This window comes from Callithrix jacchus, chromosome 1 (genome assembly GCF_049354715.1).
Source record: "Callithrix jacchus isolate 240 chromosome 1, calJac240_pri, whole genome shotgun sequence".
Classification (NCBI taxonomy): domain Eukaryota; kingdom Metazoa; phylum Chordata; class Mammalia; order Primates; family Cebidae; genus Callithrix; species Callithrix jacchus.
Window position 1 is genome coordinate 217,748,648 of NC_133502.1, and position 71,596 is coordinate 217,820,243.

A 71,596-nucleotide genomic window follows, 5' to 3' on the forward strand; every position below is an offset into this window, starting at 1 on the left:
TTGGATTTGAAGTTCCACAGGCAGGTGTCCTCCATGCTGCCTGAGCTGAGGCCCATGCTCGCCCACCCGAGTTATAACAGAGAAGGGTTGTGACCCCTGTTCCCATGTGAACCCTGCTCCAGAGCTGGAGGCGGGCACTGGCTGCATGGTCCCTGCCCCCTGGGAGGGCATTTTCTTGCCAGGGGAAGGTCTCAGTGCAACCACAGCCCGGCCAGGCCCCTGTGCCCTCCAGACACTTGCTGGCCTCTGTTCAAGTCCCCAGTTGTGCTGGAGGGACAAGAGCTGCCTTTCTGTGAAAATGACCCACGGCCATCTGTAGGGTCCCGGCTCTTTCTGCCATGGTTGGAAGGGACATGGTCCCAGCTCATCCTGCAGGAAGTCGGTCAGCACCAGCCCTGCAGTGGAGAAGCCAGGCCGGGCAGACGGGGTTCCAGGAGCCCGGCAGCCCAGGAGGCCACACTGGGTCAAGTGCAGCTTGCCCACTGGCAGCTTGTGGAGCCAGTCAGGCCCTTCCTGTCCACTTCTGTCATCGGCAAAGCAGACAGTGGCAGCACAGGGATGGTCCCTGTACATCGACCATGAGGGGACTGTGGGGGCAGCGTGAATGTCCTCAAACCCGAGAACCCTAGAAAGAGCAGATGGCGTGTGGGCATCTCTCATCCTTCTCTTAGGAGTCTCCCAGCAGAACCACAGGGGACCTCTGACCAGTGCAACCCCTCTGACTCCTGTCTCTCAGTAAAGAGGGCTGGAAGGGGAGCCAGCCGTCCCCCCAGGGGGAGAGAAGCCTTGCAGCCCTGAGGACAGCTGCTCCTTCCTCGGGGCCCCGTGGCCCGGCCAGCCTCAGCCTCAGGATGCAGCGTTCTCTCTGCTGCTCTTCGTCCCAGTAACTGTATTCAGGGTCTGCATTTCCGCAGAGCCCCTCATTCCTGGATGTGAGAGGTCGGCAGGCGTGCTAGGGAAGCCGGAGCCCAGGAAAGCCAGAGTGACACCATTTTAAAATTAGCTCCACCTTAAAATGAGCAAGACACGTTCCCTGCCGGTCACCACCCATGGTCCTCAGGTGTTTACAGCTAAGGAAGCAGCTTGCTGGTGCCCGTAAGGACAGACTCCTCCAACAACAGGAAGTCCAGATGTCCAATGCCCATAACGATACATGCGTTCAGGATAAATGGGGTTATGCTTTGATGTACTCACACACCAGGACAGTTTTCTTTAAATCAGTAGAATACAACATGGTGAAACCCCGTCTCTACTAAAAATACGAAAAAATTAGCTGGGCACGGTGGCGCGTGCCTGTAATCCCAGCTACTCAGGAGGCTGAGGCAGGAGAATTGCCTGAACCCAGGAGGTGGAGGTTGCGGTGAGCCGAGATCGCGCCATTGCACTCCAGCCTGGGTAACAAGAGCGAAACTCCGTCTCAAAAAAAAAATCAGTAGAAACATACCTTTTGTCACGCTGTCTGCCCACGTGCACATAGGCACAGCTTAGCTTAGTCTTTACATAGAAGGCATTCTTCCACAGGCCTTGTTAGCATGCCCGCCTCTGAAATGGAGCCTCTTTCCTCACTGCATCCTGCGATTTGCCTGGAATTCCTTCCTATGCTAGATCCAAGAACCCTCCCTGGGGGTCTGGATCAAGGTCCCTTTGACTTGTGTGTGGCATAGACCCCGCGAACGGAGGCTGGATGTTTAAATAGACGCCTCCTGCCGTCCGGACATAGCCTCCTCCTTCTGGGGCTGTGGTTGTCTCTGCTGCTTTTATGGCAGCGGCCCCCAACCCTTTCGGCATCAGGGATCAGTTTCCCGGAAGATAATTTTTCCATGGATGGTAGCGGGGGGATGACGGTTCGAGGATGGGGCTGTTCCACCTCAGACTCAGATCATCAGACATTACACTGTCGTAAGGAGCACACACAACTTACAGCTTTTTACATTTTATTTATTTATATATTTATTTATTTATTTTGGATACGGAGTTTTACTTTCGTTGCTCAGGCTGGAGTCCAATGGTGTGGTCTCGGCTCACTGCAACCTCTGCCTCCCGGGTTCAAGAGATTCTTCTGCCTCAGCCTCCCGAGTAACTGGGATTTCAGGGGCCTGCCACCATGCCCAGCTAAATTTTGTATTTTTAGTAGAGATGGGGTTTTGCCATGTTGGCCAGACTTGTCTTGAACTCCTGACCTCAGGTGATCCGCCCGCCTAGGCCTCCCAAAGTGCTGGGATGACAGGCGTGACCCACCGCGCCCAGCCAGATCCTCTGCGTGTGCAGTTCTCAGTAGGGTCCGTGCCCCTCTGAGAATCTAGCGCTGCTGCTGATCTGACAGTGGGTGGAGCTCAGGCAGCAATATTTGCCTACCACTCACCTCCCGCTGTGCGGCTGGTACTGTCTGCGGCCCGGGGGTTGGGATCTCCTAGTTTGTAGGATCCAGGAGAAGGAAGCTTCAGCCCTGGTCAGACAACCTGGGACCTGAGTCGGGGACAGGCTGCCAGGCCCCATGTCTGCAGGGGTCGGCCCCTTCTGGGCTGTAGGATGTGCCCGGCAGAGATGGAATGACCTTGGACCAGGTTACATTGTGCCCATGAGTTTCCTGGGGGTGCCACAACCAACTACAACAAACAGGGGTGGGCACGGGCAGGTGCAAAATTCACTCTCTGCCCATCCTGGGCCTGCAGCCTGAAACCATCGTGGGCTGCGCCCCCTGCAGGGCTCCAGGGAGGACGCTTCCTGCCTCCTCGCTCTTCTGACGGTGGCCGCCATCCTCGGCGCCAGCCTCTCTGCCTCCATCTTCACTGCCCCTCTCATGCCTTTCCCGTGTCCTCTCTGTGTCCACCCCTCTTCTGAAGACACCAGTCATTGGGGATTTAGGGCACAACTGAATAATCCAGGATGATCTCATCTCAGGATCTGTAACTTGATGACATCTGCAAAGACCCTGGTTCCACACAAGGCACAGTCCCAGGTTTGCAGTGAGCCTGTTTGGGGGGCCCCCTTCAGCCCATTACATAGCTTGTGGGGTGTGCCAGGAGCGAGTCGGGTCTGCCTTCCCAATCTCCCCTGCTTCGTTCTCTGGAAATGGGCATGAAGTGTGTGCCAGGCCAGCTTGCAGGCTTGCAGCGGGTGGGTGGGTTCGAGGGTCGGTTGCCAGCAGTCTCTGGCAAGGGACCGGTGAATTCTTGAACTGTGGGTCATCTCCAGATGGTTTTGTAACCCATCCTGCTTGTAATGTCTCTTGTTCCCAGCAAGATTTGGGGTTCAGCTAGGAGGGACGTGTGTATTAGGATTGGTGCTGGCTCCTTAGGATCTTGGGGAGAAGAGGGGCTTTCAGCAGGCATGTGTGCCCCGACACCTGGACCTCCCTCCCATTCGTGAAAGAACAGCCACCCTCGTGACCAGCATCCACTGCCCGACCACGCTACGGGTTAGACTGGAAAGAAGTAAGGAAGAAATTTCTCAGACTGAGTATGCAACGTTAGCATAAGACGCTTCGCATATTTCACAATCTTGTTTTCAAAGAATAATTTCAAGCACGTCTCTGATTTACCGCCTGGGAGCGTCCCCGGCGTGAGGCCCGCGGCTCTGTCTGCAGATGGTTTTATTGCTTCCTGCTCTCACCGATGTCCTGGGATTCCTACAATTGCATTATGTACCAAGAACGTGGTTTCTGAGCGGGGTGATCAGAAGTTTGAGAGCGCCCAGCCCAGGCTGAGGAGAGTCTAGTGGCTAAGGGTAGGGGGGGAACAGAGCTCCAGATCCCTGCCCAGCCTGAGCTTCCATACACTGCACACAGAGGCCTGCTTGTTGGAGTGTGGGCTTAGAAAGCCTCTCCCTCCCTGAACTCTGAGAGCAGTATGGCATAAACTGGGTTGGCATGGAGTCAGGGGTATGGGAGGCCATTTTCAGTCTCTCCTCAAAGACCCGAAGGAGACCATGCTCACCTGGGTGCACATCCTGGCATAACTGGCATGGCGCATCCACATCGGAGTCCAGAGTCCTGGCCTGCCCCCGGAGCAGGAGGCACTGGGAAAGGACCGGCTCAGGGATACTCACTCACCTGGGGAAGCCGGGGGCCCTGAGGCTGGGCTGCTTTTCCCAGACTTTGGGAGTAATTCATCCTTGTGGAAGGGCCTCCCGGATCTCGAGGCTTTGGTGAATGCCATCCTCCCGTGGCTGCATCCAAGAATGAGCTTAGGAATTGTTAGGGAGGCTTCTTAGACTCTCCCAGTGAATTCTGGGGGCTCTGAAGGGCGGTCTTTGGTACGAGGGCCTCTCCCGGCCGAGGGTGGGGTGCAGGCGGTACACAGGAGACAGCCGAGCCTTCCCAGAGGACAGCCTCAGTTGGTCAGGCTTGAGTTGTGCAGATGGGGAGAGGCCGGCGGGGCTGCTGCTGCCGTTTTCCAGCTTGCCCCGAGGGCAGTGAGCATTTTCTTCAGTGATGAGGATGCTCCACAGGAATGTGGCACCGGGGACTCCTATCCAGATCCTGGCTGATTGACAGCACCAGCTCAGCTGCGTCCTGCGGTGTCTCCGAGGCTCGCTCTTGTGTCTTTCTCTGAGCTCCACAAAGGATGGGGAAGCACATGGGGCTCACCGCTGGGGGCACTGACATTCCCAGGGCACCCTTCTGTCAACCCAAGGCACAGTGTGTCCCCTGGGGCCCGCCACACTGGAGCACAAACAGGTGCTCCGACTGCCTCTCACTGGACAGTCACAGTAAAGCCCTTTGCTATGGAACCACCAGCCTATTAGCTGTGCTCGCTGCAGGCCCAGAGCATGCAGGGTGTGTGTGCGTACACACGTGCACACGCAGTTACACACACATGTGAACAGGCACACTTAGACACATGTGTGCATGCATTTACATGCACCTACACACACATGCACACACAATTACACACATATGAACACGCAAACACATTGCACGCGCATTTACATGCACCTACACATGCGTGCACATACACATATGCACATGCAGTTACACATGTGCACGCACACTTACACGTGCACACACACAGTTACACATGTGTTGAGAGAACGGGACTGAAGTGGGTCACCCAGAGTGTGGGAGGATGTTCTCGGAAGAGCAAACACACAGCCCCACACATGCTGGGCCCTGACTGCCTAAGAGAGGGCGGGCGCCGGCCTTTGGAGTCTGCAGCTCAGCACAGCACAGAGGTGGGAGGAGGGGGCCTGGCCAGGACGCCCACCTCTGCTGGCTTCTCCTTGACCTCACCTGGGTTCACATGGACCTTAGGCCTAGGTGTGTCCCTCCCACATTTGACCCCAGAGTCCCCAGCAGCTTAGTGAGTGTCCTGGAACAAAGAAGCGAGACCCATCTTCCTGCTCCTCAAGCCGAGCACCGTCCTCCCCAGAGAAGCCCACCCGCTCCCTCCCAGGCAGACTCCTCTCCCGTCCCCGCCTCCCTCCCGCAGCCCAGGCATCTCCGGCCCTCAGTGAGTCCTCCGGCCTCTGCACTTGCTGCTCTTTCCCACGATCCTTCTCCTCTTGGCTCTAGGGCTCACTCCTTCTTCCCCAGGTTGTGTGGAATGCTGCCCTCCCCGGAGTCCCCTGGACTCCACTCTCACTTCCCACCCGCCTGGTCTTTGCCTGTCTCCTGGCCTTTGCCACTCAGAATCATGGGGATGCTCATTCCGAGGTGAACCTTGTTTACGTCCATCCTTCCTCTCACATGCAAGCCCCTGGGGGCAAGGCTCTCGTCTCTCTATGTCCCCTGCTGCATGCCCAGGAGGCCGCCACAGTCAGGATGGTCTGGTGTCTGCCCTGGAAGGAGGGAGGGAGCCAGGGAGCATGACATTCTTATGCTCAGACGAGGTGCCTCAGAGGCTGGCTGCCTGTTGACAACGTGGGTGCTTGGTACCAGTGCCTCAGGGTCTTGTGACCGCAGCCTCGGCCTTGGTGTGGACACATACAGAGACTAGAGCATCTCTCTCAGCCCAGCGCCTGGGAGCGGGAGGCACAGGGAGCGGTCCCTCAACACCCAGGGTAACTTGATGGAGCTGAATTGTATTAAAGAGCAGACAACATTGAAAACCAATTTGAAGTGGATGAATGTTCACTCCCTCCCCCGTCCCCGCCACACATTTCAGCAGCCACTGACACTGCACCTTCCAAATCCGTTTTATTCTGGTTTGAACAGCTCCACTCCACAGAAATGGCGTAATCGGATTCCTCCGTTCCTCCCAGGCAGGCAACCCAGGGTGGTGTGTTTATTTTCCAGACTTGCTAGACTGTATGAAAACAGCTTGTACCTGCGCCAATGTGGCGTCTGTATTTTGGGCAAGGATCGAACATAAATAGACTATTTTGAGGGTGCCTGGCCAGACTTTTCTTCCTTCCCCAAATCCCAAGTGCCAAATCTTTCTGCACGTGGCGAATTCTATAGTTAGCACTTCCCGCTCTCCTATGATGCTATTATTTAAAGTGCGATTTCTTTGGAGAAAAGGACGCTTAAGAATGCTGCCCAGCTGGGTTGGGAGCCTGCCCCCCACGCCTGGCATGATATGACTTCTTTTCTAAGGGGGATTCGTTGCTGGGAACTGTGGCCACATGAAGGAGAGCCATCATTTCAGGAGACCTGGGTGACTGTGTATACTCGTTGACTCACCAATGCTTGCCAGAACCTTGAGAAGTAACTTTTTAAAAACAAATGTAAACACTGTGATTTCAGAGAAGCAAATGGCCCGGGTGGAAACGGCTGTGGAAGAGGATTTCAGTCTGCCTCCGCCATTTCCCCAGGACCCAGGTCTTCCCACGGAAGCACCCTGCCTCTGAGAAGCTGGCACGGGCTCTGTAGTAAATGTTTGGTGCGCAACTCTGTTTAAGTGGTACCTTGCTTGCTTCTTATTTCTGAATAAGATGATAAATTATTAATCGATGTGCACAATGAGCCGTCAGGTCGTCAGCCATCCTGGTGAGGGTGTCCTTCTGCCACCACTGCTATGAGGAACCCTGGGTGGTTTGTAGGAGGGAACGGCTGCGTGCAGGTGACTGTTGGCTCCTGCTGTACAGGCTTCTCAGGGCTCTCGGAAGGAACAGACCCTCGGTGCTGGGAGCGGACGGTCCTGTGCTTAGGAGGCCAGAGCCAGGTCTGCTGCAGAGGAAGGTGGGTACCAACACGGACCCGGACGAGTTGTGCTGCCGTCCAGGGCCCCCAGCAGCCATCCTAAGGTGAAGTCTGGCTCCCTTCAGACATAGGAAACAGTTCTGTTGGAGCAGAGCCACGCCCACGTCTGTCATGCTTCTTTGGGGCTTTGTAGCCACCACAACAGCAGTTGAGGACTGACAGAGGCAGCGTGTCCCTAAATTATCTCCAATCTTTTCCTGTTTATAGAATGATCTGGCTTTCACAGAATACCCTCACTATCCCCTGCCATCCACCCACCTATAAAACACGTGCGCTGCCTCCTGGTTTCCCGGGAAACTCCAGGAATTCCATTTTGGCCTGACTCAGGTCCTCAGCAGCATAGATCACCCCGGCCAGCAGCCGTTGAGTGGAGTCGAGTTGAACACATGAGTTAGGAAACTAAAGAGGAGAATGGATATTTATGTGGGAAATGGCCTGTTTCCCTCGCACCTGAAGCAAGGACACACTTCCAGAAGGTTCTGTCAAGCCCCAGGCGATGCTGCTCACCACGGCAGGTGTGGGCCAGTGGCTCCTCTGCCTTGAGCTGGGACAATCACAGAGCCTGGCTTCTGAGCCTGCCAGGCAGGCCCATCTGGCCCCCTAGGAGGGTCGGCTGCCCTCTGGCCCCTCCAAACCCCACTGTGTTCCTCGCATAGAAGGTGCAGGGGCTGCCCACGGGGTGTATTCGGAAGACACCCAGCCAGGAAGCCAGAAGGAGGGAGCCTGGTCTGGCCCAGAACCTCCAGTGCCAACTCCAGTGCCTGGGCCAGTGCCAGGGTCACCATGTGAGGCCAGCCTGGCTGCCCTCTCCTCAAGGACTGCTGGGCCGGTTTCCACCATCCAGTGGCATCACAGGCCTCACTTCCCCACTCGTGAAGTGAAGAGCAGGCACTGAGTGCCCGTCCCAAGTCTGTGTGGTGAAGGATTGTACGGTGCCAGTGAACACAGCTCCACCTCCTGAGGGGCAGATGGTCACACACACCAGAGCCCAGGCTGGGCACAGTGGCTCATGTCTATAATCCTAGAACTTTGGGAGACCGAGGCAGGCAGGTCACCTGAGGTCAGGAGTTCGAGACCAGCCTGGCCAACATACAGTGAAACCCCTAAAAATGCAAAAATTAGCCGGTTATGGTGGTGCACACCTGCAGTCTCAGCTACTTGGGAAGTTTACCCAGGAGAATCGCTTGAACTCAGTAGGCAGAGGTTGCAATGAGCCAAGATCACGCCACTGCGCTGTAGCCTGGGCAACAGAGCAAGACTCCGTCTCTGTCTCTCTGTCTCTCTCTCTCTCTCTCTCTCTCACACACACACACACAAACACACACACACACACAAACACAGCAAATCAAAGCCTGGCAGGGAGCAGGAGACCACCTGGAAAGTGCCGGCCACATACTCGGCACCCGGTAACCACCCCCGCACAGGGCAGAGGCAAAACTTCACCAAAGAGGCCCCGAGGACCCTGGGTTCACCGCCGAGGTGCCAGCCCAACATAGCAACTACCTGTCTCCAGGCCTGGCCAGCCCTCACCATCACCCTGGCTTTGGTGCTGATAGGTGGGCCTGGGGCCATGCTCTGCCAGCTGGGACTCAGGCTCAAAGTCGAAAATGACCGGCACTCCCAGGTGGCCTTATAGGCCTCGTATGTACCCAGGGTCTCAGTAACACTGGGGCTCCAGACCCTCGCTCTCCAGGAGCCTGGAGCCGTGGTCTGGGGGCAGCGAATTCTGCCACAGCCTTATTTATCCATAACCCCCTCTTTGAACCGGATTTTCCGGAGCGTTCGGATTGGGACTTCGACATCTCTGTTTAGTTACTTGATTTTGTTTGATTTCGTTCACAAAATAATTAGCCTACGAAGGCTCTAATTGTCACTGAGGCATGCATTGCGGAGACCAGCCCCAGACAGCTCCGGAGATGAGCAAAGGCGTGTCCTCTGGACCCAGTCTCCAGCGGCAATAACGTTTGAAATCAGTTATTTTCTTTTAATAAAGCGCCAGCTTGGCCCAGGCCCACAGCGCAGGCATTGTTTGGCTTTGCTACATTTTCGCCTCTTTGGCTTTCTCTGAAAGACAACAATGTTTCCAATTGAAAGGGGACTCAGAAAACAATGACTCCCAACTCAAGGTCAAAGCTCTTCTCTAATCCAAAGTAAACAGAGTAATTCTTTTATCTCAGGCTCCGGGAGATTAAGGCGGCATCATTCCTTTCCCATTTATTAAAGGTGCCTGTCCTAGCAGATGCCAGGTTTCAGGGAAGTCTAATTAGAGAGATGAGCCGATAGACGGAATGGTTTATAATTTATCTAATCACGAAGGCAACTTTGCTCTGGGCGAGGCGTTCACAGGAAGATTTCTATCTGGAATGTGCTCTGAGGGGCCAGGAAGGAAGCAACCCTTGGCTCGCTTTTCTTGGCCGACTGCTTCTGGAAGTTTCTGTGGCCGAGAGGGCCGGGTGGGCCTCAGTGAGGCCTGGAGGGGCTCCCTCAGCAAATGACCTCCCTGGACTGTTTTCACACACGGGGGATGGATTCTCCCAAAGCACATGTGCCAGCCCTGCTTGCCCTCTTTCCAGACGCCCCCACTGTTGCCTGCTGGCCTCGGGGGACCCCAGGCTCAGGCCCACATCTCCAGGGCAGGGGGGGGCAAGGACAGGAGCCCATAGCCTGCAGACAAAGCCCCTGCTTAACGGAGTGATTCTGTGGGCTCTGGCCAAAGATTGGTCACCCCATCAAAACCCAGGAAGCTCCCTTGTCCCCTTCAAAGGGCATGAGATGGGGTATGGCTGCATTCTTCAGTGCCCCCTGCTCAGCCCTCTAGGGGAGCAGACAGACTGAGGGGCACCTGATTCCACATCTAGGGGTGCACATTTACAGCTCCTGAAGCTGCAGGGGGCCTGTGTGGGGATGCTCCTAGTTTTGCCATCCACAGGTGGCTTGTGTTAACCTGCTCAATTAGAGCCTCTGCCTCGTCACAAAGACAGGGCTTTCTCTACCCCGGGTTCTTGCCTGGGTGTATGGGAAGCACTGGATCACTCCTGGGCTTGGAGAATGAGTGCAAAGTTTTACTGAGTGGAGGTAGGAGAGAGAGAGAGAGAGAGAGAGAGAGAGAGAGAGAGAGAGAGAGAGAGAGAGAGAGAGAGAGAGAGAGAGAGAGACACACACACACACAGAGAGAGAGAGACAGACAGAGAGACAGACACACACAGAGAGAGAGAGAGAGAGAGAGACAGACAGAGAGAGACAGAGAGAGAGAGAGAGAGACAGTCAGAGAGAGAGAGAGAGACACAGAGAGAGAGAGAGAAACAGAGAGAGAGAGAGAGAGAGACACACACACACACACACAGAGAGAGAGAGAGGGAGAGAGAGACAGAGAGAGAGAGAGACACACACAGAGAGAGAGAGAGAGAGAGAGAGAGAGGCAGCAATATATATGTGTGCATGTGTATATAAATAGACAAATTGTAATTGTCTGCATTTATGGGTGATAAAATGATGTTATGATTCATGAATCCAATGTGGAATAATTAAATCAAGCTAATTAACAAAGCCATCACTTTAAATATTTACCATTGTTTCGTGCTAAGAACAATTGAAATTTACTTTTAGCGATTTGGAAATGTCCACCACGACTAAATATACTGACCACATTGCGCAGCAGACCTTGAAAAGGCAAAACCCTTATTTAGGGATATTCACGTGGCTCAATGTTTTCTTTCTTCCTTCCTCTTTCTACTTCGCCTTTAGAAGCACAATTTTCTCACCAACATCTTTGTGCATAAGAACTCCAGTGCTAGAGACTGTTTTTCTGCAAGACAGAGCATCCAGCACCGAGTGCTTGGTTTTAGTTTTAATAAAAACTTTAAGCTTTTTGTTCAAAAATATAAAAAACATAAAACATCCCTGCCCGAACACAGGGTTGCTTATTTCCCGGCAGCCCCGCCAGCACTGGGTCCCGCTTCTTTCATTAGGGTGATTTTCAGACACCTGCTAAGGGCATCTTGTGGTTTTGATCCTCCGACTTTCCTGGCCTTGGTCCCAGTGGACAGTCACAGACCCTCACAAGCCCGTTCCATCCTCACGCTGATGATGAGGCGATGCCGTTGTCACCCCATCTCCACATGAGGAGGGGCACCAGGGCTAGAGCCCAGCATGAGACCCAAGCCCCAGAGTGTCAGGGCCGGGTCGTGGATGAGGCAGTCTGGCCCTAGAGGCCCTTCCCCATGCCACTGTTCTAGGGTCACTCTGGATCAGCGGGGTCATGTGTTCATCCATAAACCTAATCGAGAGGAGGAGGGCCCCCTCCCCAGGTGTCTGAGCCGAGGAAGGAATTGCAGAGGCCAGGGGAGGAGGGAGGAAGTCAGACCAGAGACCCTTAGTCCAATGTCGAGTTGTGGCTGAATTGCATCTTCCAGAAAGATGTGTCCACGTCCCGTCACCCTGCTGCTTCTGCATCTGAGACCCCTGCCTCCCTCTCACAAGGACACTCATGCTGACCGTCCAGGACTGTCTCCCATCCCAGGACCCCTAATACCATCTACAGAGTCCCTTTGCTTAGAAGGCCACCTTCCCAAGTTCCAGTGATTCTGACGTGGATATCTTTGGGGCGGTTGTTCAGCCTGCCTCTCCCACACATGCCTGGCACCTGCAGCTCTGAGCACACCTGTGGGTGGCCCTGCCCTAGGAGTCCCAAGGAGTCCCTGCTTCCAGGGGCCTCATCTGCCCCTGCTCCATCTGTGCCGTGTGCCAACATCACCTCCTCGTCCACCCACCACACAGCTCTGTGCTGGGCTTCAGGATGAGGTTTGTGCAGAGCCCAGAGGGTACCAGGGAGGACGCAGGACAGGACACACACATGTGCTGATGGCTGTGAGGACACAGGGCATTCACACAGAGCAGGCATCATGGAGCATCCTGACTCAGGCAGCGGGTGAGGGCGGGCTGGCCTGCCGCAGCATCAAAGCTGTCCTGAGCCGCATGACTGATACAATAGAGCTGCCTGGTGACACAAATCAAGAACCCGGTGTTTTCCTCTGTCATCCAGGCTGGAGTGCAGTGGTGCGATCTCAGCTCACTGCAACCTCTGTCTCCCAGGTTCAAGCGATTCTCCTGCCTCTGCCTCTTGAGTAGCTGGGACTGCAGACACACCCAGCTAATTTTTGCATTTTTTAATAAAGACAGGGTTTCACCATGCTGTCCAGCCTGGTCTTGAACTCCTGACCTCAGGTGATCCCCCTGCCTCGGTCTCCCAAAATGCTGGAATTATAGGCATGAGCCACCACAGCCATCTGCAATCTTGCTTCTTAGATGATAGATAAACTCCTTTCCTCCTTGTTCCTGATCTGTAAGTGACTAGGAGACAGCAGAGAGCAGGCTGCCGCCTTCCAGTCCCGAATCCTTGCGAAGATTAACAGCCTCCTTTATCTTCCTGTACCCAGCTCAGGCCAGATGGCACCCGAGACCCCGTGACAGTTACCTCTTTAGTGTTGAAGGTGGCGTGTATCTCTCCCGACAAGAACACCGCCTTGACTAATCAGACCACTGTAACTATGCATTCAGCCTTCCCTGGAAAACGCTGAAATTCTCTTACACCTCCCTGAACTTTGTCCAGATAAGCCATCCTACACTCCCCAGCTGCAGAATGCTGACTTCCATTCTTTGGAATCTGTGCTTCCTGGGTGGACCCATCCTTGACTTGGAGCTTCAATAACTCTAAGATTCTGATTACTTTGGGCTGATCATCAGCCAAGGGCTGGGTCAAGAGTCGTCAGAACACCAAGTGAGAAAAAGGCATACAGAGCCCAAGTCCCACTGGCCCCAGGTCTGACCAGCCTCCCTGAATGGTGGCAGTTGGATTTAAACTCTCCCACCCCTTCTTCAGGACCCTGACAGGCGCCATAGAAAGTCCCCAGAGACCCCACACCTGCAGTGAGGTGGCGAGGCTCCAGCCAGAGCTGTGCACCCAGCACACAGAGCTTCCAGCTGCAGGCCAGGGCCTCCCTGTCGGATACGGACAGACGGCTGTGGTCCTCACACATGGGGAAAACTTCCAGTGTGAAAAAGCACAATCATTAAGTGGGTAAAAAGGAACTCAGAGGCCATGTGACAGCCTGGGGGACACAGAAATTTAAACAACAAACAAACAAGCAGAAAAAGCAGCACATCACTCCTTAGGGGCGTCACGCTCCAGAGATGATGAGAAGATATCCACGAAGGTAACTAGGTATGAAGAAAGTGAATCAGATAATAAGAATAAAACTTTGAAAAGTGAAAATAAGATAGCAGACATTTTTTAAAAACGTAAGGAGTTAAAGTTGAGGAATTCTCCAGACTAGAGCACACACACACACAAGAAACAGCAAGACAAAAATGGAGAAGGGAATGAAATTAGGAAACGCAGTCCAGGCATTCAACATGAGGAAGGCAGGTCTAGAAAACAGAGAAGCAAGATCTGAGGCCGGGCGCGGCGGATCACGGCAAAGTCCCGAGGTGGGCAGATCACCTGAGGTCAGGAGTTTGAGACCAGCCTGCCCAACACAGCACAACTTCATCTCTACTAAAAACACAAAGAGTAGCCGGGCTTGGTGGCGTGCGCCTCTGGTCCCAGCTAGTCGGGAGGCTGAGGTAGGGGAGTTGGTTGAATCCAGGAGGCGGGGGTTGCAGTGAGCCGAGATCACACCACTGCACTCCAGCCTGGGTGACACAGCAAGACTTCATCTCAAAAAATAAAAAAAATAAGAAGATCTGAGCAAAAAATGAAGATCTCCTGGAGCCGAAGGACCTACGTGGACTTAATGATGAGACCAGGGGTAGATACTCAGACAAAAGAAAGATTAACACGGCTGGCTTCAAAGCACATCACTGGGAAATGTCAGAGCACCAGTCATGAAAAAACGTACTAAACGTGGTCAGGAAATAAAGGAGAAGAAACACGGTGCGTACAAATACCCAGACCCGGGATCACATCAGAGTTCTCAACAGCCGCTCTGGAAGCCCACAGGGAGGGAGCAACGTCTGCCAAAGGCTGGGGGTGGAGATTTCCAGTCTAGATTCTGACAGCTCACGAGACTCCTGATCGGCTTTGAGGGCTGACAGGCAGGTTCCACATAGCTTCAATTTCTACTCTTTTTTCTTTTCTAGGAAACTTCTAGAATAAGTGCTACCCTGAGCTGAGGGAGTACAGCAAAAAGAGAATTCCATGGGGTCTAGAAAACACCAGATCCAAAATTGAGAGGGATGAAGAGCGGTGGGGGCAGGGGGATCCCAGGGTCCAGGGCTGGGGAGCAGCAGGACCCAGAGCCAGGGCCCCCTTGGGGACGGCTCCAGGAGGGAAGCTGGCACATCTGCTGAGCACTGTACTGAAAAGACGTTTCATTCGAACTCTCTGAGAAATGAGTGACAGCACAGGAAAGAAACATTAACATCAGGCAAAACAAAACGTTTTGTAAGAAATAATACGGCCGGGTGCAGTGGCTCATGCCTGTAATCCCAGCATTTTCTGGGGCCGAGGTGGGTGATTGTTTGAGCCTAGGAGTTAGAGACCAGCCTGGAACTGGACAGCTAGTGAAACTCTGTTACTACAAAAAAAAAAAAAAATGAGCCAGGCATGGTGGTGTGCCCCTGTGAGTTCTGAGGCTGAGGGCCTCTGGAGGCTGAGGTGGGAGGATCACCTGAGCCCAGGAGGTCGAAGCTGCAGTGAGCCATGACTGCACCCCTGCACTCCAGCTTGGGCGAGGCTGAGTGAGGGCAGCTCCATCCGTGGGACACTCATGCCAACTCTTCCCTCCGCTTCTTTTCAGCCCCCCGGTCCCACCGAGGGCTCCTCAGGATTGTGTCCCCAGGCATTACCACATTACAGCAAGCCCTGCACAGAGGCTCCCCATCCAAGGTGCCAGCAGCACCCCGTCTCTGTGAGCCACGTGCTCAGACTCTCACTCACAGAGGCCTTGACTCCATGCACTCAGCACGGCTTTGTTATTGCTGAAAAAGTGAAATGAACAGCCTCCATGTGAAACGGCTCTTCTGTGAATCACCCCACATGAGGGCTCAAACAACCTGCTACGTGGTCAGTGCCCTGAGAATGTTTGTTAAATGGACATCATTAACGAGAACTTTAGCAATGTCCTCCCCTGGCTCCTTCCTGAACACAGGAGGGACGAGGGTCTCTGGCCTCTGCTACAGGAACAAACAGCAGAGCACTGAGTCCTGGGGCCGCCCTCCACCACCACACAGACTGCAGACAGAACCACCGCAGAGAATCCTGCCAACCAAGGCCTTTCTCCCCCAGTTCCACTGCATCTGGCCACAGTGGAGGCATCTGCATACAACCTGCCTCTTGCCTGCACTTACCCAGCTTCCAGGCAGGACCTGGAGGTGCTTCAGGGCACTGGAGGGGCCCCAGGGATGAGCATTAGATCTCTAGTCACCAACCAGCAGGAGTGCACGTGTGAAGGCACCAGCGGCCCGCCCAGACACAGCAGCCCTGCCCGGCTCAGGGAAGCACCATCTCTGCCCAGTCACCCAGACACAGCAGCCCTGCCCGGCTCAGGGAAGCACCATCTCTGCCCAGTCACCCAGACACAGCAGCCCTGCCCAACTCAGGGAAGCACCATCTCTGCCCAGTCACCCAGACACAGCAGCCCTGCCCAGCTCAGGGAAGTGCCACCTCTGCCCAGTTGGCCAGACACACCCTGCCTGGCCTGGGGAAGGGTCTGGAAGAAGGTGTGACATTGTCCAATTTTGTGCTTACAGGGGACCCTCCCCTATAGTCCTCTAACAGTGGGTGTGGTTGGTGCCCCTTGCTGTGCCTGCTCACCCCCAGCAGAACCCTGGCCATGCCCCTGGAAGCTGCCTGGTGTTGACTGCACCAAAAGCCAGAGTTGTGTTTTCCAAGCAGGCAACGTGTAGGGAGGGGAGCCTGGTCTCCAAGGCTGTGGGACATGGGTCTGTGCCCCAGATCCCCCCCTTCAATGGGTGCACAAGTTACTCAGAACCCATGGGTATTAGTCTGTTCCCCTGCTGCTATAAGGACATACCCAAGACTGGGTGATTTATAGAGGAAAGAGGCTTAATGAACTCACAGTTCTGCAGGTCCAGGAAGGCCTCAGGAAACTTACATTCATGGCTGAAGGGGCCACAAACACGCGGCCCAGGAAGGACAAGAATGAGTGTCCAGGGAAGGGGAAGTCCCTTATAAAACCATCAGACCTTGTGAGAACAAACTCACTATCACAAGAACAGGACGGGTCCGCCGCCCCATGATTCAATCATCTCCCCCTGGTCCTTCCCATGACACGTGCGGATTATGGGGACTGCAATTCACGATGAGATGTGGGCGAGGACAGAGCCGAACCATCGCACCTGCGTCCTTATCTGTGCATCCCTGGTACTGACGAGCAGCAGCCACGGTCTGTGTGCTTCTCGTGTTACTGCACACAGTTTCCTGGGTTCCTGGGGGACTCAGACAGCGTGAGGCTCTCTCTACTCCAACCTCCCTGCCCTGCTTGGCCAAGGGCACAGAATGAGCACATGCCTTGTACACAGCAGCAGCCACAAGGAACCTTCTCCTTCCTGCTTCCCACTGCTGGCCTGGAGCACAGAGCCGCCCACAGCCCTCGGCTCTCTGCCCCTCTGCAGCATGGATGAGAGGTCTCTGTGAAGCTGGTCCCTGCATTGCAGGTCCCCAGCAGCCACACAATGAACACCGGCTGGAGCCTGGACGTCAGGATGATGGGGCCTCTCCTGCTAGAAGTGGAAACTCTGTCCCCACGGCTGCCAGGTGACTGTCTCCTGCTGTGAGGAACCTGTGGCCTCTGCTGTCTGCATGGTGTGGCCTGAGGAGCCCTCCACCCCAGGAGCTGCCACTGGCCCTTCAGGAGGTGAGACTGGGCACAACGCTGGGTGATGGGGCAGGTCATGCTGGTGAGAAAGGGGTTTTGCTCTGCAGGTCTGTGGCCTGCAGTCAGGCCACACATCCACACAGACAGGCTCATCTTCCTCATTCTCCAGAGAACTCCACCTTTCAGTCGCCTCCACCGGCAGTCCTGGGCTCACTCACGAATCCACTGGCTCTATTCTACCCAGGGAAGGGGAGTCCCTCTGCTCTGTGGACCCATTCCCAGGGGGACCAGGAGCATGACCTCCACAGCATGGGACAGTATGGCCAGGTATGCAGGCCTGACTGCCAGAGTGCTGGGGAGAAGATCTGGGGTATATGCAGCATCTTGGCCCTCCTGGGCCTGGCCACCTGGTGACAGCCCCCACCTGAGACTCGGTGTGACCTCCTGGAGGTGGGTGGGGTCTTGGATTCTTAGAGCATCACCAATCCCTTGTGGGAGGTGGGCTGGGCCCCGTCAGGGCAGCTGTGAGTGAGGAAGACTCAGAGGGCATCCTGCCTCCGAGTGCCATGAGGAGGAGCATTGATGGTGAATATTGTGGCACCAACCAAATATTTACCGCAGTCTGTGCTTGAAGAGACCTACACCAACGCACTCCGAGTGACTGACGCCTCTCTGGAGGCGAAACATTGAGACATCCTCTTCTTTCTGTGTGTGCAAACAGCAAGAAGGCCAGGCGGGCAGACGGCACGGGAGAACAGATGCCCTGCTTGGCACCTCGCTTGGCAGCCTGTGGTCTCCACAGGCTCTGAGCCTGTCCAGGCTGTGGGGAGCGCAGACTGTGGAGGCTGGGAGGGGCCTCCCAAAGACCTCACCCCAGGGATTCTGTCTCTGCCAGCCTCAGCCTGCACGAGGAAGAAACCCCTGCTCCCAACCCCACGGCACAGCTACAGAGGCCCTGCCCTACCCCGCACTCCTGCACAGCTGAGAAGCATTCAAACCGTGCTGATGGGACCCAGCCTGGAGTGGGGAGGCTACGCAGGTGCTCCTGGAATTCTTGCAGGGAGCCGGGCTCTGCTGCCCTCAGCCGGGCCCTGGCTGTGCCGCTCTCTGTTCCTGTGTTACGGATCTGGCAAACCTTCCCAAGCGTGGTCACGGGATGGTGCGAGCCATGGAGGGATACAGAGGGCAGAGCCTCAGCCCCGTTCCCCGCAGCCACAGCCCTGGTGTGGAGAAAGGACGGGGAGAAGAGGAGCCCCTGAGGGCCAGAGCCTGGGCCAGGCAGACCGGGCACCCTGGGCTCCGTCCTGCTGAGGGCTCCTCTGCAGGGCGGCCGGGGAAGAGCTGAGCTAGGTCCCAGGTGAGAGGGTCCTGAGGTGGCTGCGGTGGTGGCTGCCACGAGCCCTTGCTGGACTCTCCAGGAGGAAGGAAAGAGGACAGAATTGAACTCCTGGGTCATGCCCACCCACAGTTGCTTCTCTCACGGGTCACCCTGTAGGGCAGCCTCTCCTCATCAGCAGACAATGGGACCTGCTAATGTTGCTGATGAGCTGGGAGGCTGTCCCTGAAAACCACTGCTTTCCACAAGCTCACAGACCCCACTGCACCCCAAGCCCAGGCAGCCCTTGGCCCCGACCCTCCCGGGCCGTCAGTGTGGAGCGGCAGGTGAGGAGGGCTGACTGAGGTGGAAGCAGCCTCTGCGTCGCTGCAGAAGGCTCCAGGTGTGTGCAGTTCTCCCAGCTCAGGGGCAGGGGTTGCAGGGAAGCGTGAGGACCGAGTAGGCACAGGAGTGGAGAGGTTTGGAAGGAGAGCAGCTTGGCCGCCCGCCAGCTCTTCTGGTTAGTCTCTGCCATGTGAAGGTCCTGGATTTTACAGGCCCGGTTGTTACTGGCGCACCCTCTGCCATGGGCTGGGTTTGCCATGTGCGGGAAAGAGAGACAGCCGAGCTGAGCAGAGCCCTCTCGAGGGACAGGAAGCAGCACCCACAAGAGGACAGCAAGTGAGCAGCCTCCTGGAGCCCAGTCCTCCTGAAGATCCCACCAAAGCCTTTTGAGGACCCCAGGGGAAATAATGCTGTTGAGAAGGGCCGTGGCACTGGGAAGCACTGGTGGAAATGGAACCAGAACAGCTGAGGAGAGTCTGGGCACTATCTGGGCAACAGTCAGGGAGCGGAACCCTGGGTTCCAGGTGGGAGCCGGAAGCTGCTCCTCTGCCTGATTCCAAATGAGCTCGAAGCCAGAGCCGGCGCTGCAGCTGGCGTGCGGCAATCTCAGCCGTCATTACCCGCCGGGCCGGCCTTAACTGAGGAGCAGTGTCTGAGTGCGTTTCCGAGTGGCGGCCTAGGGGTCCTTTGATTGTCTCCTGAAGTCCTAGTTAAAGAATCCCACCGGGGCTGGTTAGAGCCAGCTTCCCAGACACATGGGTCACGGCGGGCAGCCTGTGGTGGGGCTCGGGCGGCCGTGGGGCTCGGGCGGCCGTGGGGCTCGGGCGGCCGTGGGGCTCGGGCAGCCTGTGGTGGGGCTCGGGCGGCCGTGGGGCTCAGGCAGCCTGTGGTGGGGTCCGTTCGTGCCTGTTAGTGATACTGGAGTTCAAATGACTTGAAATAGCACAATTGAAGCAGACTCCCGACGCGTCACTCTGGTGGGTCTCAGGAAGCAGAGAGCGCGGCTGCACGATGCCACCACGAATGTTGATTCTTTATGAACGTGAACCAGGTTTCCCATGTCCTGTGGGACCTGCGTTCCACCCATGCTCAGACCGTGGGTCAGAGGCTGCCCGCTGGGGCTTTTGCCGGAACGAGTGGAAGCTGCGTGCCCTGGCTGTGTCCACTGTGTGTGCAGCTGCTCTGTGGCCAGGGCAGAGGACTTCCCACTTCTCCTTCCCTGCAAGGCAAGAGCAAAGGGGAACCTGGGCAGAGTCAGTGCCCTGGGGTAGGCTCCATGCCAGCATCTCCTGGCCGGTCCCTTGCAGCCAGGTGAATCAGCCCTTGAGGTCCCACAGCTCTTGGCTCCAGTGCAGGCTCCTTCCACTGGTAGGGTGAGAGAAACCTGCTGTGATGGGCGGGGCCCCGGCTTGGGGCAGAGCAGGGATATGTGGAACCTACTCTGTGGCTGAGGCCCAGGCACCTCAGGGAACTTTCCAGGGCCCCAGAGTGCGAGCCCAGACGCCAATGGGATCCATGGCGGCAGAGGAGCCAAAGCTCCTGCGTCCTGGGCTCAGGTGACCACCACATCCAGGGGTACCTGGGGCCTTCCCCACATCCTGGGGACACTTCAGTCCTGGTGAGCTGGGTGGTGAGTCCCCCTCTGCAAGTTCAGGGAGGCCCCATTCCCCAAGAGGCCTCTCTCTCCCTGGCTGAGCCCCGGCTCTTCCGCAGGGAAAGGTGTTAGTTACACCTCCCTGGAATTCAGCCCTACTCAGCAGGAAGGAGGAGCACAGGGCTCCCCAGAGGTGGTGCAGGTGGGTGCCTTCCTTCTGCTGCCATGATGTGGGTGACAGGCAAGCTTGGAGCTCAGCAGCCCATGGCAGTTGGGGCACCTCTGGAGTGTGGGGGGCAGCAGGTGGGGGCAGTGGCGGAAGCAAGGCTGCTCTTTGGATCTTGGCTGGGCCAGTCTCCCCCAAACCCTGAGGCCAGCTGCTTTCACCTCGTCATGGGTCTCTCCTACCCCAAAGGGCCAGGCCCAGGCCAGGGCACCAGGAAACAGATGGGCAAACACATGGCTTTGGTCCCCTCGCTGTCAACTCCAGGAAGTTCCAGGGTGGAAAACACCCCACTTTGATGGAGACACACCAAGTGGCCCATGTTTGGCACAGGTGAGGGGTTGGGGCCATTAGGGAGAAGGGGGCTGCCTTTCTGAGGCCACAGACCTCCTGGCGAAGATAAGCCATGTCATCACAAAGACAGAGGCCAGCTCTTCTCCGATCGTGGGTGTGGGTGGGGAGCCTAGTGGGGCTGAAGCAGGAATGCCCCCTCCCATCCTCCTGGGTAAAAGCTCTCAGGTGCCCCCTCCACACTGGAGAACAGGGGAGCTCATCTGGGGCAGGGACCCCTGGGTTGAGGACATCTACCTGGGTGGGGCCACTGGGGGCAAGGCCATCGGAGGGGATACTTGGGTGGGGACACCTCTAGGGGATTCCTGGGGCAGGTGGGGACAACTGGGGGGGACACGTGCGGGGACACCTGAGTGGGTCCCCTGGGTGGGGTGTTACTAAGTGAGGATGGTGTTGCTCTGGCACATAAAGAAAGCAAAGGTTCCTTCTCTAACGTATTCAGAGAGCCCACGCCTGGTACACAAGCCTGTGGCTCCGCGTCATCTCCCTGGCTGTCTAGCATCGTACACGTGTGATATTGATTCTTTTCCCAGCAAGTGTAAGAAATGCACATTTTATTTACCTTGAAGATTCAAAGCACCTGGGGGCTGCTGATTTGCAGCCTGCAAAGTTCTCGGCAGTGGGGCAGAGGAGGAACGCCGGACAGTGAGAACACAGCCTCCCGCCACCCCGGCTGAGCTGCGAACGGACCGGGCAGCTGCCGCCCCTCCCACCTGACTGAGGAGCCAACTGCAGCTTGGTTGGGGGTTCTCTGAGGGCAGCAAGGATGGAGCAGCTCTAGCTCTTCTCCTGGGTGGCGATTGCTGGTGGTGGTTCTTGGGATGCACACTGGATGCCCCGTCTTCATTTTCACAGCTAAGAAGACTCTCATGCCTCCAAAGTTTCCTGGGCAGCCACTCCATGGGCACATCCTCCTGGCTCCAGGCTCACCTCTGGCACGAGTGGCTCAGCCTGTCCAAAGCGGGGACTCTGTGAGGTCCACAGGGCACCTGACGCTCCCTCCTCATCTCCAGGGCAAATGTCTGCTGAGCGCTCCAGCAGCAACGTGCTTCCACTCCCTAGAGGTTGGCCTGGCTTGCCAGCGGCTCTCGGGGCTGGAGACAAGGACCAATGGCTCCAGGTACCAGCCCAGAGGTCCCCTGCACAGACATGAGTTGCAGACATTTGGGTGTGAGCCCCCAGGCCCTATGGGCTCCACCTCTGAATGTCACTCAAATGTCCTGCCTCAAAGCCCTCCGCGTTTTGAGAGGCATCAAACAATGCAAAACGTAACACACAAACACGTCAAAACCAAATCAGAGTCAGACAGCACTGCTCTCGTTCCGTGCACCGCTCTTTAGACGACAGACACTCTGCCATCTGCCTCCCTCTCTCCTCCTCCCCTCCCCACGTCCCTAGTGCCATCCTGTGAAGTAGCCTTCTGCCCTCCTCTGCACCCCTCACAGCCTGCCTTTGCACCCACCTTCCCAGTAAAACTCTCCAGCCACTGGCCGTCCAGGTGACCGAGAGCCATGCTTTATGTTTTCAGACATGCTACTCGGTACACACGTGTCCATTAAGACAGAAGCTCGGCCAGCTGGCAGCTGTGGTGGAACCTGTTTTCTTTCTTTTCTTTTTCCTTCTCTTTCTTCTCCTGCTGTAGCATTAGCTGAGACCCAGGACATTGGCTTCACGACCGCTCAGGGCCGCACTCTCCGATGCGGTGGCCGTGCATGACATGTGGCTGTTTAATTGGAATGAAGTGAAATACCATTCTGCACTGGCCACGTGTCAGATGTTCACTAGCCACACGTGGCTCGTGGCTCCTGCACTGGACCAGGCAGAGACTATCCAGAGACGCTTGCAGACATCCTCACTGCCGGCTCTTGTGGAGGAAGGAGGAAATTTGAAGTGCAAGCCTCATGAGTAAAGTGTCTTTTAAATAGGAATTGCCAGACAACTTCCACAGAAAGCCCTTGCGATTCTAAACTCCACCAAGCCGGGAGCGCCTGTCGCCCTGCGGTTACCTTCTGACAATTCTTAGTGTTGCCAACCAAATAGATGAGAGATATCTGTAATATAATACTTAATAAAGCAAGCAGGAGTCTGAATACAGATTAACATTTCCTCTTCTTTAAATCGCCTCTTCAAACCCTTCATTCCTTTTAGATTTTGCTGTTAGGATGTTTTGTGTTCAATGGTAGAAATGTCCATTATGAAGACTAGTTATGGTTATATACAGATGTATGTCATGCTATAGAAGTTTTAGAATGTTTATAGAATTTTTGACATCTGTTTTTTAAAGCTACATTCTCAAATACCTTCTTGATTTTCTGTTATAAGAAAACTTGCTCAAAAGCTAGACAAATGTTATTCTAAGTGTTCTTTCTTTTCTTTTTTTTGAGACAGAGTCTCATGGTCTGTTACCCAGGCTGGAGAGCAGTGCTGCGATCACACTGGCTTTAGCCTGGAGCTCCTGGGTTCAAGGGATTCTCCTGCCTCAGCCTCTGTGTAGCTGGGAGCACAGCCGTGCACCGCTGTGCCCAGCTAATTTTTTATTTTGATTTTTGGAGACAGGATTTTGCCAGGTGGCCAAGGCTGATCTCCATCTACGTTTTCTTCTAAGACTTTTTAATGTTTTACTTTTATAGATAGTTGACCAGTGTTGAACTCATTATAATTAGATATGAGGTAGGAATGTTTTTAATTCCAAGTGGTCAGTTATGTCAATACCAATAAAATAAATTATCCTTTCTCCATAAGATTAAGAAACCATAATTAGCTGAGTCTCCATAACAAAGTGGACTGACATTTTCTTTTAGACAAGATCTCGTTTTGTCGCTCAGGCCGGAGCAGAGGGATGAGGTGATGGCTCACTGTCGCCTTGACCTCCCAGGCTCAAGAGAGCCTCTCACCTCAGCCTCCTGAGTAGCTGGGACTACAGGTACATGCCACCATGTCTGGATCACATCATCTCTTCGTGAGACGGGGTCTCTCCATGTTGCCCAGACTTCTCTGAAACTCCTGGGTTCAAGCGATCCTCTTGCCTTGGCCTCCCAAAGTGTGGCATTACAGGTGTCATGTTAGATATTTCTGTGGCTCGTTCCACTCAGCTAGTCACTGATCCCTCAGCTTTGCTATCTGAGAAGGGGGGTGCCCCTCACTGGTAGCTCTTTAAAAAAAATATTCCCAGATAAAGAGAGAGTTTGCTGTTCCTCCAGGTGAATTTCAATGTTATTCATACCCTGTCAGAGGAAACTCCATTCTGCTTCTCTTGGGGGTTGCTTTCCCTTCATGGTGAGGTGAGGCGTAGTGTCCAGTTTTCCAGTAAGCTCACATTTCTTTCTATTTATTCACGTCTTTCTCTTAGTCTATCAGCTCCATTTTATGCTTTTCTTCGCACGAGATCTGTGCCTTTTTCATCTACTTCTCTGCAGCGTGCATGGCTCACGCTGCCATTTCTGAGCAGGAGATTAGCGTCCAGTTCCATGTCTGTCTGCTGCTAGTGTAGAAAAAAATGGCATTTTTTTTTTGTTATTTTATATCTGGTCATCCTAAAAGCCACATTTTGCTGGTGTAATGTGCTTATTCTGCACAGTTACTGTTGGCATGAGAAGATGAAAATTCTGGAGCCCACTGAGAAGAGACTTCTCAAGTGTGTTTGTGACTGTGGTCTTCACGGACGCCAGCTCTCCCCGGAAATGCTGGCCCCCAGGCTGTCTGAAACCTGCATCATATACACCAAGGCCTTCAATGCCTTCTATCTGTGCACAGCCACCTCTGTGTGGGGGGGTGTATGACTGTCACACACACCCCAGGGAAAGCAGTCATCACCGGCAGGAGACAGGCGATCCAGGTCCAAACACCCCACAGCTTCACAGGTGTTGAAAGTGAGGCTGGTCTCGCTCTTGCTGAAGGAAGGGGCTGAGAGCAAGTTCAGAAACCCCAAAGTCAAATGTCCACCATGGGGCACCCCCAAAACAAACAGGACACGTTCTTATAGCAAAGTGCAGAATTAATGAAGGGCGTAAATAGGCAATTTAAAGAAGAGGAACCGTTGATGGGACTTCACGCTCATTTTTATTAACAATCACGTGTGTGATTGGCTAACTGTCTCTCACGTATCGCATTGGCAATGCTTCAGATAATTGTCAGGGGAAAGACCAGGCAGCAAGAGCCTCTGACGTTCACGGTGACTATTAGATTTGCAGTCTCTCTTTGGAAGTAAATGGTAAATGTCTATTAATATTAAACAGATGCATCCCCTCGGACTCAGAAGCTCCAGAAGGGCGGCCATCTGGGGGATGGTGGGGTCTGCATACCACCCTCACTAGAGGTTCAGGGGCCCCTCACCCAATTCTAAGGCACGTTTCTCCTTCTCGAGCCGCCAGCGTGGATGCCTAGGTGTTCCCACTGTCATGCCCCCCACTTCTCCTTCTTCCCTGCCCTCCCTCTACCCATCTCCCCACCAACCCCTTCCTGTTTATCATGGTGTATCCAAACACCCCCTCTTCCATGAAGCCTTCTGTGCTTCAGCCCTGGAGGCCCCTGTTGCCCCCTGCCCTGGTGTCCCTGCAGCCGTCCAGGGTAGTGGGTCTGCCTGCTGCCTTGAAGCCTGAGGCCTCAGGAGCAGCTTCCTCTCTGCTCAGTGAAGGAATGGGCCCTGGTCAGGGACTCTGCCCCTTCTCAGTGGGCCCTTCGGCAGCACCCATCAGAGGAGTGGGCATGTGGGTCTCCACGCCCGTCAGAGGAGTGGGCATGTGGGCCTCCATGCCCATCAGAGGAGTGAGCATGGGGGCCTCCACGCCCATCAGAGGAGTGGGCATGTGGGTCTCCACGCCCGTCAGAGGAGTGGGCATGTGGGCCTCCACGCCCGTCAGAGGAGTGGGCATGTGGGCCTCCACGCCCGTCAGAGGAGTGGGCATGTGGGCCTCCATGCCCGTCAGAGGAGTGAGCATGGGGGCCTCCACGCCCATCAGAGGAGTGGGCATGTGGGTCTCCACGCCCGTCAGAGGAGTGGGCATGTGGGCCTCCATGCCCGTCAGAGGAGTGAGCATGGGGGCCTCCATGCCCGTCAGAGGAGTGGGCATGTGGGCCTCCATGCCACACATGGGCGGTGGCTTCCACTTGATCCCACCGCCTGCATATTATTTCCTGGGCCTGCACATGGGAGCAGGGGTGGCACAGAGCACAGTAGCCTCCACAGGAGAAGACTGCCTGGGGCCTATAGGCAGGTGGGGGCGGATCTGAAGGACAAGGGAAAGCAGGGTGACCTTGGAGACTTCCCCAGGGTCTCCGACCTGGACCTGAGCCAGGGAGGGTATATGGGAGTCCCCTGGAGAGCCAGGCATGAAAGGAAGTAAGTCTAGGCCAGAGGGGACTGTGACCAGCAGCAGCGCTTTAGCTGAGGCAGGGCGGCCTGGGACACCCCGCAGCTATTCATCAGTCACTCGGAGCAGGTGGCCGGAGACCTCACATGCACACGAGGCCACCTCTGCCAGCAGAGCAGGAGAATCCCGTGTGGCCAGAGATGTCCTGGTCCAGCCGCCCTCCCAGTGTTGCAGAGCAGGGAGGTTAGCAAACGCCCGCCCGGAATCTCAGTAAAGTCCCTGTTTCCTCATCCCATGATCTCCAGCCAGCAGTTCGGAGCTGTGAGTGTGCATTTTTCAGAAGGCTCAGTCCCTGCTGGGGCATGAATTAAACAGACATCCGGATGCCGAGGGCCACCTTTGTCTGCTCAGTGCCCTGCAAAGGTGAGCGTCCCTGTGATCTTTTGCTAACAAAAGGTTCCTCTCCCAAAGCCTGTCCTGGATGTCAGACACCCTGGCAGAGCACACAGGCTTGCCATTGCTGAGCCCACCCACTGGGCATGTGACCTGCCCGAGGGGCCTCAGAGGAAGAGGCCGCAGTGTCCCTGAGACAGGAGAGGCACATTGCCACTGGCTCCCCAGAAACGAGATCCCCAAATGCCAGCATCTGCTGCTGAGGTGCAGGGACCTGCTTGGTGGAGACCACCCTCGCCAGGCAGCCCTGCAGCCAGAAGGCAAAGCCCTTAGCAGGAACCCGGCCTCCGCTGAGGGCCGCCTGGGTGAAATCAAGCATTTGGGCCTAGGAAAGACATTGCTGGAGAGTCTGTGTGCAGGGGTCTGACGTCTGGTGGGACTGAGTGCGCCCTGTGCAGGGGTCTGGCAGCCCACAAAGCCAGGTGGAGTTTGTCTGCCCCCAACCCTTGCCCTGGGGCCCGGAGTATTAGTGGCTCTGTGAGGTCACAGCATGGATGGGCCTGGGCTCCTGCCTCATGGGAGGTTGGGAAATGGCCTTGGCCAGGCCGATTTCTGCTTGTGGGTGTGAGATTCATGAGTGAGATGCCCCCAGCCCTGCTCCAGGGCAGCCTTGCCACCTTCTGGAAGGTTCTCCATTTCCAGGCTGCAGCTCCCTGCTGCCCAAAAGTGGCTTCCCATCCAGCTGTCACTCAGCTCAATTCTGTGCTTAGCTCGACTTCAAAAGGTGCATAAAGTCTTTTTCTCAGCTGGCGCTCCTCCAGCTGCAGCTCCTCTCACACAGAAGCAGGGTGCAGGGCTCACGGTGCTCTGCGGTTTGCAGGGGACAGAGGGCGGCGTCCATATCCCAGGCATCCTGTGACCTTGGGATTAAGAGCTTGAAGTTAAATTTAAATCACAATAAAAACAATTACAAGCCCCCATTCAGCATGCTCAATGCAGGAGACTGTCTGACTTGCAGCTCTGGAGCCTCTGAGGCCCACGGGGTAAGCGATGGACCCAGCCAGGCTCTGCCTCTTGGGTCCCTCTCGGGCAGGTGGCGGTTCAGGCCGACACTGGCAGCTGGAGGAGGCAGGGCCTGCAGACCTCAGGGACTACTGGACAGTCCTGGGATGAGCCCTGCTTTTAGCCAAGGCACCTGAAGAGTGAAACAGGCTCTGTGCACAGAGGAACGGGACATGGCAGGCCCTTCTCTAGTTCAGGGCCATCCCCTCCAGATCCAGAGCAAGCTCAGGAGGGAGGAGTGGATGACGCAGGACTTGGGAGCTGGGGGTGGGGGTGACGTTCTTGCCGTGGAAGAACTCAGGAGGGTTAGGAGTGGCAGGCAGCGGGGCCCTGAGTCAGGTGGAATACGTCGGGTGTAGAGGTAGTGGATGTAGAGAGGATGGAAACGGTGTAGACAGACGCCGAGGTGCCGAGATCGGTACGCCACCAAGCCCCCCACGTCTCCGTCACTGATCAAACAGTTCACTTCTCCCAATCCTGAAGAGGCCCTGGCCCCTGGGAGGCTCGTGGTACAGACCCAGGTCTGGGACTCACCTTCTGGCAGGCACATGGGCTGTCCCGGCAGGTAGGACCCTAGTTCACCCACTTCCTAGTCCCAGGGGGCCTGGGGCAGCCAGGCAGGGAGCTTCTCTTCCCCATGCTGCCCTCCTCAGCAGCCCGCTGCCCCACGGCCTAGCTCAGCCCCTGAGTGAACACCACGCCCTCTCCTCAGTGGTTTCTCCTGGACAGTGACTTCTAACGTCAGAGACTGCGAAGGCCGCCTGCGGTGAGGATGGAGCCAACAGCACTGGCCTTCTGCCTGCGCAGGTCCCTCAAAGGCCTCCTCCTGGCTTCCTGGGTGAGGCTCGCTGAGGAGCAGCAGTGACGTACAGGCCACTCTTTGGGGATGGCTGCTTGGGGGCCTAGCTCCTGGGCGTGGGTGGGAGGCAGTGCCTCATGGAGAGGATACTTCCTTGTGGGATCCTGAGAGTCACTGTGGGTGCAGTGCCACTGACATCACTCATTCTACAGCTCAGAGACCTCTGAGGGCAGCCCTGTCTCCAGGTGAAAATGCCACCTCTGTGTGAGATTCCCGCCTGTCCTTCCTGGGTGTTAGTCTCTGCAAATTCTGTCCCCTTCCCCCAGCTCCCCCACATAACTATGACCTTTATACCCACCTCTACGGGCCAGCACAGAGCCCCCTCAGGCCGCCAGCCTTCCTGGGCTCAGGGTCTCTGCACTCTGGGGGCCTCTGTCCGGTCCTCACACAGGGCCAGGCTCAGGCTCAGACCCGTCTCCTCCTTAAAGCCTTCCCGGAGCTACAGTCAGGCCCAGTGTGAGCAGATTGAGTGGCAAATGCCAGACCTTTCACATACAGGGTGTCCCACCAAGGTCACTGCATCACAAACAAGGGAATTAAGACGCGTGGAGTTTCCTAATGGCCTGAAGTCCGCCCTCCCCTGCAGTCCTGCCTGCCTCACAGGCCTGCTGGCCACAGTGCCCCGCTGGACAGTGACCAGGCAGAGGTCTCTGCTGTGTGTGAAGCCCCAGGGTTGGAGAGTGGGTCCACGCAGGCTCCATGCCCAGGGCACAGATCCCACTGGTGTGGTCTGGTGTCCTGCCTGATTTCCCTGCCTCCCCCAGGGCCTCTCTCCTGTGGCTCCTGCTATCAGGGAGGCTGAGGGGACGCGTTTTCTGTGCTCTCCTGCCAGACAGAGAATTGCCTGGAATATGAATGTCAGCTCAGGGGTGACAGGTGACAGGCATCACCAACCTTCAGCTCCAGACTAAATAACATGGTATTGACCTTGCTTAGAAAGGCTACCAAAATAGAAAGTTCAATACTCTCTATTTTAACTGACAGTTAAAAATTCAATACATCTTCCTCCTGCCAGACACCTGTATGCAATCAAGCTAAATAAATGCCTTGGGGTTTCTTGCGAGAGGCGTAGCTGTTTATGTGTAAAGCTATCAGACCCGGCTGGAAGGGACTGATTTTCCACACTCTAGAGAATGGCCCTTTTGAAAAGTAAACAATACCTCTACAATCCCAGGCTATTTTGACAAAACTGAGAAGCGAAGCCAAGGTGGGAGATAAAGGCACGCTCCATCTCTCCTCGGACCCAACACGGAGTCCACAGACATTGTTCCCTCATGGAAATCAATACCAAAAAATAAAGGTCAACTACCTGTGTGTGTGTGGATGTGTGAGCTATAGACACAGAACGTGAGTATCCGGAGAAGATCAGCCGGGGAGGCACAACTGTCACACCACGGAAAGATACAGAGAAAACTGGAATCCTATAAAAAGAGCATAAAAAATAAAAATAGTAAAAAAATACGCAACAGGAAAAATGAGATATAATATTAAAGACAAGAAATAAAAACTATGAACAAGACGAAAACTCGAGCAATCACAAGAGAAGTGGATAGTTTTTTCTGTTAAGAAATAAAGAGGAAAGGCCGGGCACGGAGGCTCAAGCCTGTAATCCCAGCACTGTGGGAGGCCGAGGCGGGTGGATCACGAGGTCAAGAGATCGAGACCATCCTGGTCAACATGGTGAAACCCCGTCTCCACTAAAAATACAAAAAATTAGCTGAGCATGGTGGTGCGTGCCTGTAATCCCAGCTACTCAGGAGGCTGAGGCAGGGGAATTGCCTGAACCCAGGAGGCGGAGATTGCGGTGAGCCGAGATCGCGCCATTGCACTCCAGCCTGGGTAACAAGAGCGAAACTCCGTCTCAAAAAAAAAGAAAAAGAAAAGAAATAAAGAGGAAGACTCACCTCTGATGATACACGTGACATCACACCCGTGAAAGAAACAATTTCAATTAAGAGAAGTTATTTACAACCAATGCAAGCAAAAGGGTGCATCTGAGAAACAAAGAAAGCATGCAAATAGACAATAAGGAAATAACCCCACGGAAAAGGGGGCTCAGCCCATAAACGCTCAGGCCCTGGAGGTCAAGGCCTGTGGCAGCACACACAGAAAAGGTGACCCAGATCCTTAGTCATCAGAGAAATGCTCTGGCCTCCCCCAACCTCCACTTCCAGCTGCAGGGAAGCTGCCAGGCTACAGGCTGCTCTCTGAGGCTCATTTTGAAAGAATCTGTTCTCTGGGCTTCCCGAAGTGAGCCGGCCACCTCTAAGCCACCCCTGAGGGGGCATCAGAGCTCAGCAGGCCCAGGAGTGAGGACGTCTCTCGTGTCTGGGGTCCTCGCCTGCCGCCAGGCAGCTCCCAAATGCTGAGCCCGACGGCCACCGTCCGGCTTCCTCGTCTCTCTACAGGGAAATGAGGCTGCGAAGAAAATGTTAGGATACGGGGCAGCCGCCTTTCAGCATCTCCCAAAGATGAGACAGGCCCTCCGTCTCAGCCGGAGCAGGCTCTCAGCAGCGAGGTTGATTACGACTGTTTCCGTGACAGGGAAGGCACAAAAATTAGCATGTGGGTCGGACACGAGAGAAATTCACGGGCGCTGGGCTGTCTGGAGGATGTTTTCAGGGGTTTTCTCTAATGTACTGGGGTTTCCTTGCTCCTGCTTTCCCGAGCACTCTGGCTAGAAGGTGGAGGCGGAGAGACCAGCCCGCAACTTAGCTTTAGTTCTGTGCTGCAGCTCAGCCACTCGGTGACTTTGGAAAAGTGACTCAGCTCTCAGGTTTCTGACTAAAAATAAAACGGGTGGCTGCTGGACTCACAGGCGATGGGGTAGATCAAAACACACACATGTGATCGCCGCATGGTGGCTGTGATGCTAGCAAGCATTCGATACCTGCTGGGGATTTGGAGGGCTCTGAATCCGAGCCTAAGTTCAGAAGGAGCTGAGACTCCTGAGTTGTGCAGCCCCCCCCCCGAAGCTCTGCAGCCCCCCAGACTCCTAAGCCCAGTGCTGTGTCACTGAGGCCCCTCTGCTGTCGCCGGGCCAGCGATGGAGACTTCACCTGCACACTCTGCCCCTGGGGGAGCTCAGCCCCCACACTGTGATCTTGCTCATCCATCCAGCGGACTCGGAGCCCAGACTGGAGGCCCCTGTGGAATTTAAGACCTATTCACCCCACCTGCGGAGGTGGGGGTCACTCTGTATTGATGGTGGCCGTGGGTGGCTCCCCACTGCTCTCCAGGCCTCCATCCAGTTTGGGGATCTCCATCGTCCTTCCCATGGGTCTCAACTTTCTCCCACCCACTCCTCTTCCTCATCATCTTCACTTGAGGTCCTGGCCTCATCAGGTTACCAACCCTTAGCTCTACAGACCAGACAAAAAGGCAGCTGTGGCCTGGGAGAGCTTCTTGACCCGAATTCCATAAAGATTCATTTCTATGCAGTAGTGCACACGCACACGCATCTTTGAAAGGCTTCAGGCTGGAAGATAGCTGCCCTTGGTGAGTTGAGGGCCAGAGCTGTACAGGGTGGTACAAGGTTTCTCTCCCAAACCCATCATTGCTGCCACCTCGCCAGGGCAAAGCCGTGTGGACTCTCTTCTCGCAGCCGCTGCATTCCAGGAGCCTGTGTGCCCCTTAGTGAAAAGCTGAAGTCCATAGCTGGAAGCAACCTCTGCTCCTGGTGCTGGCACAGTCAGGGCTGCGTGGGCCACGTTTGCTTTGGGGAGGGAGGTGGCTTCTGGAGCCTGCATCTCTGGGACCTGGGCGGCAGCAGGCCCAGCCATGTCGCTGCAGCCAGGCGTGCTTGGCAGCTTCGGGGAAGCAAATTAGCAGAAGACTGTTTGGTCCAGGGATTTAGCAAGCTGCCTCCAGGGCAGAGGAATCAAAAGACAGATTTATGTATTCTTCTTCTGGTCCTGGCTTCAATTCCCATACAGAGAACTTGGCTGTGGGATTCTTTTGAAAATCATTCTATTCTGGATTTTAAGCCATTGGAAATTGTATTGTCATTTTTTCCATCCATTTATCATTGACTCATCGGACAACTCAACGTGCTGGTCGAGGTGAGGGGCTTAGAGTTTAAAGTCACCTGGTGCAGAGGGAGAGAGAGACAGAGTGTGCTCGGAGTGGGGATGGAACCAGCATCCCCAGCACTGCTGGAAAGCCTCCCACAAGCCTTGGCAGGCTGGAGACAGCGGAGCAGGAGGGAGTGGAATGTTCTAGGGGCACAGGGGCCTGAAGGAGAGCTGTGGACCCAGGACAGGTTTGGAGCACGGGCCAGGCAAACACGGTAGAGACAGACCAGCAAGTTGGATGCCGTACTTCTCATACATTCATTCATTTGTTCACGCATTCATTCATTCCTCCACTTACTCTACAAATACTCACTGGGAAGCACCTGAGTGCCGTGTGAGCTTCCACGCTCAGGGACAGACCCAATCCCTGCCCAAGTCCCATTTGTTCTGGTGGCGAACTGAGATATTAAACAAATGGAGCAATACACACAAGTCGGGGTGACTGAGGGTCATTAAAACAGGAAGAGGGGACATGAATGCTGTGGTAGGAAGGGTCCTGGGGGGGTCCAGATCAACAGTGAGAGGAGGGCTGGGAGCAGCCGGAGAGGCCGTTGCCCCCGGGCCGTGCTGCCTAAAGCTGCCCTCTGAGCACCTGGAGGAGTGGAGGCTGAAGGCTGGGAGAGGCTCTTTTGGCCTCTGTGCACCTAGGTCCTTACCTGGGGTGCTCCCTGGATCAAGTCCGACTAGGGGTCCTCCACCGTTTCTATGCCGTGGGAGACGTGAAACACAGCGATGCTTGCATAGCATGCTGGGAGGAATGGTGGACAGGTGGAAGCTTCCAGTAACCAGAGCTGAGCCCTGGCCCAGTTCCACTGCCCAGAGGGCGACAGGGAGGCACTTGGTGTCCTGAGCAGGGCTCTGAGAGGCAACATGACCCTGGAGGAAAACCCAGGGGAGGACACACAGAGTTGACAGAAAGCACCGCCATCGGAGCACTGCCGCGGATGCGGGGCACGTCAGCCCTGGCAAGGACGGGAGGGAGGAGCGGCCAGCCCACCTGTGCACGCAGGCAAGGCGTGCAAAGGAGCTGGTACCCAGCGTCTTCACCCCAGTGGGCTCCTCGGAGGTTTTGTTCAGCGAGGAAGGAAGGAGTAGGCTGTGAGCTGAGACTCAGGAGATGGCAGTGGGGTTTCTGTCCACGGTCAGTGGAAGCAGAGTAACTCCTTAGGGCATTTCAGCAGAGAGAAGCCCAGAACGCCCAGTCTGACTGGATTTTCTCCCCATGCCTAGGTCAGAGGCTTAGGGTGTCAAGGAACAGGGACGACATCATCCCAGCTTGAAATAAGAGCAGCTTCTACATCACACACCCACTGGCTGCCAGCCTTCCATCAGCATCCAGGAAGAGCAATTCCCGAGAGACAAATGCAATTTCAGGTTGTTTTTCTCAAGGGGAAGGCAGTCCAGGGTGGTTGCAGGGTCTCAAGGGGAAGGCAGTCCGGGGCAGTTGCTGGCTCTATGGTGCCATCAGGGACATGGCCTCCTCAAATCTTTCTGCTCAGCCATTCCTACGCTGCCTCAAAGACACAAGATATCAGCCGCACCTCCAGCATTGCATCTGCATTCTACACAGAGGACAGAAGAGGGCAAAGAGAAGAAAGAGCCGGCCAAGCATGTTCCCGGGAAGGGACCCCTTTCTCAGGATTCACAGAGGCACTTCCACTGGCACCTCCTGGCAAGGACTGGGTCATGTAACTACACAGCCACAAGAGAAGTGGGACAAGGTGCTGGTTTTCACCCATTTCTTTTATTTTGCTTGTTTTTGCGGTGAAATCTGGGCATATACTTTTCACAGCAACCTGTATGAAGTAAACACTATGCCTTCCCTGTGAAGACACTGAGACTCAGGGAGGTTACAGGCCTCGCCCAGATCACCTGACACTCTGGCAGCTTCGAATCCAAGCAGGTGATTCCACAGGTGTCCTCCTGAGTCCTTTGCCATTCAGCCATGGTGGCAGGGCTATGGATCCCATGTGGTTAGGACGGACGGCATCTGAATTAAAACTTATCTATGTGCTCAAAGATACCTATGTGCTAATTTTGCATTAACCTGACATGTGGTGCTTGATTCATTTTAGTGTTTGTGGTAATTGTTCTCCGATTTTTTTTAAGATAAAGGGGATAAAGAGTATATGGCAGAGAATGCAATCGACAGTAAGTGCTTATTATGTAATTATGGACTTTTTAATATGCATATTTTTCTCTGTGGTTGGTAACAACTAAATACATAATGACTGAATTTTAAAGAATATTATCTGCAAAGCCTTCTGGCTGCTGAAAAGTAGGAAAGCTTCCTGCCTGGTTTGTGGCTGAACTCTCTTAATGATTCAAGGCCTGTGAAGGTGAGGGCAGCCTCAGAGAGTGATGAGAACCGGTGCCGTGGGGGTGAAGCTGGCACCACTGAAGGTGCTTTTACAGAGCAAATGCCCCTTCTGATTCTCCAGCTTGCATGGGAATTGTTTTAGTCTGCGCGGATGCCTGTAACTAAATACCATGGAAAGCCATACCACATAAACCATGAAAATTCATTTCCCACAGTTCTGGAGGCCGGGATGTCAAGGTGCCGGCAGAATCAGAGTCTGCTGAGGCCAGGGCCTCACAGAAACTGGTGCTGTGTGGGTCCTCCTGCAGGGAAAGAGGCAAAAGAGCTCTCCGGGCCTCTTTCTTAAGGGTACTAATCCCTTCCGGGAGGCCTCCACCCCGTGACCTCATCGCCTCCCAAAGGCCCCACTTCCTAATACCATACCTTGGGGTTAGGATTCAACAAATACATTTTGAGGGGACAGAAACCTTCAGCCCACAGCAGAAATGATGAAAGGGGAGTGATGTCCAGAAAGGGGCTGGGCTTGGAGGTGTCCTGGTGGTAACTTCTAGGAGGGAAAGAACATTCATTGGGTGGAAACAAAAGGTAGGATAAGAAAGACGCCAGGTGGAAGAGCGGCTGCTGGAGAGCTGGATTCCAGAGGCCGGCGTGGCTGAGGCAGCAGGGAGACCAACACTGAGCAAGGCGGAATCCGGCAGAATCACGTAGACTCACGCAAGATCGCAGGACCCAGAGGCAAAGCTACCAGCGTCCCAGGCAAGGCTCCCCTCTGCTCCCCTCTGTGGGAGATGCCAGGGGCCTCACGCTGGACCTGGAAGCCACTTTTCACTCCAGGTCTCCGCACACTTGGCTTCCATGCTTGAAGCCTGATGTCCGCCCCTGTGCTTTCCAGGTGAGCAGCGGCTGGGGCCTGACCAGGCAGTGAGGGGGCACCCAGACCCAAGCTTCTGCTGGTGGCCACCAGACCTGCCTAGGTGGGTCCAGGTAACGTCCCCAAGGACCAGGGGGCAGGAGCAGGGCATGCTGGAATGGAAAGGGACATGCTGGGGGGGAGCAGGGCATGCTGGGAGGGGCATCGAGTATGTGCCCATCACTAAAATCTCTTTGGGGCATTTTCAAAAATTAAAGAATTGCGTCTAAAAATACTGACCTTGAAGGGAAAGGGGCAAGGGAGCTCTCCAGGCCACGTATTTGATGCTGGGATATAATGGAGCATGCTGGGATGGAAAGAGGCATGCTGGGATGGAACGGGGCATCCTGGCATGAACAGGGCATGCTGGGATGGAAAGAGGCATGTTGGGATGGAACGGGGCATCCTGGCATGAACAGGGAATGCTGGGATGAAACAGTGCATGCTGGGATGGAACGGGGCATCCTGGCATGAACAGGGCATGCTGGGATGAAACAGTGCATGCTGGGATGGAACAAGGCATCCTGGGAGGGATGAGGCATGCTGGGAGGCAAGGGGCATGCTGGGAGGCACGGGGCATGCTGGGAGGCACAGGTCGTGCAGGGTCTTCATCCCAGCTGAGTGGCCCAGGTCCGTGGCCACCTCTCAGGAGCCCTCCCCCAGGTTCCGCATCGTATTTGCACCCACATTTAACCGTATGCTGATTAAGGGTCGGTCATGCAGAAGTTTCTAGAAAAGGGGCAGAAACCTCAGGGTCATTGTGTTTTTGCCATGGAAAGGGCAGTAACTTCGGGGTCATGCCGTGGCAGCGGTAAACTAACCAGGCTCAGTGTTTGGCGCATCTCTCAGGCAGCAGCTGCCTCCGGCCCTGTTTCAGCTGCTCCTCCATGTGGTCTGGTGTCCGTGCCCTGCCTCCGAGTACAGCCCGCCCCCTCCCCCAGGTCCTTGGCACCGCCTGGATTTGCCCTGGCAGGTGCACTGGGGGACACAGGCTTTGCCCTGGCAGGTGCACTGGGGGACGCAGAGACAGTAAGGCTGCTGCTGGCACAAGCATGCCTGTCCTTAAGACCCACATGGAAGGCGAGTGGGCCTGGGTCTGACCTTTCTCACATGGATGCCCTGTGACTGCAGCCAGCGTGGGCGCCTCAGGCAGAGCAAACCCTGTTCATCTTGAGGGTGACCCGGCCGTGTAGCTTCTCAGTGCTACACCCCGCACTTCATCTGTTCTCCCCATTCGTCACTACCCAGGTGATGCTTGCTGAGACGTCCAGTGTGACCTGAGGCCCTCATGGGGGCTGTGCCCACCTTCGTCCTGCTCCTGGTCCCTCCCTCTTCATGGGACGCCCACCAGGCCTGTTTCCCTCCGGCCCACAGGGTTCCAGCTGCTTCAGCAGGAAATCCCTCCCCTCCGAAGCCTCTGAGCCCTGTGACCTGGCGGGGGACTTGACTACAGCCAATCAATCAATCGATTGATCAAATGCCATCTCTCTGTGCTTCCCCACCTTCCTCCGGGAATAGCAGGTGTGTGCTCCTCGGGGCCTCTTCTGTTCGCTGCACTTCAGGTGAGTATTTAGTGAGGCCGAGTTCACCAGCAGAACCTTCTCTGCATCCTCAGGTCTCCCTGCTCCTCTCCTGGCCATGATACTAGGGTCACTGGAGACCTGGCAGCTCTTCAGGTGGGCATATTAGGCCAAGGGGACCACCGCAGTGCTGACCAGTTCACCATCGGGCAGTGCCCATCCATCTGCTGGGATCGCCACCCACTGTATTGGCTGTGCTGGCATCTGGGCCGGGCACTGGCCCCTCACTCAGCCCTGAGGGTTCACGAGGATTCAGCCTTCCTGGGCCTGGCCGCCACCTTCCCTTCCTGACCTCAGCTGCCTGTCTCTAGCTCCCCAGGCTTCTGAAGACAAGGGACAAGAGACGGCTGAGCTCTGGAAGATTAGCTGTTGTTGGCAAGGAAAGTAGGGGAGACCCTCGTTCTCTTTCTTGTGGTGATTCCATCCCTAGAGAACCCCCTTCAGCCTCTCTGGCAGGTTGTCCTGCCTCCTGGGTCCCGTCGTCAGGAGGGGATGGGTTTGCTTTTGACTCTGACTTCATGCCGCTCGTATGGTGTCTTCCACAGCAAGCATTCTGCAGCCCTCTGGGTCCTTCTCCCTGCCCCCCCGTGGTCACCGCCACCATGCTCTCCAGGCAGTTTTTCTCAGAGCTTCCTGGCCCCCAGCTGTATGAGTTCCCTTCCATGGGCTCTGAAGCTGGGCTCTGAAGCTCTTGACCTTTCTTTTCTCAGCGTTTATCATGGAGGATGGAAAGTGAACCTTACCTGCTCACAGTCCTCTGCCAGGCACACCACCGGGCCCGGCCGGGCATGTGATGGTCACAGACCTGTGTGGTGCCCTGGGTAGGCATCAGATGAAAGAGTGTTCATTCGGGGTGTGTTGCATGAATGAATACATGAAGCAATGGTTAGTGGGTGGGGAATGAATGGATTTCAGATTCTGAGGCTGCACTTTCCAAATCTGACACAATCATGTTCAGCCGCTTGTCAAGACCGAAGCCGTCCTCTACCGTGTTCCGTGGCCCCTGAGCAGCCACGTCTGCCGCCACGTCTGCCTCTTCCTTAAGCAGCCACGGCTGCTGCCACAGCTGCTGCCACAGCTGCCTCTTGATGTCTGTGGGCCTGGGGAGTTTCCCACGCACACTGAACATCAAGGTCAGTATTTTTAGATGCAATTCTTTAATTTTTGAAAATGCTCCAAAGAGATTTTAGTGATGGGCACGTATTCAATAAATATAAATAAATGTAAGAGCTATAAAAATAAGCTTCCCTAAAACCTCTTCGTTCTATTTACCATCTCCTGGAGGCCCACTCACGTGTTCTGTGGAGAGGATGGGGTACCCCACAGCCCCTGAAGCTTGCGGAGGGGAGTCTTGGTGAGAGCAGTGACAGAGCTGATGCAGGAAGTGCCATGTCCCTTCCTGGACCTAGACCCTGCGCTCTGTCATCTGGCCCAGACCTGAGGCCGCAGCATGCCCTGGACTCAGGGTTCTACTTTTTCTTCTCCCGCTTAGTGCTGATTCCGTTTAAACATGGATGCTCAGGCACTGTGAACACGTGTCTGCACATTGTACAGTGCATGGATGCTCATGCACTGTGAACACGTGTCTGCACACTGTACACTACATGGATGCTCACGCACTGTGAACACGTGTCTGCACACTGTACAGTGCATGGATGCTCACGCACTGTGAACACGTGTCTGCACACTGTACAGTGCATGGATGCTCAGGTACTGTGAACACGTGTCTGCACACTGTACAGTGCACGGATGCTCAGGTACTGTGAACACGTGTCTGCACACTGTACAGTGCATGGATGGTCAGGTACTGTGAACACGTGTCTGCACACTGTACAGTGCATGGATGCTCACACACTGTGAACACGTGTCTGCACACTGTACAGTGCATGGATGGTCAGGTACTGTGAACACGTGTCTGCACACTGTACAGTGCATGGATGCTCACACACTGTGAACACGTGTCTGCACACTGTACAGTGCATGGATGCTCAGGTACTGTGAACACGTGTCTGCACACTGTACAGTGCATGGATGCTCACGCACTGTGAACACGTGTCTGCACACTGTACAGTGCATGGATGCTCACACACTGTGAACACGTGTCTGCACACTGTACAGTGCATGGATGCTCAGGTACTGTGAACACGTGTCTGCACACTGTACAGTGCATGGATGCTCACGCACTGTGAACACGTGTCTGCACACTGTACAGTGCATGGATGCTCAGGTACTGTGAACACGTGTCTGCACACTGTACAGTGCATGGATGCTCAGGCACTGTGAACACGTGTCTGCACACTGTACAGTGCATGGATGCTCAGGTACTGTGATCACGTGTCTGCACACTGTACAGTGCATGGATGCTCAGGTACTGTGATCACGTGTCTGCACACTGTACAGTGCATGGATGCTCAGGTACTGTGATCACGTGTCTGCACACTGTACAGTGCATGGATGCTCACACACTGTGAACACGTGTCTGCACACTGTAGAGTGCATGGATGCTCAGGCACTGTGAACACGTGTCTGCACACTGTAGAGTGCATGGATGCTCAGGCACTGTGAACACGTGTCTGCACACTGTACAGTGCATGGATGCTCGTGCACTGTGATCACGTGTCTGCACACTGTACAGTGCATGGATGCTCATGCACTGTGAACACGTGTCTGCACACTGTACAGTGCATGGATGTTCATGCACTGTGATCACGTGCCTGCACCCTGTACATTGCATGGATGCTCGTGCACTGTGAACACGTGTCTGCATGCTCACACAGTGAACCAGCACATTTGCTCAGATTCACACATCTATGCATGTGCACTGGGCTCAGGACTCGGCATCCAGATAGAAGCGTGTGCACAGAGGTGCACGGGAGGCAGATGCACGTGCAGAGGGTGAGCACGTGAGCCTGCAGGCCAGCCCAGCCCAGCTTCAGTGTTGGGCAGTGGCCCCCACATCCCCAGGCGCTGCTGGCAGTGACAGGCACCAGGTAAGTCTTTATCTGGCGGAAAGGCAGCCTCTCATTTGACCTTTTAAAAAAATGAAACATTCCCAGCCGAGAGAAAAGTGAATAGTCTATAAAACAGTGATTCCCTACAACTCAGATTTAGTCATTTTTGAAATATTTGCTTTAAATATTTTCCTAGTAAATAAACCTTGCAAATGTAGTTGAAGGCCTGACTTCATATCCCTGAAGGCTGCCATGGTCTCTGCCTAGTGCCCAGACCCTCAGAGGTCAACATTTTCCAAAAGTCAGCGTGTAGCCTGCCTCCCTCCCTTTCCTTTTGTCAAATTCTATTTTTTTTTTTTTTTTTTTGAGATGGAGTCTTACAGTCTTGCTCTGTTGCCCCGGCTGGAGTGCAGTGGTGTGATCTCGGCTGACTGCAACCTCCACCGCCCAGGTTGAAGCAATTCTTTTACCTCAGCCTCCCAAGGATCTGAGATTATAGGTGCTCACCACCACGCCCAACTAACTTTTGTATTTTTAGTAGAGACGGGGTTTCACCATGTTGGTCAGGCTGGTCTCCAACTCAAGATCTCATGAACTGCCTGCCTCGATCTCCCAAAGTGCCGGGATTACAGGTGTGAACCACCGGGCCCGGCCTCTCTTTTTCAGATTCTAACACGTGTGTGTTCCTAAGCCAGGTGGAGTTAGGTTTTCTCTGTTTGACAAAACACACAAATGGTTTCGTGTTGCACGTTTCATTGTACAGCTTGCTTTAAAAAACTCATCCAGGCCGGGCGCAGTGGCTCACGCCTGTAATCTCAGCACTTTGGGAGGCTGAGGCGGGTGGATCACGAGGTCAAGAGATCGAGACCATCCTGGTCAACATGGTGAAACCCTGTCTCTACTAAAAATACAAAAAATTAGCTGGGCATGGTGGTGCGTGCCTGTAGTCCCAGCTACTGGGGAGGCTGAGGCAGGAGAATTGCCTGAACCCAGGGGGCAGAGGCTGCGGTGAGCCGAGATCGCGCCATTGCACTCCAGCCTGGGTAAGAAGAGCAAAACTCTGTCTCAAAAACAAAACGCATCCAAATTGTTACACATAAATGGAGCTCATTCATTTTAACTTCTCTGTAACTTTCCACCTGAGGGATAAGCCCCATCCAGACTGGTTTCGGCTTTCTTTATGACAACCAATTCTTCTTTCTGCACTTGGCTTGGTACACCTGATGAGATACTGTCAACTTCTCTCCACGACGTCCTTGCACGTCACGATCTCTTCTCCTGCAGGACAGCGCCTGCTGCTCCCCTCTCTGCCAACAAGCGGTATGTGGAACTCTGTGCATTCAGTAATCCCATAGACACGATGCAGCCTTCATTACGGCTGTGACTTTCCTGATGAACGGTGTGGCTGGAACGCACTTTCTGTGCTTGTTAACTAGATCTTCAAGCTCCCCGTTTTATGCCGGTCTGTCCTTGTCCTTCGATCCGGCTTCTGTAGAGGAGACTTTTTTTCTTAACGATTCCTAGTAATTCTTTGCATATTTTGAATATGAGTTTTCATTTTTCCTGTGTGTCACGAATATCTTCCGGATCTGTGGCTTTCCTTTTCTGAGACACAGACCCCCACTCTGAATCCGGGCAGAGTCACAGCATTTGCCCTTGTGTATTTTAAACTGCCACAAGGACTGCATTTAATATTCCCCCCATTTCTGCGTTATGCCAGTTTTGAGGGCTCCATCGTGTTCCCCTGGCCCTGGCCCAGACCCCGACCTTTCCCGGCTGGGGGGGACTAGAGTTTGTGTTACCCCTGAGGGCATTACCAGGGGCGTCGGGGGTGGGACTGCACAGCGGGTCCCAGCCTCAGAGGTGATGCTGGCCCTGGCCTACTCCAGAGAAGCCCACGAGCGTGTGGCCCCCCAGCCCCGCTCAGCCCAGCCTGCTCCTCCCCACAGTCCATCCGTTTCCTCCTCTTCTCCTGGTTTTAAATTCTTCTATCGTAGCACTTTGGGAGGCCGAGGCGGGTGGGTCACGAGGTCAAGAGATCGAGACCATCCTGGTCAACATGGTGAAACCCCGTCTCTACTAAAAATACAAAAACTTAGCTGGGCATGGTGGCGCGTGCCTGTAATCCCAGCTACTCAGGAGGCTGAGGCAGGAGAATTGCCTGAACCCAGGAGGCGGAGGTTGCGGTGAGCCGAGATCGCGCCATTGCACTCCAGCCTGGGCAACAAAAGCGAGACTCCATCTCAAAAAAAAAAAAAAAATCTTCTTGTGTGACATTTGATCACACAAGACAGAGTTTGGGGTTGGAGTGTTCTGAGCACACCGTCACTGAGCCAGACTCACTGAGTTCCCCTTCTAAAGTTCCCTGCTTGCATTTCCCTCCTGGGACCCCAGCTTGTGGGACTCCAGAGCCCATGCCCTTAGGATGATGTGGCCTGCATCCAGCACCACGGGAAGGAGGGCAGCAGGCAGAAGCCCTGACCATCTTGGACAGCGTGTTCCACCGAAAACCACAGAATCCTGCTTCAGATGCTGCAGATTCCTCTCTCACGTGCCTAGATTAAAAGTTGATTTTAAAAGATAAAAGTGTGCTTGGCCAAACAGGAAAATATCTTGGGAACTTCTCCTCCCTGCGAGGCTTCCACGCCATAGAAAGAGCCAGGCTGCTCCCTGCTGCACCTCCAGGGAGAGCCCCACCAAGCAGGACTCTGGAAAGAAGGGGAAAAGGTGCTGTTTTGCACAGAATTTAAATAAAATTGCTTCCTAGGCAGGAAACCTCAAGCTCGCAGCTCTCTGAGCTCATGCATGTTTTTAATGCCTGAATCACATCGTGAGTTGGACTGAGTTCCCACCTGGGCCCACCTGGGGTCTTCCCTCCTGGGTCTTCACAACTGCTGGGGGCTGGGAACTGGTTTCTGACCAGAAGAGAAACAGTGAGCGTTTAGACCAAGGCAGTGTTTTCATAAACAGTGTTAACGTAGTAGTGTCTGTGCCAGTCTGGGCACGAGAGAGAGGGAGAGGGAGATCCTGCAGAAGCACTCCAGGCAACGGGGCCCCGGGTGCGTGGGAGACGGGGTGAGGTCCTCATAACCAAACGCAGATGCAGTCTCACTCTTTAAAGTTCTGGCGACAATGAAGCAGAATTTTCCTGTTTTACAGTCTCCGATTCTTCTGATTAAAATCAGATGGGGGTTAAGTCCCCTGTTTCCGGATCATTTCTGTGTATGCAGAGAAACACCCAGCACATTTACATCCCTGTATGTATTGGTCTGTGACACGCTTCGGTCCACGCCTGTCTTGAAGCTCCCAGGACATGGCCGCACGTGGCCTTGCTTTCCTGGGTGGCCAGGCATTCATTGAGCTGTGGCTGCCCACCCTTCAGCCACCCCTGTACTAGCAGTCACTCTCCACCCAGCCCTGCTGCTGAGGAGGCTTGTATCTGATTGTGGAGGGGGACCCATAATAAACCAAGAAATCAATATCCCAAAGCTATCGTCTCCAGCAGGGGTAAGAGAGGTGCAGAGAAATCCGGCCACAGGAGTGGCTGGGGCTGTTCTAGCCTGTGTGGTGAGACAGCTCTCACGGTGACATTTAAGCAGAACCATTAATCCTCTGGGACACGAGGGCAGGAAATGAGACGTGGAGCTGCCAGGTGAGTGTGTATGCACGTTATTGAATACCTACCTTTAAATATATTATTTTAATTATGAAACATTTAAACATACATAAAAATTCAGAAAACAATTGAATAAGGCCTATATGCACACACCAAGAATAAGACAGGTTAGCAGAATTCACGACTGCAAAGGTACAGAACCAACCCGAGCACCCATCAACCAGCGAGCACCCATCAACCAGAGAAAATGCGGTGTATACACACCGTGGAATACTACTCAGCCGTGAAAAGGAAGGGAAATAACGTCTTTCGCAACAACTGGGATGGAGCTGAAGGGCGTGTCTCGAAATGAAGTAACTCAGGCGTGGAGAACCGAGTATCCTATGTTGTCACTTCTAAACTGGAGCCAAGTGATGAGGACACAAAGGTGTAAGAGTGACATAATGGACTTTGGGGACTGCGGGGGAAGGTTGAGAGGGGCTGAGGAATAAAAGACTGCTGGATACAGTGTACACTGCTCAGGTGATGCGTGCAGCAGAATCTCAGAAATCGCCGATGAAGAATGTATCCATGTAACCAAACGTCTCCTGATTCCCGAAGACTGTTGAAATGAAACGAAAACGTTTTTAAACAGAATAAGCCCATGCTAGTATTCCACATATCTCCTTCAAAGCTGATATGCTTTGCCTGTTCCTCACCCAAATCTCATCTTGAATCGTAGGAGGGCCCCGGTGGGAGATAACTGAATGATGGGGATGGTTTCCCATGTTGTTCTCATAGCAGTGAGTGGGTCTCAGGGGATCGGTGGTTTCAGGAGGGGGAAGCCCTTTCACTGGCCTCTCATTCTGCCTCTCGCCCGTCGCCATGTAAGACATGCCTTTTGCTCTGATCACGAGGCCTCCCCCGCCACGTGGAACCGTAGGTCCATGGAACCTCTTTTTTTCTTTATAAATTACCCAGTCTTGGGTATGTCTTTCTCAGCAGTGTGAAAATGGACTCATACAAAAGCTAAGAACGTTCTAATCACAGCAAAGCGTTGCACCTGGGTCTCCCCTCCCGCAGCCTTTGGAGGTGTGGACTGACTGCCTGCAGCCTTCTCTCATTCCTGTGTAGTTTTGTGTCTTTTAGAATTTGCAGAGCTTCTCCTTGTGCCTACAACTCATATCTATGGCTATGTTTGCATTTAAAGATTTACATGAGGCCGGGCGCGGTGGCTCAAGCCTGTAATCCCAGCACTTTGGGAGGCCGAGGCGGGTGGATCACGAGGTCAAGAGATCGAGACCATCCTGGTCAACATGGTGAAACCCCGTCTCTACTAAAAATACAAAAAATTAGCTGGGCATGGTGGCGCGTGCCTGTAATCCCAGCTACTCGGGTGGCTGAGGCAGGAGAATTGCCTGAACCCAGGAGGCGGAGGTTGCGGTGAGCCGAGATCGCGCCATTGCACTCCAGCCTGGGTAACAAGAGCGAAACTCCGTGTCTAACTGTCAGATTTCATTATTCATGATGTTTTCCTTTTTATCATCCAAATCACTGCTTTGAATTCCGTCCATGTCCACACATGTGTGTCTGGTGTCCTGCACGTTCCTTTTAGGTTCCAGTCATTATCTATCACCTACATAGCCCCATTTAACGTTTTTAAACTTCTCAATGAGGGATAATAGATTATTTCCACTTTTTGCCACAGTAAATGGTAATTTTGTAATGCTCACTCTTGTTCATATCTATGAGGACAATTTATCTTGGGTGTTTCTCGATGGCGAACACCTAGAATGGAAACAGCTGAGTCGTGGAACCTGCACAGACACACCTGCACATGTATTAGCTTTGCTTAATTACCCTTCAACACACTGGGGTCCATAACTGAGGCCTCCTACGTTTAAGAAGCCCCATTTCTGAAGTTTTCACCCTCGGGGGTCCGGTCCAACTTCACAGTGTTTCTGTGATTCACTGGCACTGGAGAGCCATGGCTGTTTAGATTTACGGGGCGCCAATCGTTACTTCAAGCCAGAGATTTCCTTTAATATGTTTATTCGCTATTCTAGATTCTTTCTGTGGATTACCGGTGAATACCTGTTATTGAAACGGTAAGCTGTATACAAACATTTTCTAACATTAAATCATGCTTGCGTTTCTGAGGTCGAACCTTTGTTGAATAGCACAGTGCTTCTCACACATTTCCGGAGTTTGTCTGTTTATATTTTATGGATTGATGAATTTTGAGGTTATGTTCATAACTCATTGGACATTTTTCTTCCCCATGTAATATTGGTGTCAAGAGCATAGCGGTCTCATGAAAAGAGTTGAGAATATTTCTACCATCTGTTTCTAATTTCTTAAAAATTCGATATAAAATGGAAATTATCTGTTGCTGGAGAGAAAACAAGCTTTGAATGCCTGGGAACAGAAACGCCAGCTGATTTTAAAATACCTTTTACACTTAAAAATGTTTACTCAGTATTACTATTATTTTGGTAGAGATGAGGTCTTGCTCTGTTGCCGGGTCTGACCTCGCTCTTGTGGCCTCAACTGATCTGCCTATCTCAGCCTCCCAGATTGCTGGAATCACAGGTATGAGCCATTGAGCCTGACCTAAAACACATTTTACATTTGTTCATGGTTATAAACCTATGTACTCAGTCCTTAGTCTATTTCTAATTGAAGTAGCTTTGGTAAATTACACTTTGAATTATTGACTCGGATTTGAAGTTATAAAGTCATTGAGCTAAAATTGTTTATGGTCTTATCTTATTTTAAAACCTTTATTTTATTTGCACTTACAGATTTGTTTTCTCTCTTAATGCTGATTTGTCACTTTCCTCTCTCTCTCTCTTCAATCAGTCTGGCTAGAATGGTTTTTTGTTTTGTTTTGGTTTTTTGTTTTTGTTTGTCTCTCGATAAAGTAACAGCTTTCAGTCTTCATGATAGGTGTGGTGTCAATGCTTTTCTTCCACAACTCATGTTGGAATTTAATTCCCATTGTAACTTCTTAGTAAAGAAGTAGGTGTTTGTTTAATGGGTTATTAGATTGAGAGCCATGTGTTATTCTGTTCTCACACTGTGAATAAAGACACCCCTCAGGCTGGGTAGTTTATAAAGGAAAGAGGTTTAATTGACTCCCTGTTTCTCATTGCTGGGGAGGCCTCAGAAAACTTACACTCATGGCAGAAGCGGAAGCAAACACGTCCTTCTTCACATGGCAGCAGGAGAGAGAAGAATGGGAGCTGAGCAAAGGGGGAAGCCCCTTATACAACCATCAGACTCCCTGAGAACTCACCGACAAAGAATAGCATGGGGAAAACCGCCCCCATGATCCAATTAACTCCCACTGGGTTTCTCCCATGACACATGAGAATTATTGGAACTACATTCAAGATGAGATTTGGGTGGGGACGCAGCCACACCATGTCGGGCCTCCACACTCACAGACAGATTAGTGTCATTGTCGAGGGAGTGGGTTCGTTACCTCAAGAGCGGGCTTTCTAAAGTGAGCCTGGCCTCTCCTGCTCGGACTCAGGCCCTGGCTCCCGCCATCTCTCCTTCTCGCCTGGGAGGACCTTGGCCAGATGCAGCACGGTTGTCCTGGACTTTGCAGTCTCCAGAACTGCAAACCAAATAAATCTAATTTCTTTTAAAATTATCCAGTTGACGATACTTCATTACAGCAACAGAAAACAGACTAAGACAGTCGTCCGCTCTGTGATTTCCTGGTGTCTGTGTTTACTAATTTAAGGTTTTCCATTTATTAGCTTCTTTGGGTTTATTTTGTTATTCTCTGATGTCTTGGGTAAAGCTTCATTTTAAATTTTCCCTTACTTCCTACACGTGGTAAAGATGAAGGATTTCTGCTAACCGTAGCTTATGGGAGCAGGGCCACGCCGGTGCATCTCCACACTGCCTGTGATTGCTTCATCACTAACCCAGCAGAGAGGAGGAAATGCAACAGAAACTACTCCACAAAGCCAAATAGATTCTTATTTTTATTTGTAAAAAATTTGACTAATGCTATTTTTAAATGGGAAATTATCATTATATGCACTTGTGAAATACCACGCAGTATTTTGACGTATGTGCACAAGGTGGAGTGATTAATTCAAGCCAATTAATATATCCTTTGATTCTGCTAGCTAGTTTGAAACATACAACACATTATTATTAACCATGGTCGCCTGCTTCCCAATAGGTCTCAAGCATGCTACGACCTGACCCTCTGCAGGGACAGTCTTCTGACCCTTCCCAGGTAAAGCATTCTCTGGCCTCACTCCAGAAGTCTCAATATGCCTCATGTATGTGGCCATCAGGTTTGAAACATTTTCGAATTTTGATTGTAATCTTCCTTGATTTACAATTCCTTCAGAAGAAGGTTTTTATAGTTCCATATTTATGAGGCTGTTTTTCTAATTATTTCTCATTTCAGTATGTGGAGCTCAGAGAATGTAGTCCATAAATACTTATTTTTTAGTAATTGTCAAAATTTTTCTAAATGTCTCATGAATGCTTGTATAGTGTTGATTTCTTAGGTTCACAGATTTGAAGCAGCTGTTGTATAAAACGTATTAACTAGTATTAAGTATGTTGTCAAGGATCCTCTCTGCTAATGTTGGGTCTGTGTCGCCAGTATTGAGAGTTGATCGAACGCCCTCACCACGATTTTCTGTTTGGGTTTTTCTCCTTGAGATTTATCCATTGCATGCATTTGAAATTATGTTCATACACTGCTTCACAATTGTTCTATGACCCTGGAAATAACTTCTTTTTTTTTTTTTTTTTTTTTTGAGACAGAGTTTCGCTCTTGTTACCCAGGCTGGAGGGCAATGGTGCGATCTCGGCTCACCGCAACCTCCGCCTCCTGGGTTCAGGCAATTCTCCTGCCTCAGCCTCCCGAGTAGCTGGGATTACAGGCACGCGCCACCATGCCCAGCTAATTTTTTGTATTTTTAGTAGAGATGGGGTTTCACCATGTTGACCAGGATGGTCTCGATCTCTTGACCTCGTGATCCCCCCGCCTTGGCCTCCCAATAAATAACTTCTTTTCTTATGATGTAGTGGTTCTCTTAATGCTTGATAACGTGGTTTGATTTGGTGGCTATTTGTCTGGTATAATTTGGCAACTCCAGCCTTGTTTGGGTTAGTGTTTTTCTCATACTTTCTGTATCTTGCCTTCATTCTTCCCATGTCATGGATGTGTCTTGTCAACAACGCATGTCTCACATATATGTAGACACACGGGGAGGTAGAGTTCCTGTATTTCCTCTAAGAAATCTCTTCACTTGCACTTCTTCTCATTAACCATGTGCCAAGTTCAGTCGTGCAACCTTACTCCGAGTTTCGTTCTGCCTGTACTTCCAACACGTCTCTCTCCTGAGCTGTTGACGGGTTAGGGGGTGTACGTCATTTCTATTCCTTAAACAATCACACCTAAATGTCATAATAACGACGCTAAACCCAGCAAGACCTCAATCTACTTCGTAACGTTAACTCCCTCTACAACTGGGCAAACACCACACAGAGTATGAACTCCAACCATCTCCTCCCACTTGACAAGGTTTCTTTGTTGAGGCTTCATGGAGGGCCAATGAATAACCCCGTCTGACCCGTGCCTGAGCTGAGCCAATTCAAAAACGAGAAAAAAATGAATACTTATTAAGAGAAAGCTTGAAGGTAATCCATGGAGAGCCTGTGACACTTCTGGAAAAGGCTGAAGGACCGGAGATTGTGGCTTTCAGGAAAGGTGTGGGACACGTGAAGTGAGACAGTCAGGGACAGGAGAGGAGCCTCCTGCTTCTCTAAAATTCCTTCTCCGTTTCATCCATGTTGACTTAGCACCATCCTGTTCCCAGCAGACATCTGGGCACTCCAGACTGAATGAGAGTGGCCCAGCCCTGTCTCCCAGAAGCTGGGGTTGATGGGAACCTCCCAACTGCAGGCCAGCGGTGCCCCTGCCCCTGTACTGAGCACAGGGACACGGCGCTCTGGTCTCCTCAGCACCCAGGTGACCCCTCCACAGGAGCCTCTGCAAGGACATCACTCTCAGGTGAAACTTGTCTCGCTCCCTCTATCCCTCCCTTCTCTCTCCTTCCCACCCTTCCTCTCTTCCTTCTTCTCTCTCTCACCCTCCCTCTTCCTTTCCCCCTTCTTCTACCCCCTCCACCCCTGTCTTCCTTTCTCTCCACCTCCTATGGACTGAATGATTCTGAATCCCCAAATCCCTAATCGCAGTCAACCGCATTTCTTTTCATTAACACACATATGTGGATGGGGCCTTTGGAAGGTGATCAGGTCATGAACCCTCACAAACAGGACGAGTGCCCTTGGGTAAGAGACGTACGACCGACGATTCCCTTCTGCCACGGAGGACACAGCGGGAAGGCATCGTCAATCTCACGTCGGCGGCCGGAAGTCTCTTCTACGTTGCTCTGACACGTGGACATCACTGATGTGCTTATTTTCGCTTTTATTTGTTCTTCGGCAAATTGCTGATTTATTTTATTTACGGATATTCTTGGTTGCCCTTTTTGAGAGCAAAGACAGGTTTTCCTTAACACTTACACCTGGCATTAATAGCTATAATAATAACTTGTGTCTGGCACCTAGCAGCGACGCCGTGAAGGCTTGCTAAGTCCATCCACAAGCACACCGAGCACTTTCGCTGGAAGGCTTAGCTTTGCTCTGAGATGTGAATTGTGTGGTTTAACAATTATTTCTACTAATTAGGCTATAAATTTTCTGAACCTAAGCTCTGGGGCGATTTGGGTATGGCTCCCGTCCTTGAATAAAGCCGACACGCATTGACCTTGAATTTCAGTGAGGCTGAAGGGACGGGAGGAGTGACTTCTCTCCGCAACGAGGCAGCGTCAGGCCCGATAACCATTAGGAGGCAACGACTGTGAACCTGGTGATTTCAAGGGTTTCAAATAAATTACTCCAGAAAAGAAGAAAGTCTTCAGTTCACTTTATTTTGGGAGTACTCCCCCCACCCTGAAATTGATAAGAGACATTGAAATGGTAGCAAAATGAAAAGCAGGGGATTGTGATGTGTTGCCATCTTTAACTTTTATTTAAAGTCGTTGGAATGATGGGCGCTATAATTTGACATGCTCAGTGTGTACTGAGGAAAAGTTGACATACAAACAGTATTTTTTTTAAACCTTTAGGGATTTTATCATTATTTCCTTTAAATTTGTGAACAGAGAACACTCACCCTCCTAAGTCTCCGTGCCCAGATGGGCCTGGAAAACCGGGATGGGAGCAGAGGTTCTCAGCAGGGTGTATACTCTGTAGCCATCCCAGTTGGCAACTGGGGGAGAAATAAAACCATGATGAGGTCGTTTAGAGCCATGAGGTGGCCCTCAGGGGCCCAGATGGGTGGATAAGCCCACCTTCCTCTCTTGCTTTGGCTCTGCCAAGGTGGCCTCCCTCTTCTGTGAGGCCCATTGCCCAGAGCCCACATCTCAGGAGGATGGCACAGGCAGAGAGACCAGGGCCCAGGGCCCCCTTGCAGGTTCCTGCAGAGAAATGCAGATTCTGTGGAGCTGACAATGCGTGAACAGTAGCAAGTGCAGAGTGACCGCAGAATTCCGCAACACAGATAGTGGCGGGGCGGGGGCCGTGGAGACCTGGAGACCCGGCTCATCGGAGCGGGCCTTGCAGTGACCTCTGCAGGCAGCGGGAAAAGGGCTGCCCCTTCCACCTGGCCCAGATGCAGACGGCACTGTGGTCCTCCAGCACCCAGGTATAGAGAGGAGAAGCAGAGCCACCGTGGAAGGTCCTGGAAGTGCCACCTCCTGAAGGAGGTGGCGGGAGGAGGCCAGAGTCTGGCAAGCACCTTCCCTTGGTCTCCAGCAGGCACGAGGGGAAGCGGCTTCCACAACATGGATACATGCTCTTCTCACTGCGAAGCAGAGTCATGGGAGAAGAAAACGGACTCAAAAATAAAACAAAGAGTGATTTAAATATGAATCAGAAAGCACCGTGCAGATGCGGGGCCTGGTACGGGGCAACGGGGAGGTCCAGATGCAGGTTCCCGGTGAGTCCAGGAGACAGAGCAGGAGCGGGCATGGAACCCGCAACGCACACGGGCTCCCACCAGCACGCCAGGCAAGAGGGCACGCAGGAGAGTCCCATCGGCACTCCCGGAGGGGACGCGGCTCTGCAGGGGCTCAGAATGCTCAGAAACCAGGAGGGCCAAGCAGGGGACCCAAAAGTCCACAGGGAGACAACAGGGAGGTGCTTTCCGAGGGAGGCCTGAAGAGGAAGAGCTGGAAACGAGGGTGTCTTGGCCCCGCGCCGTATCCTTTCTCACCACGTCAGGCACCTCTGGGTAAACTTGGTGTCCCAGGGGAGCACATGTGGGGTGGAGTCCCCAGGCTGAATTCTACACCACTCGCCTTGCAGACATGCTCCAGAATCATCCTGGGTGTTAGTACTGGAGATTAATGTATCCAGCCAGCGGTGGAGACCGGAGCCGGTGTTAGTACCGGAGATTAATATATCCAGCCAGCGGTGGAGACCAGAGCCAGTGTTAGTACTGGAGATTAATATATCCAGCCAGCGGTGAAGACTAGAGCCGGTGTTAGTTCTGGAGATTAATATATCCAGCCAGCGGTGGAGACCGGAGCCAGTATTAGTACTGGAGATTAATATATCCAGCCAGCGGTGGAGACCAGAGCCGGTGTTAGTACCGGAGATTAATATATCCAGCCAGCGGTGGAGACCGGAGCCGGTGTTAGTACTGGATATTAATATATCCAGCCAGCGGTGGAGACCAGAGCCGGTGTTAGTACTGGAGATTAATATATCCAGCCAGCGGTGGAGACTGGATCCCTAGTACTGGAGATTAATATATCCAGCCAGCAGTGGAGACCAGAGCCGGTGTTAGTACTGGAGATTAATATATCCAGCCAGCGGTGGAGACCAGAGCCGGTGTTAGTACTGGAGATTAATATATCCAGCCAGCGGTGGAGACCGGAGCCGGTGTTAGTACTGGAGATTAATATATCCAGCCAGCGGTGGAGACTGGAGCCCTAGTACTGGAGATTAATATATCCAGCCAGCAGTGGAGACCAGAGCCGGTGTTAGTACTGGAGATTAATATATCCAGCCAGCGGTGGAGACCAGAGCCGGTGTTAGTACTGGAGATTAATATATCCAGCCAGCGGTGGAGACTAGAGCCGGTGTTAGTACTGGAGATTAATATATCCAGCCAGCGGTGGAGACTGGAGCCCTAGTACTGGAGATTAATATATCCAGCCAGCGGTGGAGAGGGGAGCCAGTGTTAGTACTGGAGATTAATATATCCAGCCAGCGGTGGAGACCAGAGCCGGTGTTAGTACCGGAGATTAATATATCCAGCCAGCGGTGGAGACCGGAGACAGTGTTAGTTCTGGAGATTAATATATCCAGCCAGCGGTGGAGACTAGAGCCGGTGTTAGTACTGGAGATTAATATATCCAGCCAGCGGTGGAGACCGGAGCCGGTTTTAGTACCAGAGATTAATATATCCAGCCAGCGGTGGAGACCGGAGCCAGTGTTAGTACTAGAGATTAATATATCCAGCCAGCGGTGGAGACCAGAGCCAGTGTTAGTACTGGAGATTAATATATCCAGCCAGCGGTGGAGACCAGAGCCGGTGTTAGTTCTGGAGATTAATATATCCAGCCAGCGGTGGAGACTAGAGCCGGTGTTAGTACTGGAGATTAATATATCCAGCCAGCGGTGGAGACTGGAGCCGGTATTAGTACCAGAGATTAATATATCCAGCCAGCGGTGGAGACTAGAGCCGGTGTTAGTACCGGAGATTAATATATCCAACCAGCGGTGGAGACCAGAGCCGGTGTTAGTACTGGAGATTAATATATCCAGCCAGCAGTGGAGACCAGAGCCGGTGTTAGTTCTGGAGATTAATATATCCAGCCAGCGGTGGAGAGGGGAGCCGGTGTTAGTACTGGAGATTAATATATCCAGCCAGCGGTGGAGAGGGGAGCCGGTGTTAGTACTGGAGATTAATATATCCAGCCAGCGGTGGAGACCGGAGCCGGTGTTAGTACTGGAGATTAATATATCCAGCCAGCGGTGGAGACCAGAGCCGGTGTTAGTTCTGGAGATTAAGATATCCAGCCAGCGGTGGAGAGGGGAGCCGGTGTTAGTACCGGAGATTAATATATCCAGCCAGCGGTGGAGAGGGGAGCCGGTGTTAGTACCGGAGATTAATATATCCAGCCAGCGGTGGAGAGGGGAGCCGGTGTTAGTACCGGAGATTAATATATCCAGCCAGCGGTGGAGAGGGGAGCCGGTGTTAGTACCGGAGATTAATATATCCAGCCAGCGGTGGAGAGGGGAGCCGGTGTTAGTACCGGAGATTAATATATCCAGCCAGCGGTGGAGACCGGAGCCGGTGTTAGTTCTGGAGATTAATATATCCAGCCAGCGGTGGAGAGGGGAGCCGGTGTTAGTACTGGAGATTAATATATCCAGCCAGCGGTGGAGAGGGGAGCCGGTGTTAGTACTGGAGATTAATATATCCAGCCAGCAGTGGAGACCGGAGCCGGTGTTAGTACCGGAGATTAATATATCCAGCCAGCAGTGGAGACCAGAGCCGGTGTTAGTTCTGGAGATTAATATATCCAGCCAGCGGTGGAGACTAGAGCCGATGTTAGTACTGGAGATTAATATATCCAGCCAGCGGTGGAGACTAGAGCCGATGTTAGTACTGGAGATTAATATATCCAGCCAACGGTGGAGAGGGGAGCCAGTGTTAGTACTGGAGATTAATATATCCAGCCAGCGGTGGAGAGGGGAGCCAGTGTTAGTACTGGAGATTAATATATCCAGCCAGCGGTGGAGACCGGAGCCAGTGTTAGTACCGGAGATTAATATATCCAGCCAGCGGTGGAGACCGGAGCCGGTGTTAGTACCAGAGATTAATATATCCAGCCAGCGGTGGAGACCGGAGCCGGTGTTAGTACTAGAGATTAATATATCCAGCCAGCTGTGGAGACCAGAGCCGGTGTTAGTTCTGGAGATTAATATATCCAGCCAGCGGTGGAGACCAGAGCCGGTGTTAGTTCTGGAGATTAATATATCCAGCCAGCGGTGGAGACCAGAGCCGGTGTTAGTACCGGAGATTAATATATCCAGCCAGCAGTGGAGACTGGAGCCGGTGTTAGTACTGGAGATTAATATATCCAGCCAGCGGTGGAGACCAGAGCCGGTGTTAGTACCGGAGATTAATGTATCCAGCCAGCGGTGGAGACCAGAGCCGGTGTTAGTACCGGAGATTAATATATCCAGCCAGCGGTGGAGACCGGAGCCGGTGTTAGTACCGGAGATTAATATATCCAGCCAGCGGTGGAGACCGGAGCCGGTGTTAGTACCGGAGATTAATATATCCAGCCAGCAGTGGAGACTGGAGCCGGTGTTAGTACTGGAGATTAATATATCCAGCCAGCAGTGGAGAGGGGAGCCAGTGTTAGTACCAGAGATTAATATATCCAGCCAGCGGTGGAGACCGGAGCCGGTGTTAGTACTGGAGATTAATATATCCAGCCAGCAGTGGAGACTGGAGCCAGTATTAGTACTGGAGATTAATATATCCAGCCAGTGGTGGAGACCGGAGCCGGTGTTAGTACTGGAGATTAATATATCCAGCCAGCAGTGAAGACTAGAGCCGGTGTTAGTACTGGAGATTAATATATCCAGCCAGCGGTGGAGACTGGAGCCAGTATTAGTACTGGAGATTAATATATCCAGCCAGTGGTGGAGACCGGAGCCAGTGTTAGTACTGGAGATTAATATATCCAGCCAGCGGTGGAGACCGGAGCCAGTGTTAGTACTGGGGATTAATATATCCAGCCAGCAGTGGAGAGGGGAGCCTTCCTGGAAATAATAAAATGCAGCCAGACCTGATTCCCCAGCCCAACACCACGAGCTCCAGTGAGGAAACACGACTAAGAAATCTGGGGTGAAACTCTGGGCTCTGGAGGCTTCTTCCAGGGCACCCGAAGAGGCTGCTGTCAGGGCAGGGTGGGCTGAGCCCTGGGGAGGGGAGCTGGGACGTGATCACTCATCTTGTAATGTGACCAACTTTGAGACACAGGACAGGGGAAGGAGAAGGTAGAGGAAAGAACAAGGGGGAGCATTGCTGATATTTTTCTGTGTTCATTTGTAACTTTTTCTGTTGGATTTATTTGTCTCTGATAATGATGCCCAGGGGAGTGCAGACAGGCTGTGGCTCCCAGGCCAAGGCACTGTCTCTGCCCCAGGGAAACGACCACGGAATGGGACGCTGATTGTAAATCAGAGTATATGTCTATGAGACAGTAAGACTCAACAGCTGTGCCGTGTGTTTGGACAGTAAAAGGAGCCTGAATATTAAATAAATCAATCCCAGGTCTAGCTGCTCATGAGAGAGGGGTGTGGGCGATACAGGACTCGGAATTCCTGAACTTACCCAGGAATGTCACAACAAACACCATCCATCTTCTTCGTGAATTTACAAATGAGAACATTACTGCAGATTTCAGACCCACGCAAGTGGCCCCTAATAGAAATTAGAAATTGAGTGTAAATGATCAAAACACATAAAACAAAAGAAGAAAGTCAAAAGCCATAAAAACCCAGAAGCGGTTGTCAGCAGGAGCGTGAAATACAGCAGTGAGGCCCAAAATATAAACGCTACACCCACACCCTCCCACTGAGAAATATTGATGCCGACAGATTTCTTTTTGAAGAAAGCCTTGTTGAAGTGGAGATAAGATAACATTAAGCAAATGACCCAGTTTAAAAACAGAGACGGGCAGTTTTAACTGGCACATTCATGAAAAAGACCCACTGTTGTGAGGATCGCTCCTGCGTGAGGCCCCCAGGAAATGGGCCTCGCCATACGGTGAGATTGAGCCCGGACACAGATCCCCGGTTGGGGGAGTCAAGCTGAAGGAAAGCAGGAACCGAGAAAGGGACTATGTTATTCTAAATAATTAAGACATTACTTTATGGATATGAGGAGTTGGGAGGCATTGTGTCCACTTTCGGCTCCTTATGGTTTATTGCTTGATTGTGTTCATTTTGGACCTTTGTTACCTTCATTGTAAAATATTAAGTATTTACACTTGGTAACTTACCGTAACTTACTGGGTGTAACTGTAACTTACTTACCTTTTGACTTAAGTATTTACAATTGTTAAGTACTTACTGGGTGTAACTGACTTACTGGGCGTAACTCACTTACTGGGCATAACTTAGTGGGCATAACTTGCTTACTGTGACTTAAGTACGTTGATCTGGCGTAAACAACTTTAACTTCAGAAAAGTATATAATGGAACATATTGCAAAAATAAAATTGCTGCTTGGACATAGCCTAAGCCAGCCTTCCAGACTCCGCTTTTCTCTTTTCTTTCACTTCCGTGCACTCTCTCCCTCAGGTTGAATGAGACATCTACGTTGGCAGTCTCGGGGACTCCTGCAGGTCGGTAGCCCCCCGGCAGACGTGCCGGACCCCAACACACTGTCTTCTAAGAAACAAAATCACTGGGGCTGGGGAATGAAGGGGTCACCAGCTGCAAGCACCGAAGACCAGGGACTCAGCTTCTGTGCCACAGTCAACACACCGGGCAGCTCCCCTGAATCCCACAGAAAGCCTCGACTTCTGTTTCAAATACTAAATGGTCAGGGAAGGTGCTAGAATTCTTTTCTTTTTTTTAATTTTCTTGAGATGGAGTCTCACTCTGTCACCCAGGCCAGAGAGCAATGGCGCAATCTCAGTTCACTGCAACCTCTGCCTCCCAGGTTCAAGCAATTCTCCTGCCTCAGCCTCCTGACTAGCTGGGACTACAGGCACCCACCACTGCACCTGGCTAATTTTTTCATTTATGGTAGAGATGGGGTTTCATCATATTGGCCAGGTTGTTCTCGAACTCCTGACCTTGTGATCCACCTGCCTCGGCCTCCCAAAGTGCTGGGACTGCAGGTGTGAGCCTCTGCGCCCAGCGTAGGATTCTTTTCACTAACAGTTGATGTGAGGTTCCGTAGACCCACACGGACTGAGGCTGCCCAGGCCTTCAGCGTTCCTCAAGTGCAGGCAGGACCCGTCCACTGCAACACTCACGGCATCTGGCTGGGTCATTATTGTCACAATGTCTCTTTGGAGATACCTCTGGCCTCCACCCACTGGATAAGACAGCACCCTCCTGGCTGGGACGGTCAAAACGCCCTCAATGTTTATCAAAGTTGCCCAGAGGGGGACAGGGAAAAGAAGCAGGGGATGGCATCAAACTCGGTAGTTCATGGGGACTTTTGTACAAAAGCACAGTAAATGCTGGGTGAATATTTGTTAAAGGAATGAATCAATGCGGTTTTTTTTCAGCGTTGAAAAATGTCCTTAAAACATCACCAAGAAAACTCCAGCTAATTCAAGAAGTAAAAATCACACAAACAACATTCACCAACAAACAATAAAATTTCCATCACACACTGGAGCGAGGGCTAGAAAGAAGCACTTGTAAAATAACAATAATAATTTTTAATAATGAGAAGGAGCGGTGTGTAACCAGTGTGGCAGGCGGGGGCCAAATGAGAGTGAGCAGCAGGCTGCAGCTCCCGCAGGTGTGGCCAATGCTGCGCCTCGAGGTCAATTACTTTTCTCACGCCACAGAAAGGAAGAAAACAAAACAAAAACTAAATGGCCAACATATGAAATTGGAAAATGAAAATAAACCTTAGTTTCTAAGATAACTGAAGGAATTAATTTTTTGAGAAGAAAATAAGTAAATGAATTTCCTGCAAATCCAAGTCTGTTTCAGTCAACATCTAGGAACCGGGGAAGGAGAAAGCACAGAGACATTAAAGCCGAGAGGGAGGAGTCCCCACACCCAGGAATACACTGGGGAATCCCGTGAGGTGCCTGGTGTCCTCGTTTCCCCTGTCTCTATTCATTTCCTTCCTTCTCCTTCTTCTTTCTTTCTCTGTGCATCTGGCAGGATCCAGCACACACACACAGACAGACCTGGAATCAACCCCAGATGAGATCTGCTGACCATAGGAGGACATGGAGGATGCGATCACAGCATTTTTCTCTTAAAAGCATGAGGACCTGGCCGGGCGTGGTGGCTCACGCCAGTAATCCCAGCACTTTGGGAGGGCGAGGCGGGTGAATCACAAGGTCAAGGGATCGAGACCATCCTGGTCAACGTGGTGAAACCCCGTCTCTACTAAAAATACAAAAATTAGCTGGGCATGGTGGCACGTGCCTGTAATCCCAGCTACTCAGGAGGCTGAGGCAGGAGAATTGCCTGAACCCAGGAGGCGGAGGTTGCGGTGAGCCGAGATCGCACCATTGCACTCCAGCCTGGGTAACAAGAGCCAAACTCCGTCTCGAAAAAAAAAAAGCATGAGGACCCTATCGAGTGTTGACAAAAATGGAGCTATGAATTATTTTCATGTGCTTGTTTCAGAGCATACACATCAGGGGTGTCCAATCTTTTGGCTTCCCTAGGCCACACTGGAAGAAGAATTGTCGTGGGCCACACGTAAAATACACTAACACTAGCGAGAGCTGATGAGCTAAAAAAAAAAAAAAAAAAATTCGAAAGTATCTTATCATGTTTCAAGAAAATTCACAAACTTGCGTCGAGCTGTATTCAAAGCCATTCGGGGCCACATTCGGCCCACAGGCTGTGAGTTGAACAAGATTGTTTTATACATAGTGATCAGAAGAATGGACAGGCACAGAAAATCTCCACTTGCTGGCCGGGCACAGTGGCTCATGCCTGTAATCCAAGCACTTTGGGAGGCTGAGACAGGTGGATCACCTGAGGTCAGGAGTTCGAGACCAGCCTGGTCAACACGGCAAAACCCCATCTCTATTAAAAATACAAAAATTAGCTGAGCCTGTAATTCCAGCTAGTTGGGAGGCTGAGGCAGGAGAATCACTTGAACCCAGGAGGCGGTGGTTGCAGTGAGCCGAGATCGCTCCACTGTGCTGCAGCCTGGGTGAGCGTGAGACTCCGTTTAAAAAAAAAAAAATGTCCACTTGCTTCTATGAAGTCAACACAAGCATGATTCCAAACTCAGACAAGGAGAATACAATTAAAATCCTTGCGATGAAACAGATCACCCTATTTGCGAACTCAGATGTAAACATTTCACAGGGAATAATGGAAAATTAGGTTCGGCTGCATTGAGAACGTTCTGCGGCTGCGAACTGCACCTCAGTCTTGTGAAGACTATTCCACTGTGTCCAGAGGAAGCTGTCTGTGCCACAAACCCGTCTGGTGATCCAAAGGCGAATTTGCTGGGACGCCGATCAGGTGATGAAGAGCAGACCGTCCTCTCCAATGCTGAAATCGATTTTTTTCCCCCCTTTGGCTAATTGTGTCTGTTTTTTAATATGTGTTTTTTCATTTTTTTCTATTTATTTGTTCTGCTGATTATAAGAGCCTTCTCCACTGCCCCCAAGACTCCAGAAATGTTTGCCTACATGTACTTCTTGGACTTCGGGGGCTTTCTTTTTAATCCAGAGTGAGTTTGCGTTGAGGTTAGCTGGGAGTTGATGATCTAAATCATTTGCCCATTAGCTCGAGACAATATATTGAATTCCTTTTTCTCCTGGAGCACAAAGCCTCTGTCACAGAGCATGTGAGTTATGTGTGGATTTCTGTATATGTTTCTTTCCCATTTTATTTTACAGTTTTTTTTTATTGCATTTTAGGTTTTGGGGTACATGTGCAGAACATGCAAGACAGTTGCATAGGTACACACATGGCAGTGTGTTTTGCTGTCCTCCTCCCCTTCACCCACATTTGGCATTTCTCCCCAGGCTATCCCGCCACTGTCCCTTCCCTCTTCCCCCCAATAGACCCCAGTGTTTGGTACTCCCTTCCCTGTGTCCATGTGTTCTCATTTTTCATCACCCTCCTATGAGTGAGAATATGCGGTATTTCATTTTCTGTTCTTGTGTCAGTTTGCTGAGAATGATGTTCTCCAGATTCATCCATGTCCCTACAAACGACACGAACTCATCATTTTTGATTGCTGCATAATATTCCATGGTGTATATGTGCCACATTTTCCCAATCCAGTCTATCATCGATGGGCATTTGGGTTGGTTCGAGGTCTTTGCTATTGTAAACAGTGCTGCAATGAACATTCGTGTTTTGTCTCAGAGGTTCTAAGTATATTCCAAAACCTGCCTTCCCAACCCATTCCAGGGCCCTGGACTTGCTCCAGTTGCTGATTAATGCATTTGATTACCAAGGATCTTCTGTCACTCACTTTTCCTCCAAAATATCCTTCCACATAAATTCTCCCAAGTAATCCTCAGAATCATTTTTATTTAGTTTTTTTCTTTAACTTTTCTGGGTTTCCCATAAGATGTATAGGATTTTTGTAAAGAGAAAAATTTCATAAAACCTTGTTGTAAACAAGACAGAAAACAGAGCTCCAATTCTAGGGGGAACGATGGATTGTTATGGGAAGAAGCCACGAGGATATATGCCAGTGGTCGAGACAGACCGTTGAGTAATGTCTACTGTGTGTACAATTCTGCACATTCACGGTTTTCTGGAACACGCGTGTTCTTCAGTCAGGACACCACCTGCTTCTGCGAAATGGCAGTGCAAAGTTCCGCGTCTGAGGAGGTATCCCGTGAACATGCCCTCTGCAAGGCGCGGCCAGCGGTTCCGCGGGAGCCACCGTGTGTGGCTCGACACACAAGTGCGAGTGAAGTTAAGTCAGACGCTGATCACTCAGCATCATGCTGCGCACAGCGAGTCCTGGGCGGGTCTTTGGAGCCTCCACAAAAACAGCTCTGGCTCCGAAGCGTGGACAGCTACCACGTGCAAGTCCCAGACCTCCACAGCTCGGGGGTCTGGGCGGGGACCTCCCTGCCCTCTGGGTGACTCGGGCTGATTTTTCAACATTTCTATAAAACATGTATTCCTGGAAGGAGGAGGCAGGTGAACTGGGGTTCTGAGGAGGTGGCATCCCTGAGCCCAGCTCTGGCCTGTCTATGCAGAGCCTGTGGGGCCAGTGGTTGCTGGAGGATGGAGTCCAGATCCAACAGATACCCAGGAGCTCCAGCCCTGAACTACCCCAAGGACGCAGGTCATGGTAAGACGCACCCCAAAGGTGGGGGCAGCTGGGATGGGATGATTGCAATTAAATTCAATGCGTGCATATCTATGTGTGTGTGTATACCATATATTTTGTATCTAGCTTTGTGGGTATACAAAATATATATGTATGTATGCGTATCACATTTAATGTATTATAGAATGTCAAAAAATATTTGATGTGGAAATCCGTTCAGGCTACACTAGGTAAAGAAAAACAGCAGATTACATAAAGGCACATATAGTAATGTTTTGGTATAATTACTTATGTATAATACATTATATATGAAATATGTTGTCCATATAAATATATACTTAATTTTTGAAGTAATATTGTATATAATAAAATACATAATATATAATGTAAATTTTGTCATTTAGTGTATAATTCAGTGGGATTCAATTCATCCCCAGTTTTTGTTTTGTTTTGTTTTTTGAGATGGAGTCTCACTCTGTCGCCCCGGCTGCAGTGCAATGGTGTGATCTCGGCTCACTGCAGCCTCCGCCTCCTGGGTTCAAGTGGGGTACCCGAGTGCCACGACCCACTCTCCATCTGCGCATCTTCTTCGGAGAAATGTCTATTTGAGTCCTCGGCCTTTTTTTTTTTTAATTGGGTTGTTTGGCTTTCGTTGTTGATGAGTTCTAGAAGTTCTTCATAGATTCCATTACCCTTGTTTCTAATACAACGCATTTCATCGTAAGCTTATGTGATTTAATGGGCTCAACTCAGCCATCAGCTCACAGAATTCCTGGAAACCTCAGCGTCGCTCTCGCTGTCCTCGTGAGCAGTGCCAGCACAGAGCTGTCTCTCCCGGCCCCGACTGGGGTCAGGATTAAGAAGGAAATGATCGTGGCCAGTTTTTTTGAAAAGCCTAATCTGAGGAGATACCGTCATTATCAGTTACGGCTGCTTTTTGACTGAACACACAGGCCCAAGAAACGCGCTTGTTTTAAGCCTCTTTCCTGTGAGTGGAGCTATGGTGGGGGGAGGAGGCTGGAGCCTCAGAGCAGAGACCCGCTGAGCTCTGTGAGCTGCCACTCTCCTGCACCCCGATACCCCACAGCTGATAAATAAGAAAGGCAAAATGGGCTGTCCTCCCACAGCCTTTGAAGAGTCTCGGGGCATTTTAAGCCCTTGAAAAGCACTTAGCTGCTAACGAGGCATCCTAATGAGTAGGAGGCAGCCTCTTTTCAGCGGCACAGCCCATTTAGACAGTGACAGGAAGGGGCCCTTTCGCAGAGCCTGGGAGTCTTGTTCCTGGGCAGAGGGTCCTCGGGAGGACTGTGCTCAGCACTCCCACCTGCAGGCTGCCTCCCTGGGCTCTGGGTCTTTAGCTTCTGACTCTTGTTCTTGCTCGGAGTGAGAGACCAAACAAGAATTCACCGCAAAACAGAAGGTCTGCTGAAAACGCCATCAGCAGAAGCCACCCTCACGCTGCCTGCTGTCGACGACGATCCTGCCCCCACTCCAGCCAGTCTTTGTCCCTTGTATTATTTTATCTGCAGTTTTTCCTTCCTCCTTCCCTCCTTCCTTCCCTCCTTCCTTCCTCTCTCCATCTTCCCTTCCCTTCCTTTCCTTCCTTCCTTCCTCCTTTCTTTCTCCCTCTCTTTCTCTCTTGCTCTCTTATTTTGCTTTTTCTCTTCTTTCTCCCTCTTCTCTCCCTCCCTCCTTCCTTCCCTTCCTCCTTCCCTCCTTCCTTCCCTCCTTCCTTCTTTCCTTCCTTCCCTCCTTCCTTCTTTCCTTCCTTCCCTCCTTCCTTCCTTCTTTCCTTCCTTCCCTCCTTCCTTCCTTCTTTCCTTCCCTCCATCTTTCCTTCCTTTCTTCCCTCCTTCCTTCCTTCCCTCCTTCCTCCCCTCCTCCCTTCCCTCCTCCCTTCCTTCCTTCCTTTTTTCCTTCCCTCCTTCCTTCTTTCCTTCCCTCCCTCCTTCCTTCTTTTCTTCCCTCCCTCCTTCCCTCCTTCCTTTCTTCTTTCCTTCCTTCTTTCCTTCCCTCCTTCCTTCTTTCTTTCCTTCCCTCCCTCCTTCCTTCCTTCCCTTCTACTTTCCTTCCCTCCCTCCTTCCCTCCTTCCTTCCTTCCTTCTTTCCTTCCCTCCCTCCTCCCTCCCTCCTTCCCTCCTTCTTTCCTTCCCTCCCTCCTCCCTCCCTCCTTCCTTCCTTCCTTCTTTCCTTCCCTTCCTCCTCCTTCCCTCCTTCCCTCTTTTCTTCTTTTCTGCCTTTCTTTTCGGTGCATCTCAGGTACAAAGAACAGGATCCATCCTCGGCAATGATCTAAGAAGAGCCCCGAACACACCTCCCTGTCCCTGCGGGGATCTTGATCACGACACCATTTAAGAACACGGTCCCGTCTGACCCACCCCCCGACATCTCCATGCACCGGCGGGCGACTCCCTGAGTGCAGTGCTCATTTCCCCTCCTCTGTACTTCTATGACACTGATGTGTATTTCTGAATATGTTTTCATGAGCCACATTGTTGGGTAAAGACTAAGATGCAGTGAGCAGCAGAACCTTCTCACTAAACATTTGATTGCTAACATTCGTGACGCCGCTGTTTTTCATTTGTTTTGGCCATTGTGTTCCGTCAGCTCACAGGCCCACACACGGCAGCCCGAGGGACGAAGCCCATTGCCGCCTGTCTTCGTAGAGTTGTATTAGGGCATGGTGATGCCCGTTCTTGCCCGCATCACCCCTGGCTGCTTGTGCATCGCAGAGCAGAGCTGAGAGGCTGTGACAGACCCAACCCAGCCTTCAGAGCCAGAAATATTTTCAGTCTGGTCCTTTTCAGAAAATGTGTGCAGGTGCCTGAGTGTCTGATCCTGTTTTTGCTACTATGAAGAACAGGGGTCCAGGTGTGGTGGCTCACGCCTGTAATCCCAGCACTCTGGGAGGCCGATGAGGGTGGATCCCTTGAGGTCAGGAGTTCAAGACCAATCTGGCCAACATGGTGAAACCCCAGCTCTACTAATAACACAAAAATCAGCCGAGAGAGTGGTGGCGTGTACTGTAATCGCAGCTACGTGGGAGGATGAGGCAGGAGAATTGCTGGAACCTGGGAGGTGGAGGTTGCAGTGAGCCAAGATCATGCCAGTGCACTCCAGCCTGGGTGACAGAGACTCCATCTCAAAAAAAAAAGAAAAGAAAAGAAAGGAAAGGAAAAAGAAAAAAAAGAAATTTTAAAAAGGAAAGAGCAGAGGAAGGTTCCCGTCCACATCCCCTAGTTCATGCTCAAGAGTCTACTTTGGTAAAACCTAGAAGTGCAATTAGTGGTCTTGTGGCAGCTGACGCTCTCCTTTGGGGCAGGATGCTGAAGGGTTTCCTAAAGGCTTGTACCAGTTTATGCCTCTACCAATAAAATCAGAGACCCTGGGAAGGTTCATCGTGTCCAGCACTTGCTGTTGTCAGCCTGTTTATTTTGCTGCAATTGTAGACATGTTTTCCTGGGGAGCCATGGAGGACACTTCGTTGGGGGGCCAACACCATGGGTCTCCTGTAAAATGTGGGCTCTCCTGGGAAGCAGACTGGGAAATCTGTTCACTCCTGCTTTATGGGTGTGTGGCAGCCCCTGAGAAGGTGTTTCTGACGTGGTTTCTGGGAGGCTTGGCGGCTCAGGGTGGGGGTTCCTCATGGTAAAGCAAGGCAGGCAGATTGTTACCCCCACCAGTGCTGGGAGAACAGCCCTGGACCTGCCGGAGTGCCAAGTCAGCCTTGTGGGCATTGGGCTTCCTCAGCAGCATCCCTGAGCACATGGAAGGTGTGCTTGTGGGTAGACTTCACTATGGATCCCTTTCTGTTCAGAGGGGAAGAGCACTGAGGTCTCAAGCTCTGCAGGCTGTTACCTTTTGGGGGTCTGCAGAGGGCCCTAAGCAGCTGGCCAGCTATAATGTGGAGATGTCGTGGTTTTGCTGCTGTGCAGCTCCAGGGTAGCCTTGAGGGTAGGCTGCCCTCAAGGTCCACACCAATACCAGTCCACATGGTCACTACACAGTGGTCTTGCCATGAATGGGACCATCAAACCTGGGCCAGGGAGGCCACTTTCTCCTAAGCCCTAGCCTGCTCACACCTGCCACGGTGCCTCTCCTGATCTCCCGAATCTCCTGTGACCGAATGAATGAATGAATGAATGTGAGAATGAGCTTGGAGTGAAGCTTGCTCTGAGGAACGTGACCAATGAAGTGATAGGACCAGGCTCCCCAGGGCTGCTGGGGACAGTGGGACATGAGGATGTGGGGACCAGGGGAGCCTCAGGTGGGCAAAGATCACCACTGTGAACCTCAGAAGAGCTGGCAAGTGGAAGAGGGCCCAGTGTGTGCCACGTGTTCTTATGTGGAAGGATGTGTCCCTATGGGGCATGCTAAGGGAGGGATTTGATGTGGTGTGAGAAGGACTTGCTGACGGCTGAGCTGTCTATGGCTATTAAGGGCTGGCTCAGTAGGACTACTGCTATACTATCACACCCATCACCATCACCACGATCTCCATCATCATCGTCATCATCATCACCACGATCTCCATCATCATCATCATCATCACTATCACCACCGTCATCATCATCACCATCATCACCATGATCTCCATCATCATCATCATCACTATCACCACTGTCATCATCATCACCATCAACACCATGATCTCCATCATCATCATCACTATCGCCACCGTCATCATCCCTACCATGATCACCACCATGATTACCCTGATCACCATCATCACCATCACCACCATCATCACCATTACCAATATCACCATCATTACCATCACCATCATCACCATCACCACCACCATCATTAACATCACTGTGATTGCTGACACCGCCACCAACATCACCATGAACATCATCATCACCACGATCTCCATCATCATCATCATCATCACCACGATCTCCATCATCACCATGATCTCCATCATCATCACCATCACCATGATCTCCATCATCACCATCATCACCATCACCACAATCTCCATCATCATCATCATCACCACGATCTCCATCATCACCATCATCATCACCATCACTACCATCATCATCCCTACCATGATCACCATGATTACCATTATCACCATCATCATTACCACACCATCATCATCACCACCACCATCATTAACATCACTGTGATTGCTGACACTGCCACTATCATCACCATGATCATCATCATCACCACGATCTTTATCATCATCATCATCATCACCACAATCTCCATCATCACCATCATCAACATCACCACAATCTCCATCATCATCACCACGATCTCCATCATCACCATCACCACAATCTCCACCATCATCATCAGCACGATCTCCATCATCACATCATCACCACGATCTCCATCACCACCATCATCATCACCACGATCTGCATCATCACCATCACCACAATCTCCACCATCATCATCACCACGATCTCCATCATCACCATCACCACAATCTCCACCATCATCAGCACGATCTCCATCATCACATCATCACCATGATCTCCATCATCACCATCATCACCATCACCACAATCTCCATCATCATCACCACGATCTCCACCATCATCATCACCACAATCTCCATCATCATCATCACCACGATCTCCATCACCACCATCATCATCACCATGATCTGCATCATCACCATCATCACTGTGGCCACTAACACCACCACCATCACCATGATCACTGTCACCATCATCATCACCACCATCAGCAGTAGCACCACCAACACCATGATCACCATCAGCACCACCGCCATCATACCAGCACCATCACCATCATCACTGTCACCACCACCATCGTCACTGTCACCATCAGCACCACAACCATCATCATTACCAGCACCATCACCATCATCACTGTCACCACCACCATCATCACCATCACCATTAGCACCATTGCCATCATCATTATTGTCTTTCAACTAGGTAGCAGGGACCACTCATTTTATGTGTCAACTTGACTGAGCCCTGGAGTGCTCAAATGACTGGTTAAACATTATTTCCAGGTGTGTCTGTGAGAGTGTTTCTGAGGAGATTAATGTTTAAATGGATGGGCTTGGCAAAGCAGCGGCTCTCTCCAGCACAGGCAGGCATCATCTAATACTTTGGGAGCCCAAATAGACTAAAATGCACAAGAGGAGAGATTTTGCTCCTCTGCCTGACTGCTTCATCTGGGGCATCAGTCTCCTCCTGCCCTCAGACCACAACTCACACCACCAACTCCCCTGGTTCTCAAACGTTCAGGCTGGCCCTGAACTACACAAGGGATTTCCTGGGTCTTCAGCCTGCTAAGCCTTCATAATTGCGTATAAAGCATCTCCTTCTCTATGTACATCCTACTGGTTTTGTTTCTCTGAAGAACACTGATACTGTGACTGAGGCACACTTTGGTCAAACCCGATGAGCGGAATCAGTGTCCTGGGAAAACACTGGGCCATGGTCACGGGTCTCCGGCTTCAGCCCCAGCCCAGCCGTGGGCTACTGGGGAGGCTGGGAGTCGGGCCTTGCACAGGCTGCTTCTTACTGACTCCACCTTCCTGTCTGGTGCTAGAACTCAGTGAGCTTTACCTGTCCTGGCAATTTACTCACAAAACTGAGCAAGTGAGCCCTGGGTTCCTACAGACTCAGGAGCTTCTCCTGGGCAAAGCTGTTGGAAGGAGGCAAGCACACTTCTGAGAGCCGCTCAGCAGTTCTGAGCTCCCCGTGACCCCCAATCAGAGCAATTTGTCGGGCAAACAATAGCAGAGGATTAATAAAAATGTAAGAGGACTGCCTTCTCATAGTTAATTGCCTCTCACCTTTCAAGACAATCCAGGACATTCCCTGTTGTGTCCCCCGGAGAAACGGGGCTCCTTCCCAGAGAGGCGGGCACGAGCCCCAGGGCTCCAACTGGTGTTTCCAGCAAAATTAAAATATTCTGTCCAGGTGTGGTGGCTCATGCCTGTCATCCCAGCACTTCGGGAGGGTGGCTCATAAGGTCAGGAGTTCAAGACCAGCCTGGCCAAATGGTGAAGCCCCCTCTCTACTAAAAGTACAAAAAACTAGCCAGGCATGGCGGTGGGCACCTGTAATCCCAGCTACTCAGGAGGCTGAGGCAGAGAACTGCTTGAACCCAGGAGGTAGAGGTGGCAGTGAGCCGAGATTGTGCCATTGCACTCCAGCCTGGGTGACAGAGCAAGACTCCATCTCAAAACAAAAAAATGTTCTGGCCACTCCTTGGCATTGGTTGGCATGACAAGGTATCCTCTCAGATGGTGAGAGCGTGTGTGTGTGCATGTGTGAGGCACACAGACAGCCGTGACATGTCTTATTTCTTCCAGCTATCCCTAATTCTCTTCATGTCAAAGCCCACCAGGCAGTGCTAGAAGCAACAGAACCCTTGGTGTGGTTGGAGCAAAGAGTGGCTCCAATCACTGCAGGGAGGGGCAGATCTTATGTCCCAGCTGTGGCCGGAGCAACACCAAGAAGGGGCCGCCTTCGAGGCAAACCAGAGATGGGTCTCCGAAAATGGCTGTGACAGCTGGCTTCTCATGGCTTCACCCATCCCCAGCCATTCCTGGTCATTTTCCATGTTCATCTCTCCATGTATTCACTTATTTACAAAGGAGCACACAGAACCCAACCCAGTCTGTGGGATAGGCGTGATGCCCCACAGGAGGTGATGGGGAAGGTGGGGCCAGGTGCAGGAGGTGATGGGAAAAGTGGGACCAGGTGCTGGAAGTGAGGGGGAAGGTGGGGCCAGGTGCAGGAGGTGATGGGGAAGGCAGGGCCAGGTGCAGGAGGTGATGTGGGAGGTGGGGCCAGGTGCTGGAAGTGAGGGGGAAGGCAGGGCCAGGTGCTGGAGGTGATGGGAAAAGTGGGACCAGGTGCTTGAAGTGAGGGGGAAGGCAGGGCCAGGTGCAGGAGGTGATGGGGAAGGTGGGGCCAGGTGCCGGAGGTGATGGGAAAAGTGGGACCAGGTGCTGGAAGTGAGGGGGAAGGTGGGGCCAGGTGCAGGAGGTGATGGGGAAGGCAGGGCCAGGTGCAGGAGGTGACGGAGGTGGTGGGGCCAGGTGCTGGAAGTGAGGGGGAAGGCGGGGCCAGGTGCAGGAGGTGATGTGGGAGGTGGGGCCAGGTGCTGGAAGTGAGGGGGAAGGCAGGGCCAGGTGCAGGAGGTGACGGGGGAGGTGGGGCCAGGTGCTGGAAGTGAGGGGGAAGGCAGGGCCAGGTGTAGGAGGTGATGGGGAAGGCAGGGCCAGGTGCAGGAGGTGACGGGGGAGGTGGGGCCAGGTGCTGGAAGTGAGGGGGAAGGCGGGGCCAGGTGCAGGAGGTGATGTGAGAGGTGGGGCCAGGTGCTGGAAGTGAGGGGGAAGGCAGGGCCAGGTGCAGGAGGTGACGGGGGAGGTGGGGCCAGGTGCTGGAAGTGAGGGGGAAGGCAGGGCCAGGTGCAGGAGGTGATGGGGAAGGCAGGGCCAGGTGCAGGAGGTGACGGGGGAGGTGGGGCCAGGTGCTGGAAGTGAGGGGGAAGGCGGGGCCAGGTGCAGGAGGTGATGTGGGAGGTGGGGCCAGGTGCTGGAGGTGATGGGAAAAGTGGGACCAGGTGCTGGAAGTGAGGGGGAAGGCGGGGCCAGGTGCAGGAGGTGATGGGAAAAGTGGGGCCAGGTGCTGGAAGTGAGGGGGAAGGCGGGGCCAGGTGGAGGAGGTGATGGTGAAGGTGGGGCCAGGTGCTGGAGGTGATGGGGAAAGTGGGACCAGGTGCTGGAAGTGAGGGGGAAGGCGGGGCCAGGTGCAGGAGGTGACGGGGAAGGTGGGGCTGGTACAGGAGATGATAGGGAAGGTAGGGCCAGTAGCTGGAGGTTAGAATGGCGAATGGCTGGGAAGTGTAAGGGAGGGAGGCAGAGGAGGAGGCACCAGGAGCCTTTCACTTAGAGATGAGGAACGGAGACGGAAAAGACCCATCCAGAATCCAATTATGTTAGCTCATCTCTGCTATCGATCCTACATTCCAGGCCCAGGAAAAAACCCCAAAACCTAATTACTGTACTGCTAATGACTGAAATGACAAATCGAGGAGCCTCCAGGCTGCCGACGGTAAGAATTTAAGGCTCTGAGTCTCTGTGGGGGAGGGTGCCCTGGGCTCCGTCACTTCAGGAGGGCTTTCTCTCCGGTACTGCAGGCCACTCAGCTCACACCAAGTGCCTCTGCGCACCCGAAAGCCCACGGTTCCTGCCGCTTTGGTTCGTTCCTCGTTTCCACCCGTGGATGTTGGAGCCACTTGACTCCAGAAGTTCTGAGGAAGGGTATCCGCTGGTCTCCTCTCCCCAGCCCAGAGAAGACAGCAGGCTTCCCATGGAGAAGACACTGATGAAATCAATTAGGGCCCCGTCCTCCGGAAGCCCTGGGAGGTGGTGCCGGCCATCTGCGGCTGTTGTCCTGAGCACCGCTGGAGAGGCGGCCGGAGTGACGGCCGTATCGCCGCTGCGATCTGCCGATATAATTACATAGAGAATGCATTTAACGCTCCAGTGGGCAACTTGGCATAACTGTTTAATTTTTCACTGAAATCTAAATTTGCTCCAGACTGTATATTTTTCTATCACATTAGATAATCAATCTGAGCAGAAATCCAATTTTAACTCCGTCATTGCTCCTCTGGAGAAAG

The 71,596-nt window shown here is 52.6% G+C and overlaps 1 long non-coding RNA gene across 1 annotated transcript; it reads right to left on the reverse strand.

The window, feature by feature from the left end:
• Nucleotides 1–24,845: 24,845 nt before the first annotated feature.
• Nucleotides 24,846–33,277, reverse strand: LOC128928997 (uncharacterized). The gene is made up of 3 exons (XR_008474827.2): nt 33,158–33,277; nt 29,738–29,849; nt 24,846–27,427 (listed from the first exon to the last, which is right to left on the reverse strand). It is a non-coding gene; the product is annotated as an uncharacterized LOC128928997 (long non-coding RNA).
• Between the last annotated feature and the right edge of the window lie 38,319 nt (nt 33,278–71,596).